Consider the following 71,011-nt stretch of genomic DNA (forward strand, 5'->3'; position numbering starts at 1 on the left):
ATAATATGCTTTAGTGCACTCGAACTCATATCCTTCTGTACTAACAATAATATCGATGTCAATTAAACTAAGACTCAGTAAATAAATCTATTTCTTTTTGTACATTAGGCCTTCCAAAAAATTAGGATTTTAACTTATAATTCCATTAAGACGTAGAGGTATGTGCAAGTGATAAAGAAATTTTCAACTATAATTGCTCCTTTGAGAGACTCGAATTTATTCTCTTTAATCACGTAGATACAAATATTGCAATCAACGTTGCCAAGGGTTGAATTTGGTTTGCCGCTGCCGTTTAGCGGATATTTTTGGGTAAACGCAAAGCCTGCAGCCTGCTTTTTGTTGTTTCCCTTGTGTCTTTTAAGGCTTTAGGTTGTTTAGCTTTAGTTCAATGTATTAAAGCAATCTTTTGTATTTTTTATTTTGTTCGAGTTTGAAGGTTAAATAAATTATTAAATGATATTAATGGCGTATTTGAATGAAAGGTTCGGAGAGATTTTATTTATATCAAAGTTTTTGAAATTTTAAAAATAAATTTATTTGTTTGGATAAAAAAATTGGAGGATTTCAAAATTCGTGAGTAATTTCAAGAAGATATTTCATTAGCCCAATTTCTTTTTTCAAATTCCAACTGTCGAAACCATTTTTTGAAAACGGGAATCAACTTTTGAAAACGAAAGTTGAGAGTCGCCACCAATCCTTTTTTTGAGGTGTAATTGGGCCACCTTATAAAACATTTTGGTCCACGAATTTTAAGAAAATGGGTTCCGGAGTCGGTTACGTACGAGGAAGGGTTAGCACCCTCGACACACCCAAAATTGGTACTTAATCGATTAATTAGTTTCTTAAATGTCGAAAATTAAAGATTCGGACAGAGTTCAAAATGCGATCCTCTTTTATTGGCTTTTAAAACATTTAGATAAGTCAAATGTGTATTAAAGACCATCTCGCCATGAGATAAAACATTACATCCAGTACGTTAGGACACAACATTTTTGACCCTCAAATGTGATCTTGCCTTTAAAACGTGCGTTTTAGCTTTAAGAGAATATTTGAATATTCAAGATAAACAAAGAAAGCAAAACCCAGTACGTTAGGGCACGATCCTTTGAATTCTTTAAATATCGAACATTGCCCTTATTTTAAAACAATTGAGAATAAATCTGTGAATAAATGAATTTGGGCCATTAAATTTTAAAAAACGAAAATAATGGTATGTCATATGCAAATAACATTACCATAATAAACTAAACGATGCATATTAACAATAAAACATAGTAGCAAAAAAGAAGGTTTAATGACAAATAATAAAATGGTAGTGGTGACATGTTAATAATGGTATAAAAAAAAAGAAATAAAACAATTATATAAATATAAAAAACGGAAGATAATAGGGAAAATGATTCCTAATAATATACATATTAATAATAAGAAAATAGTTGAAATAAACAAAGTATAATTTAAAAAACGGGATCTTTAAAAAAAAATAGCTGTATACGTACAATTAAGAAACATAATTTAAAAAATAAACAAATAATAATACACAATATACAAGTAGAATAATATGGAATCAATAATAAAATATATATATAGATAAAGAAAGGATCTATAAAAAAAATAATATGAAAACAATAATATATATACATATGGAGGGATAAAACAAATTAACAATATAAAAATCAAACTAATAATGCAAAATGACTTGTTTAAAACGAGTTTTAAAAGAAAGACTAATAGATAATAGAATAATAAAAGGGAAAAAAAAATAAATGAAACTAATAAAGAAAACATAAAATGAAATAGGTAAATGGTAATAATAATAGTAGATATATCTGTAATTATATAAAAACACAAAAGTAAAAAAAATATATATATATATATATTAGTAAGCTTAGTACTAGGTTTTAAAGAAATAAAAATATTGGATAAAAGAATGCTGAGAATATCTATTAAATAAGTTATAATAATATATTAATAATATAGTAAAACGTAACAATACTAAAAAAGTGATAAAATAATAAAGTCATAGTAGTAAATAAAAACTTAATGTGATAAAATTTGTACAACGTTGATTCATTTAACAACATGATAATTAACAATGTCAATAAAATAACTAATTTAATAATAAAGTAAGCCTATTCACTTTTCCCCTTTCTAGTACTATTTTTGAGAAAGAAAAACAAATCGAAACTTAAAAGGCGTGAGATCTGAAAGAAAATCACCTAACAATCAATTTCTCTACGATTTTCCTCTATGACTTGTGGTATTTGTTCGTATATTCTCTTTTTTAAATCCAAAAAACGTAAAAAAAAAATACACTGTTTAAACGAGTTTATATAGCCTAATTTCTAACTACTTGTTGCGTGCTTGCTGGTGCCAAACGGAGATCGCGGGGAGGTGGTGTGGCGCACGACTCGGAGTTGCGCGACGTGCAGCGCCCGGATTCAGGCTTGCGGCGCTGGCTTCCCTGATGTTGGGGTTTCTCATTTCCTTTTTTGTTTTATTGGTATTTGGGCTAGGTTTTATGTGGGCTTGTGTTTTGTTTTGTATTTGGGTTTTAACAGTTTTTGGGCCGGGCAAAAAATTAGGTCCAACACCAACTAAATCGGTGAAAGTATTTACTTGTTAGGGATTAGTTCAAATAAATCTCTATGCTATTACATGGATTAATTTAATTCTTATTTTAGTAAAAAAAACTAAATAAATTTCATAAGATTAACACTTACGGTTTAAAAAATGATAAAATATTTTTTAATTGTAATTCAATTCCAAACAATAGTATTAATTCTATTAAACATGTTAACTTTATTAAAATTTGACATTATTTAATTCTTTTTAATAGTATAGAGACTAAATTAATCTATTAATAATATAAGTATTAATTTAATATTTCATCATTTGAAATAATAGTAATAATATTATATTGAACAATTTAAAAGCATAAATATCCAATTAAAATATATATTTTTATATTACATCAATGAAATATGATATTGTTTTTCTATTAATGCGGAAAATAGTAAAAACAAAAATCTTAAATGTAATTGAAGAAGAGAACTTCAACTTTCAATGGCGAAAACAAAAAACTGCAAACTTCGTTATTATCGTAATGGAAACTCTTGAAGACAATTAAAATCAATCATTGTTTTTAATTATTTATCTAACTAGTATGGTTTTCGATTCACGCTTTGCATTACATTAATTATTTGTTAGATTAACTTATAAAGATATGTTATATGTTATACTCTGAATAGCAAACCTTGTGGACCTCAATAATGTATACATAGGAGCTTGACACGTGCCCCCAATAGAATTAGTGACACTGTAGTTTGTTTAGAATCGCTTTGGTAGTCTTACAGCTTCATGGGAAGTAACTTAACTAGAAAATCTTGAGTGTATAACCATCAACTCAACAACTCTTGCATTATGCACCACAAATGAGTTATCGTAAGATAATCTCACCGAGTAGCATGCTATAACTAGTCAAGGGCAAATCTAAAGGGGATTGGTAGGAGCCCTGGCCCCCCTAAAATAGAAAATTTCTCATTTTGGCCCTTTAAAAATTTTAAAACTTTAAATTAATAAAGGTAAAATTACACTTTAACCCCTTAAAAATAATAAAATTTTGATTTAATCATTTAAAAGTTGTATTTTTACTATCGTAAAAATTACAATTTAATTTCGGCCATTCTTAAAAAAAATTTCTAGCCTTGCCCTTATGACTAGTTGTCCTCTTTGAAGACAGAACTTGAAATATCGCATGATAGTACTTTCCACAGAGGTTGATCCAACTATCATATGATCACAAGATAGTTTTACTTACTTTTAGGAAATCTCCTTAGTGGGATCCACATGATAATCCTACCGAGGGGTAGTTAAATTGTCATACCATCATAAGAGACTATTGATGGAGACCACATGTCTTGTTTAGGAACCTTCTCCCACTCAATCTTTTAAAAACATGCAAGATTTTTTAAATAATCGGTTTCAAGCATGATGATCAATATATGTATGACAAGTACATGTGACATTCTTCCCTAAACTATATAACATGCTTATCATATATATACATGAATATACATTCACAATCATATAAATATCATCATACTTGATACGGGGTTGCGCGCGGACCAAGATCGAGTTGCCAAGTCACGAGAAACTCCTACGAAAACCCTAAATAATTAGATCTGAAACGAAACAGAAAATTAAAAGATTAGATTTTTAAATTTTTAGATCTGAAATAAAATCCCCAAATCAGCAAAGAATCAAATTGAGAATAGAAATAAGTGTTAGGGTTCTTGAAACCCTCAAGGAGATTGTGATTCTGCCCAATTGAACACCAAGATAGTTTTCCCCAAATTTCGACAATCTAATTTCACCCAAAACGAGTATGAAAAAACCCTAGAAATTGGGGATTTTTGGGCTGATTCCTTAAGATAGAAAAAGGCTGAAAACACAATAAGAACAGAAAATAGATTAGATAATGATTCAGCACAAGTAGAAATAAAGAAAGAATTGACAGTAAGAAATTAAAAGATAAGTCCTAAGAAGCCTTGAAATCTCGAAAGATCTCACAACTCCCTTCAAACGGCTCTAATCTCCCCTCCAAAGAATATCAATGGCAAGAAGAAGGTTGAAGATGGCTCCCACAATCACAAGATTGTTAAAACAACTTCTAAAGAAAACTCAAGAGAAAAATCTTGGAGAAAACTCAAAGAAAATTCTGCTCTCAACAAATCTGAAATTTTAATAATAATGATAAGTGTTTAACAAGGTGGACAGCCATGCCTTTAAATAGGCCTTATAACTAGTCCTAATCTAATTAGAAAACTAAAATAAAAAAAAACTCCTAATTATTTTAATATGGAAATTCGGTCAAAGGTCATTTTATCTAGGACTCTTGGACTGAATATTGACATAAAAATTTAAACTAAGTAAATAAATAAATAAATAAATAAAAATAAAACTTTACAACTTGGGCCACTTTGACAATTTGGCCTGATTTTCAACTAAGTATGGATGGATTTCTTGATTGGGCTGGGAATTTGCTTATTGGGCCTCGCCTTCAAGAATTTGGACTTTTGTGACTCGTATCATTCCCCCCTTCCTCAAAAAGATTCGTCCTCGAATCTAAAAAATCAAATGAACTCGACTTTCCTCTATCGAACGGGACTAATGGCAATTGAGTCCACTGAAAAGAATAGCCATGAGATAGTAAATAGCAAGCTTGTAGTCCAATCATAAGCATAACAGAACAGGTATAACGCATGTGAATGGACAGATTCAGATTACCATGCAAACAATCTAATTTACTCACCACTGCCTCGTCAAATATTTGAAACAAAGATGGACATGTTTTAAGGCATTCAGTCGTCTCACATTGTTCCCACAAACCATGAATAAATTGCGAGTAATAAATCAAATGGTAAACATAATCGTCACAAGTAGGTATTTGAAAAGATTCACATGGTTCACAGAGTTGCATAATCATACCATGCATTAATCGACGGTCTATAGATTCACTCACACATGCATTATCAAACACAAGAATCTTTTTATCAACCATCAAAACAGATAGATCATCAATAAATAAAATAGGACAGTCAAGCACGTTTCGATCTAAGTGTTCATCAACACGATCTTTATCACTATCCGAGGAGTACAAAAGTGTTTCAAAGGTTTCAAGCATCTTACCTCGATAAGCAGAAGAATAAGGGTCGATTTTACCTTTTTCATTTAAAACAAACCTTCGCTCATCGGGGGCATAGTGTAGTTGAATCTCCGTTGTTGAGTTAACCTTTGTCAAATGGAACTCAAACTTCATGTACAACCACATAAACTGTTTAAGGCACGAATATAAATTGAAAACAAATTTGGAAAATTTCGTTACCTTATTCTCCAAAACAGATTTGGACAAATTCGAGGATTTTACACAAGGTAAATCAAGAGAATAACAAATCACGCTTCTTTTCGTAATGACTTTATCAACCACAATCGAAGAGTAACAATTAATCGGATCAAAATGAGGGGATCTTTTAAGAACTAAGTCACCAAAAGTTTTATCAATAATTTTCAAATCTGCAATGGACTCGGTTTCTAAAATTTCCTTACCTCGCTTACCTTCGGGATCATGTAGTGTGATTTCATCTTTGCCTAAGTTGATCGTATGAAAGCGTCTTTCATTTGAGAGGTATTGAAGTTGAAAGTTATCTTTCGATCTTTCAAGAACCTGAAAAGTAGCAACACAAGAAAAATTCATATCTTGGTTAGTGGAAACATTCCTCACTAGCCTTTCCTCGTCTTTTTCTTTTGTTTCTTTTTCTAACTCATTTTCTCTTCTTTCTTCAACTTCTTTTTCAAATTTCTTTTCTGTTTCACATTCCTTTTCACTCTCAATCTCTTTTTGCTCTTTTTCATTCTCTTTTTCTTTTTCCTCACTTGTTTTAACAGAATTTCTCAGTTTGATTTGGTCCTCATGGACTTGTTCCGGAGTGAGCGGCACTAAGGTAAGTTTCTTTCCTTGATGCTTGAAAGAATACCTATTGGTACGACCATCGTGAGTGACTTTTCGATCCAGTTGCCATGGTTCTCCTAGCAATAAATGGCAGGCTTGAATAGGTACTACGTCGCACACGACTTCGTCTTGATATTTACCGATAGAAAACGCGATGCGCACTTGTTGAGTGACCTTAAATTGGCTTTCGTTGCTAAGCCCTTGTAGTTGATAAGGTCGTGGATGCTTGGTAGTGGTTAAGCAAAGCTTTTCCACCATCGTCGTGCTGGCTACGTTCGAGCAACTTTCACCATCAATAATAACTCTACAAAGCTTACCTTGTACATGGCAGCGAGTATGAAAGAGATGTTCTCGTTGCTGCTCGCTCTTTGGTTTTGCCAAAGAGGGTTGTCCACGATCATGAAGATCATAATCAGTTCTAGGGACACGCCGAGGAGCGCGCCTATGAGCAGGAGGCTGGTTATCCACATCGTCTTTAATTTGATCTCGATATTGAGGCTCTTGATTCAACCGCACCTCATTGATAGTAGCAGTCAACGCTCGAAGTGCAGCAGCCTGTTCGTCCAACTGTTGTTGGAATTTTTTAAATATGTCACTAGTATTATCACCTGTAGACATTTTTTTTAAAACCTGCAAAACACTCAACACTCAAAAATAAAAGTTATCAAACCTCACTGTTAATCACTCAAAAAGAAAAAATCAAATTCTCAATGAGGTCGAATTCAATCTTGTGAGTTCTTTATCAGAGTTTATATCAACCAATTAGAGAGTGTGAACCAAACTACCAAAGAATCCTAATTTGCACTAGGATGCTAAAAACTGACGAGACACCAATTGATTCGTGTTGCACCGAGGAAGAAGTTGTGCACACGTTTAAATCCTACTAACACAAGAAACAAGAAGGTGTTAGATAACGTAAAGGAAGAATAAAGGGAAACAAATGAAAACCTACAGCTAAGAATCAATAAAAATTGCTGAAAACAGAAAACCCGAAAAACTGCGGAGTAACTTGACAACTTCGTTCGAGGTGTTCCCGATCTCCAAAAATCACGAAATTAAATCTGGAGTGTCCTTATATATTGAATTTTTGATCTGGAAATTTTGGGCACCAAATTCAACCCGCTAAATCTTTTTTTAAATTTTTATTGAATTTCGTATTTTTTGATTTTTTTGACTTTTTTGACTGATTTTTTTGCGGGAATAATTTTTTTATATTCAATCACAGTGCCAAAAATATGTATGTAAAATTTCAGATCAATCGGACAATGTTTACCCACTCAAATGAATTTTTTTTAAACAATTTTTCTGGGTAAAACTGCCGTTTATGCTTTAAAAAATAGAGATCAGTTTAGAAATCAACCAAGAACACCCAAAACGCCCAAAATCTGATACCAAATGATACGGGGTTGCGCGCGGACCAAGATCGAGTTGCCAAGTCACGAGAAACTCCTACGAAAACCCTAAATAATTAGATCTGAAACGAAACAGAAAATTAAAAGATTAGATTTTTAAATTTTTAGATCTGAAATAAAATCCCCAAATCAGCAAAGAATCAAATTGAGAATAGAAATAAGTGTTAGGGTTCTTGAAACCCTCAAGGAGATTGTGATTCTGCCCAATTGAACACCAAGATAGTTTTCCCCAAATTTCGACAATCTAATTTCACCCAAAACGAGTATGAAAAAACCCTAGAAATTGGGGATTTTTGGGCTGATTCCTTAAGATAGAAAAAGGCTGAAAACACAATAAGAACAGAAAATAGATTAGATAATGATTCAGCACAAGTAGAAATAAAGAAAGAATTGACAGTAAGAAATTAAAAGATAAGTCCTAAGAAGCCTTGAAATCTCGAAAGATCTCACAACTCCCTTCAAACGGCTCTAATCTCCCCTCCAAAGAATATCAATGGCAAGAAGAAGGTTGAAGATGGCTCCCACAATCACAAGATTGTTAAAACAACTTCTAAAGAAAACTCAAGAGAAAAATCTTGGAGAAAACTCAAAGAAAATTCTGCTCTCAACAAATCTGAAATTTTAATAATAATGATAAGTGTTTAACAAGGTGGACAGCCATGCCTTTAAATAGGCCTTATAACTAGTCCTAATCTAATTAGAAAACTAAAATAAAAAAAACTCCTAATTATTTTAATATGGAAATTCGGTCAAAGGTCATTTTATCTAGGACTCTTGGACTGAATATTGACATAAAAATTTAAACTAAGTAAATAAATAAATAAATAAATAAAAATAAAACTTTACAACTTGGGCCACTTTGACAATTTGGCCTGATTTTCAACTAAGTATGGATGGATTTCTTGATTGGGCTGGGAATTTGCTTATTGGGCCTCGCCTTCAAGAATTTGGACTTTTGTGACTCGTATCATTCCCCCTTCCTCAAAAAGATTCGTCCTCGAATCTAAAAAATCAAATGAACTCGACTTTCCTCTATCGAACGGGACTAATGGCAATTGAGTCCACTGAAAAGAATAGCCATGAGATAGTAAATAGCAAGCTTGTAGTCCAATCATAAGCATAACAGAACAGGTATAACGCATGTGAATGGACAGATTCAGATTACCATGCAAACAATCTAATTTACTCACCACTGCCTCGTCAAATATTTGAAACAAAGATGGACATGTTTTAAGGCATTCAGTCGTCTCACATTGTTCCCACAAACCATGAATAAATTGCGAGTAATAAATCAAATGGTAAACATAATCGTCACAAGTAGGTATTTGAAAAGATTCACATGGTTCACAGAGTTGCATAATCATACCATGCATTAATCGACGGTCTATAGATTCACTCACACATGCATTATCAAACACAAGAATCTTTTTATCAACCATCAAAACAGATAGATCATCAATAAATAAAATAGGACAGTCAAGCACGTTTCGATCTAAGTGTTCATCAACACGATCTTTATCACTATCCGAGGAGTACAAAAGTGTTTCAAAGGTTTCAAGCATCTTACCTCGATAAGCAGAAGAATAAGGGTCGATTTTACCTTTTTCATTTAAAACAAACCTTCGCTCATCGGGGGCATAGTGTAGTTGAATCTCCGTTGTTGAGTTAACCTTTGTCAAATGGAACTCAAACTTCATGTACAACCACATAAACTGTTTAAGGCACGAATATAAATTGAAAACAAATTTGGAAAATTTCGTTACCTTATTCTCCAAAACAGATTTGGACAAATTCGAGGATTTTACACAAGGTAAATCAAGAGAATAACAAATCACGCTTCTTTTCGTAATGACTTTATCAACCACAATCGAAGAGTAACAATTAATCGGATCAAAATGAGGGGATCTTTTAAGAACTAAGTCACCAAAAGTTTTATCAATAATTTTCAAATCTGCAATGGACTCGGTTTCTAAAATTTCCTTACCTCGCTTACCTTCGGGATCATGTAGTGTGATTTCATCTTTGCCTAAGTTGATCGTATGAAAGCGTCTTTCATTTGAGAGGTATTGAAGTTGAAAGTTATCTTTCGATCTTTCAGGAACCTGAAAAGTAGCAACACAAGAAAAATTCATATCTTGGTTAGTGGAAACATTCCTCACTAGCCTTTCCTCGTCTTTTTCTTTTGTTTCTTTTTCTAACTCATTTTCTCTTCTTTCTTCAACTTCTTTTTCAAATTTCTTTTCTGTTTCACATTCCTTTTCACTCTCAATCTCTTTTTGCTCTTTTTCATTCTCTTTTTCTTTTTCCTCACTTGTTTTAACAGAATTTCTCAGTTTGATTTGGTCCTCATGGACTTGTTCCGGAGTGAGCGGCACTAAGGTAAGTTTCTTTCCTTGATGCTTGAAAGAATACCTATTGTACGACCATCGTGAGTGACTTTTCGATCCAGTTGCCATGGTTCTCCTAGCAATAAATGGCAGGCTTGAATAGGTACTACGTCGCACACGACTTCGTCTTGATATTTACCGAGAGAAAACGCGATGCGCACTTGTTGAGTGACCTTAAATTGGCTTTCGTTGCTAAGCCCTTGTAGTTGATAAGGTCGTGGATGCTTGGTAGTGGTTAAGCAAAGCTTTTCCACCATCGTCGTGCTGGCTACGTTCGAGCAACTTTCACCATCAATAATAACTCTACAAAGCTTACCTTGTACATGGCAGCGAGTATGAAAGAGATGTTCTCGTTGCTGCTCGCTCTTTGGTTTTGCCAAAGAGGGTTGTCCACGATCATGAAGATCATAATCAGTTCTAGGGACACGCCGAGGAGCGCGCCTATGAGCAGGAGGCTGGTTATCCACATCGTCTTTAATTTGATCTCGATATTGAGGCTCTTGATTCAACCGCACCTCATTGATAGTAGCAGTCAACGCTCGAAGTGCAGCAGCCTGTTCGTCCAACTGTTGTTGGAATTTTTTAAATATGTCACTAGTATTATCACCTGTAGACATTTTTTTTAAAACCTGCAAAACACTCAACACTCAAAAATAAAAGTTATCAAACCTCACTGTTAATCACTCAAAAAGAAAAAATCAAATTCTCAATGAGGTCGAATTCAATCTTGTGAGTTCTTTATCAGAGTTTATATCAACCAATTAGAGAGTGTGAACCAAACTACCAAAGAATCCTAATTTGCACTAGGATGCTAAAAACTGACGAGACACCAATTGATTCGTGTTGCACCGAGGAAGAAGTTGTGCACACGTTTAAATCCTACTAACACAAGAAACAAGAAGGTGTTAGATAACGTAAAGGAAGAATAAAGGGAAACAAATGAAAACCTACAGCTAAGAATCAATAAAAATTGCTGAAAACAGAAAACCCGAAAAACTGCGGAGTAACTTGACAACTTCGTTCGAGGTGTTCCCGATCTCCAAAAATCACGAAATTAAATCTGGAGTGTTCTTATATATTGAATTTTTGATCTGGAAATTTTGGGCACCAAATTCAACCCGCTAAATCTTTTTTTAAATTTTTATTGAATTTCGTATTTTTTGATTTTTTTGACTAATTTTTTTGCGGGAATAATTTTTTTATATTCAATCACAGTGCCAAAAATATGTATGTAAAATTTCAGATCAATCGGACAATGTTTACCCACTCAAATGAATTTTTTTTAAACAATTTTTCTGGGTAAAACTGCCGTTTATGCTTTAAAAAATAGAGATCAGTTTAGAAATCAACCAAGAACACCCAAAACGCCCAAAATCTGATACCAAATGATACGGGGTTGCGCGCGGACCAAGATCGAGTTGCCAAGTCACGAGAAACTCCTACGAAAACCCTAAATAATTAGATCTGAAACGAAACAGAAAATTAAAAGATTAGATTTTTAAATTTTTAGATCTGAAATAAAATCCCCAAATCAGCAAAGAATCAAATTGAGAATAGAAATAAGTGTTAGGGTTCTTGAAACCCTCAAGGAGATTGTGATTCTGCCCAATTGAACACCAAGATAGTTTTCCCCAAATTTCGACAATCTAATTTCACCCAAAACGAGTATGAAAAAACCCTAGAAATTGGGGATTTTTGGGCTGATTCCTTAAGATAGAAAAAGGCTGAAAACACAATAAGAACAGAAAATAGATTAGATAATGATTCAGCACAAGTAGAAATAAAGAAAGAATTGACAGTAAGAAATTAAAAGATAAGTCCTAAGAAGCCTTGAAATCTCGAAAGATCTCACAACTCCCTTCAAACGGCTCTAATCTCCCCTCCAAAGAATATCAATGGCAAGAAGAAGGTTGAAGATGGCTCCCACAATCACAAGATTGTTAAAACAACTTCTAAAGAAAACTCAAGAGAAAAATCTTGGAGAAAACTTAAAGAAAATTCTGCTCTCAACAAATCTGAAATTTTAATAATAATGATAAGTGTTTAACAAGGTGGACAGCCATGCCTTTAAATAGGCCTTATAACTAGTCCTAATCTAATTAGAAAACTAAAATAAAAAAAACTCCTAATTATTTTAATATGGAAATTCGGTCAAAGGTCATTTTTCTAGGACTCTTGGACTGAATATTGACATAAAAATTTAAACTAAGTAAATAAATAAATAAATAAATAAAAATAAAACTTTACAACTTGGGCCACTTTAACAATTTGGCCTGATTTTCAACTAAGTATGGATGGATTTCTTGATTGGGCTGGGAATTTGCTTATTGGGCCTCGCCTTCAAGAATTTGGATTTTTGTGACTCGTATCAATACTTGTCTCATAAATAAAAGTATAAAATTTAAATGATTCTGACTAGCTAAAATTTCCATGATTCCATCCTAGAAAAGTAAAATTGCAAAATTATAAAATTCACCCAAACCATACTTTGGGGCTTCAATTTTGCCACCATGAACTTCTGTTATGGTACATGTTCACATTTCTGTTGTCGTCGACCACCGCTTTCGATCACCATCGGGCACCGGCACCAGCCCTAGTCGTTGATCAGCGATTAATCTTTCTTTACAGTTAGCAGAGGAAGAAAAAGGCCACGTGCACACTGAAAAAGGAGCAAGATTTCTTGGGGGCAGGTTAGCAATTAATCTTCTGAGCAAGTCAATGGTGAATTTGGAAAGTTTAGATGTCAGGATTGAAAGAGGCTTAGGGTGAGTTTGGATGGGCGGTGCGTTTAGCTGCGGTTAGTGTAAAAACAGCAGTGGCGGTGAGATTAGATACTGTAGTGATACTGTAGCGTGAGACAAAAAGTAAGTTAAACGCACCGCACCGCAGTCGATCGCCCATCCAAACGAAGCCTTAGTAAAGCTGAATCGGTAAAAAAGACAGAAGTAGTTGAATTTTTCCCTAGAGATAGGGAGCAAGCTACAAAAATTGTCTTCATGTTATTGAAGTAAGAAAAAAGATCGTTGATGAGTCTCTTGAGGAATAATGTGAACATTTTCGCATGGTCCATAGTGAATATGCTAATAATTCATCCTACAGTGATACAACATTGTATAAACGTCAATCTACAATACAATCAATGAAGTGGAGAAAGAGGAAGTCCCTAGAAGTAAAAAATCCAAGCAACCAGGGAAGATATGTAGAGACTCATCGCTGCCAACTTCATAAGAGAAGTCTCATATCTTGAGTGGGTTTCTAAAGTAGTAATGGTTCTCAAGTCTAATAGGAAGTGGAGAATGTGCGTTGAGTTCACCCATAATAACAATGCATACCCTAAAGATAGTTTTCCACTTCCATCTATCGAAAGATTGGTCAACACTTTGGCAGGTCACAAGTATATGAGCTTCATGGATGCTTTTTTAAGATATAATTAGATACAGATGACCCCAGAAGATCAAGAGAAAATGGCTTTCCTAACTGAAGATGACTTATTTTGTTACAAAGTCATGCCTTTTAGATTGAAGAATGCTGGAGCCCTTGGAGCCTTAGAAACCTTCAAGTAGCATTGCCGTTTTCCCTTTTGTTACTTCTATAGTTCCATGTTCACTTAGGACAAAGTGCATAGGAAGACAACCAATCTTCAGGCTCTTTGCATAACCTCAAAAGAATCTCCATTGTTACATTGTCATCCCTATAGGGCCAAGCTTCAATACATGGCTTCACTCCAGTAACTTGATTTTCGTTAAGAGTATTAAAGTCCACATCATCAAATTCATTAGGGCTTTTTTCCATCAAACAAAACCTTTACACATTTCTCAAGTTGTGAACTTGCTCGTATCTTATAAACAAGTTATGTCAACAATGGCAACAACATAGAAGATGCAAATTGCAAAAATTAGAAAAATAAGAAAGAGATATAAAATTTCAAACTTTTATCCCTATTTATAAGTACAAACAAGACTCTTCAACTACTTCGAAACTTATCAAGTAAGTCATCATGTGCTCATGTGTGCTCTGTTATCAAGACACAAATAAATGCCCCAACCAAATAGTAATAGTGATGACAATTTCATTGGGTACCCAATAAATACGTCGTACCATAATGTAAATTTCATTAAGTGTCATCATTAAATATATATACAAATCTTTTTATCCCACCATAAATTCATCAGACTTGTATTATTCAAAATTCAAAACACAAAGTTTCAAGAATATCCCTTCACAAAATAAATTTTTTATCCAATATAAAATAATCCAACATATTACTACAAACATATTTAGCAGACTAGCGAAGATCACTTTATAATCTTCCCTTGCCTAGAGGGGGCAATTGTTATACTTTGAATAGTGAACCTTGAGGACCTCACAATGTACCTATAAAGGAGCTTGACACGTGTCCTCCAATAGAACCAACGACACCGCAAATCCAGAGTTAGTCTCGAACCTCCAATCTAGTTTGCCAACCTAGTGAACTTCAAAACAAGGTCTCTCCACTAAGACTATGTAGCGACCACGTGGAAGACCAGAGAAATTGATTGTCAATGGCTTTAAGACATCTCATCCTAGGACGTTAAATCACCGTTGCTACTAAGATTGATAAAGCAGACTTCCACATCAGTGACCTCAAGACACGTATCTAGACTTGTCCCACCACTATAAAAGAGCCATGCAAACAACTCACACAGAGATTCACGTTGACATCCCTTCTCCTTAATCTTAAAAATCTCTCGCAAAATTTGAAATCACTCTCTAACCTTCATCTTCCTCTCCTCCATTCTATCACAATCTGGTTCCCTTGTTCACCTTATTGGTTAACAAGATATATTTAGAAGTTAAAATATGCTTCAAATCTATGTGCTCTTCGCACATTTGAATTTGAGTTCCCATACTTTTATTTTTAAGAATTAATATCTCTAATTTTCAAATTTAAAAATTTAAAAGTGTAATTGTTAACTTGATTAAAATTATTCTATTAAATTAATTGGTGTGAAATTTTAAAATGTAAGGAAAGAAAAACCATTCAGTAGTAACAGATAATTTTAACAATGTTAACAATTTTAAAAAATTATGTCAATATTTTATAAAATATTTAGACTAAATAATGACATTTATGTACAAAATTATGCCAAAATTGAAGTATATAGATTAAATATTAAATTTGGACGTAATATAAAGACTAACTAAAATTTAACTATTGTTATATAGTTTAAAAGGAAGGCAAAAGGCAAAAGGCTAGATGTATCTAATTCAAGAATTCAATTATTGTACTTTCTAGATCATAAAATTCAAGATTAGTTGTTAAAACTATTAAAATTCTTCTTTTAAATTTGCTAGTGTGATATTTTGATAATTATGTAATAAAAAATGACATTGCAATAGACTTAAATTTAACAAAAAATTTTAATAGCATTAATAATTTAAAAAAAATCATGTTATTATTTTATTCAAAATAAAATATTTAAACTAACTAATGATATTATCAAAATTGAGATACCAAGTTATATCTTAAATATACCAAAAGTGAAAATTCATCACTGATATATAGAAAAAACTGTTGATAGGTGTCAAGATAAGGAATAGAATGGACATTACTTTTATGTAGTTAGTATAGATATGCCACTTTCCCATTGGAGGAGTATAAATTCTTTAATATTATAAATATCTTTGTTATTTTCTCTTGGATATTTAATTTGTAATTTGCTGTAAGTGAATATACAAGCAAATTACAATATAATTTAAGTTCATGCAAATAAAACTTACTATTAGATATTAAAATATATTATTAACACAGGGTATTAGAAGAAAAAGCATATCAGGGAGCAGTTTGCAATTCAAAATATCAGCTGTTTGAATCCATCTTTATAATTTAAATCCTGAATCTCCATGATTATCTACTGAAACAAGCAAAGACTTGAAACATTTTACTGACGTTTACGGGTACAGATTAAAACAAACAGATAACTTACATGAACTACTCCTTCGAAGATTTGTTGATAAGTGATTTGTGAATGTGCGGGATAACACCGCCGCCTGCTATAGTTCCTTTAATCAAGGTGTCAAGTTCTTCGTCACCCCGGATAGCTAGTTGCAAATGTCTTGGTGTGATTCGCTTAACCTTCAGATCCTTGCTTGCGTTACCCGCCAGTTCCAGCACTTCTGCAGTCAAGTACTCGAGAATTGCAGCTGTGTATACAGCAGCTGTTGCTCCGACCCTTCCGTTTGCACTAACCCTTGTTTTCAGCAGTCGATGGACACGACCCACCGGGAACTATAGGAGAACATACAAAAATAAGAAAAGTAACTGATTATGATTTAGAAGAACTAACTGGCGTTCTGCTTGTATAATAAAATGTTCAGTCTATTATATATCCTACAGAAGATGATGCTAATATGCCATGATAGCATGCAAACTGCAAAACAATTTAGGATGCAGTGAATACACTCTTAATTCAAACACGGAAAAGGAAGCTGGTTTCAAGATTCCAGAAACCTATTGACAATAACCAAGTCAAGTTCCAGATACCACAAGAAACATTGATAAGCTTGTAACTGAGGAAACCTATCCCAACTGGCTGAACAATATAACCAATTCAACCATCATATCCACCGAAACCTACCAAATGGCAAAAGTTCAGGGTAGTAGGCTATTCCTATGGTGGCGATAACGAGCCTAAGAAGATGCAGAACCAAGATTGAGGAGGTGCAGTATGTTGACAGCATGTAGGAATAGACCAACTCATACGTACCTCTTGATTCATAAGTTAGTGAAGCTTGCCCCCCTCCCTTTTTCCCTTCTCACTATCTCTAACACATGATGGCAAATGTTCTTGTGTGTAGACTTTACCGGACCAGAAAAAAATTGGTTTACAATTGACAATACTATAAGCCATCTTTTTAGATGAAACTAAAAGACCTGCTTTGTATATAAAAGTAACACGCATAGCATTTATCACAATCAACAAGACCTTAATACACATCCACATCACTTTATTCAACAACTCAGTTATCTTCCAAATTGGCAAAAACTTCAGATAACAAAATGTCAATGTCTACTAATGACATGGCAAGTAGCTGTAGCAGGAAAATTGCAAGCAACTCATATGCAGATAAATTTCAATTCAATTAGATCTACCAAAAAAGAGAAATTGAACCGATATTTAATAATCAAAACAATTGTAAGAGACAAATACTGCTTAAGTGTCAATGCTTTATCAAATGAGCATATCCTGAAATGTTGGCATTTGACAGGGAGCAAGGTTACTATCTGATCATTTCTCACAGACCAGATCATCCTCCACTTTAAATTTCAACAGCTCCTTGGCATAAGGAAATTACATTCAAATCTAAGATGCTATAAAAGTAATCCACTAGATGTAAAAGCCTAAACCAGCGTAATCAACAGGAGCATATTGTCAAAACTCTAATTGTGTTCCTCTGGCTCTTCATTTTTTTCAAAGTACCTATGTCAACATCCATATCAGACATCGATATAGGGGTATGATCCTCCAAATACAAGGAAAGCTTAAAACAATTGCTGTGATGCACAAATTCCTGCATCCAACACTTATGTCAAGTTCAAGAAACATAGAACCCTACACCCCATCATTCCCCCTTTCTTTGCCCAACTCACAGAAATAGTAATTAATAAGGCAGAACTCTAGACCATAATTGTTCATAGAATATATAAGTGTTCCCTTAGCAACCACCAATTCCAAAAACAAAAGCTTCTGAGAAATGAAAGGTAACCAACAAAGAGCGTAAAGCATAATTGTTCCAGTGTTGTCAAGAGTGCAAAGGTGCACTCTGGGCACTGGAACCCTTAAATTACTTCAGGTGCAAGGAACAAAAAAAGCGCTAGCCCAAGTGAAGTAAAGAGCAATATGCATATGTGTGAGTTTTTGCAAGTCTCTGTGTATATATAATATATAAAGCTTAAGATATATAGTAAACTCCAAAGTGTGATCTAGTTTATCCTACAGAACATGCAATATTTTTATTGGTTAATATGCATGATTCCCTTATGCTCAATGTTTGTTGTTGAATGCTCAAATGTTGAGAAGTATAGAGTTTGATATTATCTTTTGCTTACTAGTAAAGGCTTGCGCCTGATCAAATGGGCCTCACTTGGAAGGGTTTGAGGCGTTTTTGTTGAATAATGCAAGGAGTGCCTAGGCGCACGCCTTGACAACAGTGAATTTTTCATAATAACAAATCAACTATCAAGGGAACCAAAGTACTACCGTTGGTAAAATCTTTCACGACAAAGCTACAAGGTTCATTTATAAGGACCATATTACCGTTGGAGAAAACAATAAGCACATACAGTGCAAAAATGTTCACAAACACAAGTCAAATAGAACACACACAAGCTAAAATGATTGGACATGCATAAGAAGCCAATAACCAGCTTATCTACAGATAACACTTTAACATAGCAATTTTTGTTTACTTCGATTTGAAGCAAAAGAAATAGCTAAATACTAATGCAAATTCCTACTTAAATAATTCCACTGCAATTTCGGAAGCACTTTAATCTAAAAACAAATTAACTAAAACACCATTTTCTTTGATCCGAAACTGCACTTTTGCCCAGAATTAAAGAATGCTTCATAAATTAAGATTAAAACAAAATACTAAACCACGCAAATCATCAGAATATGAGTTAATTGAAGCAGAAAATTAGCGGCGGGAAAAAAACGAAAGAGAAACGAGAAAGGACCTGGAGACCAGCGCGAGAAGAGCGAGAGACGGGTTTTTTCTTGTCCTTGTCCTTGTCCTTTGTGGATTTGCCAGCTGTTGTCAACCCTTTCGCACCTTTTCCCGACATTTTCCCGCTAAATTACTTAGGGTTTTCCCGCCGGAAAAAAAATTTCGATGGATTGCTTGGGAGGGAAATCTAGATATGGATAACCTTTTGAGAAGTAAAATAGAAGAGCCCTTACGAAGGAAAATGAAACGAACGGTTTTTACTTTTTTGGACCTTCTAGTACGTGGCTTCTTTCTTTATTTGACGATATTACCCTCCAATATCTTCCCAAATTACTGTTTTGGATTCTATGTGAAAATTAAAACGTGGGAATTCCAGTACTTTTGTTTGCTATTTGGATAAACACTGAGCTTACAAAATTTTAATTATTTAACTTTAAAAGTTTATAAAATCCTCATTAAATTATTTAAAAAATTTTATTTAAGTTATTAACTTGTTAAAATTATTGTTTTTTATCTTCTTTATTCATATTTTTTTTCTTTGCCAATCGAAAACTCACTTTTCATTTTCTTTTACTGTTTATGTTTTTTTTAAAACAACTTTAAATGTCACGAATGTGTAAACTGAAATTTAAATAATTTTCTTCTTTAATCTCCGATACTAAATGTCAAATCAATTTGGATTATGTTGTTCTACTTATCGATGGGTATTTATCCACTGTACTGATCGTCGAATTGTTGTTTGAAGCTCGCTAGTCGAACTTTTTTTTGAAAAAAATTTAATAGCTCAATACTTTAATAAAAACTTTTGAATAGTTCAATAATTTAAATGTAAACCTTCGAATAGTTTAATTATAATTCTGTAACTTTTTGAAGTTAAATAGTAAAAATATAAATTTACTATAATTCAGTGATATTGGATGTAATTGAGTTATTATTTAATTGAGAAATGATTATATATTTTTAAATTTTTTTGGCTTTATTGTTAAATAGACCTTTGATTTTTAAATTTTTATTTGATTAAAAGTAGTCTATATATTATTTCGTCTCAATTTATTATAAAAATAATTATCAATCAATAAAAACATGATTCATGACACGTTTTTACTGAATGTAATATTTTTTTTAAGTAAAATGAGACAAAATTGATAATTACTTTTTTTTAAATAAAAATAAAAACCAAACATCTTATAGTTGTAAGAAATCATTATATTCAATCTTTCCTTTTTCTTTTCCCGATATCAAGAAAGAAAATTTCAGAAAATAAAATAAATTTTAAACATATACATACTATATATATATATTTTTAAATCCAGCACTCATATTCAAATATGAGAAACTCAAGTTTATATTTGATATAGGAAAGAAACAATAACCTAGATGGTCTAATGAATTGAATATTACCGATCTATGTCTTCTCAACTGCATACTTCCATAACTGAATAATACATTTCTCCATCATTCACAAATGAATAAGATCATCATTTCTTTACGTTGCTTCGACTTTTTATTTTGCTCAAGATATTTGTACTTGATGCTTATTGATATAAAATTGGGATTGTAGCTGTCTAACAGCTGTTTTGGAGGGCGAAGAGCTGTAAGTGATTGTTAGTAATAAGAGTTAAAAGGGAGAAGGAAAAGTTTTTGCAGGTGTGCGTGTGAGAGAGAAGATCCCGTTCCTTGAACGCCTTAAAGAGGGGCACTGCCAGTCCTTATTGAGGTGCCAAGTGTCACTCTTGTGCAGGCTTTGTAGTTGATCTACTGACTATTTTCCCTCGTAGGTATGAGTTGTCAAGTCAGCACAACGGATCAATGTGATGTTCGGATGGCAAGTGTTCTATCCATGTCAAGAATGAGGGAGCCCACATTATGGGTTCACGGTGGCCTTTAGCACAAGGTGTTGGTTTACAAGATCGGTTGCGCACGAGGTGAGCTCACGAGGTGTAGATATAACAATGTTCTTGTCCAACACATTTCAGACGTCGGTATTGGGAAATAATCTCCTAAGAACCCTCTAAATACATTAACGTATTTTATATAAATTAAACATACATACGTCAAATACATACTCAAATCCAATATTCACACCCAAATCCGAGTAACTTAGGTTTCTGATCCTAATACAATTCAATGCAGCTTATTCTTTAGCTAAGTAAAGAAATAGTACAGGGAAAAGGAGATCAATCTCTCCAACTGTATTAGCAGTTTAATGAATTAATTATTACCAATCTATCTTTTCTCAAATAAACAGAAGGGAATCAATTGACAACATCAAGCACCAGTTTTCGGGATTTCAAAACTGACCATTTCAAACGCCGGTAATAAGCTGCTTGGAGAAGTGCAAGTGATAGCACAAATATCCACTTAAACCCCATCTGTATCAAAATTTCACACCAAATTCAATGTCTTAAGTAGAGCTACCTCAGCTCCCATCTCAAACTGTGCAGAAATGGAAAATAAAACAAAACAATAGGGAAGTCTCACATACTTCAAGTTGAGATATTCTAAGCTATGTTACTCTTGACTTTTTAATTTTCTTTAAGTACTCATGTCTGACATATCCAAACAAGGATATAGCCGTAAAAGGATGGGACTGTTTAAATATATAAAATGACATTAGAAGTCATTGAGACACATCTACTTATCTAGCACTCACCCCTAAATCTGAGTAATATAACCACTAACTTCTTTTACTAGTATTGCAGCTGAAAACACTAAAAAGTTGGTTGGTTCTATGAGCATGCTCAAGCATACAGATTTCCTATTGCAAGAACCATAAAAGTGATTAATTATGCCAAAAATCAATCATTATTGATCCATTTCACATGATTTTTAGCCATGAGATGGATGATTTTCACTTTTCAAGTAGATATATCTATGCAAGAGGATCAAAAGTCAACAGTCAAGGACCTAGTTTAACTGTACCAGCTTATTTCCTATGGAACATAAAGCTCTATGCAGGGGGAAAAATACTAACCAGTTTTCTCTCTTCCATTTCCGGTTCAGCTGCCCATGATAAAAATGTCACCACATCTTTCCCCATCTGCACCAAGATTGCCAAAAGAACATGAGATGAGACATTTTCTTGAGCCAATGAAGCTTGCACAATGATCTAGAACTGGATGGTTAAGAAGATTACTTGGGCCTCTGTAGCTGGAGTACCATCTTCATATTCAATAGCACCATCGTTAAGCATTTTCGGCATAGCTATTGCACCGCCAGGAAAGTAAGGGTTATAATGCAGACCTTCTCGAATCTAGGATAGAGGAGTATCATAAAACAGATGTTATGAAATCATTGAAAAATGAAAGACAAGAAAATGTTATTTTATAATGTTTCTCGTCATCAGAGTAAGAGAGCCATATTTTACATAAATTTGCTTTATATGTACTATCTTAGTAACACATATTGTCATAAATCTACATCCCTAACCACCATCAAATTACAACACACACACACCAGAAGGGCTAGCCATGATGAAAGAAACCGCACTAATGAAAGTACAAGGTTTAAAACCTGAGCTGTATCTTTGAAGTTGAACATGATGAGACGATTGTGCACTTGCCATGAGACAGATCATAGATTTCCATATTCATTAAAATTTTATATGAAAGTGGAAGAAGAAATTACCGAGATACCAGCAGGAGGATCACGATAACCGGTTAGAAGACCAAACACATAGTTCTGGCCATAATGACGAGCCTGAAAGGACAAAGAGTTAGACATTGAAATTACAAGGAACTCGATTTGATGCTTATTTTCATGAAATCAAGATGCTAGAGACACCTTGGTGATAAGGCTTAAGTCTGGGGGATATGCACCTCCATTGGCAAACCTAGCTGCTTGTTCATTTGCATATGGCTGTGGGAAACGATCACTAAGCTTACCAGGTCGGGTGAACATCTCACCCTCATCATTAGGGCCATCAACCACTTCAATCTCAGCTGCCATAGCCTTTGTTTCTTCTTCGGTGTACGCCACACCAACGAGATCTCGAAATGAGATTAGAGACATTGAATGACAAGAAGCACAGACTTGTTGGTAGACCTGGTGACCCCTACGGATACTGCTCATGTACAATTGATCCATATTAATCAAACATACAAAAATAATAGACAGCATCCATCAATTATAGGTATATGTTTGACATTATACAAAGGCACTAAAACATGGCAGAAAATTAGGAAAACCAAAGCAGTGGAAAATTCTCTTACAAGAACATTCAATTTTTGCTGCAAAGAGATGGTGTAAAGAAATGAAAAAAAAAAACTTACGAAGCATGGTCATATGAGCTTAGTATGCCTTGATGAGGCCAAGGATAGTTAGGAACCGCCAAACCATGCTCAGCCTCATCAGAATAAGCTATGGTAGCACAACCCAAAAGCCCTGAGACCCCTGCCCCAAAGAGTGCAAGGGATCGTAGTCTATCTCCATCTTGCTTCATGATTTGGCAGGGCAATGCTGGAAGAGTCTGCAAAAAGTGTTTTACAACCATGTAAGGGAATAAAAAGCTTTCATCCCAAAGTAAGAAAAAAATTATAAAATTTCATATTGGCATAAACTAATTTCGTATTCCATGTTTTATAATATATTTTTTGCGTTTAGCACAAAGTGCTAGTCCTATCCTCTCTTTCCAAACTTCTTCAGAAAATTTGCCACATGAACTATACCAAGTGTTAAAACCAATTCCAAAAACATTTTGTCCGTTCAAACATATTTGAGTCTGCAACACCAAAAGCGCTAAACAGATGGCGGTGACTTGGTTAATGAAAGCCTCATGATGACTATGGATATTCTAAAACTTAACAAGGCATAACCAAGTAAAAAATAACAGTCTTGACAAAACAACTGCACTATTTCAGGCTGGCTACAAAAACCAAGACATGAATCATTTATGCAGGACATACAAATCATCTTCCTCCAATTATTCTTATTCACCACAATCCTCTCTTCAAGTTCTTATAGCGTCATATCATTAATTATCACCTCCAACCATGTCCTTTTGATTACTCCTTCAACATTTTACCCTATGCAACGTCAATTTGCTCGATCCTTCTAATAAGTACACCCTTTAAAGTTTAATCTATATCATATGTAGCCAAACCATTATAAACAATTTTCTCTCAACTTATCCTCTATAGGAGCTATCCTAATTCATAGACGAATATCCTTATTTCTTTGTCATTCCTAGTATTTACTGCATATATATCTTAACATCGCATCTTTTGTATATGTCGGATTCTTGTTAGACCAACATTTGTGTATCATATAGCAAGCAGTCTAGTAGTTGTACTATAGCACTTCACCCTCTAACTCAAAGATATATTGTAATCAGACAAAACTCTTGTTGCATTTCTCCACTCTAGCCACTCAACCGTGATCTATGCTTAACAACTTCATCAGTCTCCTTGTCTTTCATAATTATCCCTCTGGTACATGAAGCCCCTGTTATTGGCATTACTTAACCATCGAATATAATTACATCTTAATCGAATATAGCCATATACTTAGTCTTCATAATCAACGCGCTTCTAGTGTTTATCTCCAAATTTTTATACAGCACATTTTGTTTTGTCAAGCTAGCTAAATCTTTTTAGTTTTGAAGCAATCCTGCTATACTCTCCCTTCTATTACCCGAAATGTTTCATAAATTACAGACATTGATGATAAACATGACAAAACACTGATGCATGGATCATTAAACTTAAGAAATTAAGCTTCAACTTTTGTTTAGGTAAAAAGATGATGATGAAGGGAATCGTACCTTAGCATCATGAGACTGACGAGCCAGTCTCGAAAGAAAGCTGAGCTTCGCATATCCTGATTCGAAATTCAAAAAAATTCAAAATTTTAAACAAAAAAAAAAGAGATGAATTCATATTTAAATAAAGAAACAAAGATGAATGAGTTAAGCATTGATACCGGTCCTGATTTTATGGCCTAAACCTGTAAAAAAAGAAAACGTGAAAGAAGACAAGAATTCAGAAAGAAGCAGAACTAAATGTATTCATAGCAGAGAAAATTAAAAGGAAAAAAAAAGGATTAAGAAAAAAATACCCATGCTTGTTCAAATAGAGAAAAAAAGGAGAACAGTGTCAATGGACAGTTTTTGGTTGCAGTTCCAGGCAGAGAGATTAACAAAAAGCAGATAGAGAGAGATCGAATGAAGTGGCGACGCGTGTATTTGAGATTATGGTGAAAATTTGAACACCTCTCGCATTTTCTCCTTAGTCCAAACAATACGTCGTCGTATTAAAAGAATAGATGAAGATTTGATAAATTAAGATTGATTATAAAGCGAATAGTGGTTCGTCTGTTGGAAATTCGGGTCTTGGCGGGTGCACGTGTCATCATACGCAATTACGAGGGAAGTTAGATCGTTGGTTCTCATAAGTCATTCGGTTACACCACCATGGTGAGAAAGTTTGGGATTTTCGACATGGTGTTTTGCTTGCAACATATTTTAATTCTAAAATATTGAAAAAGAAAATTAAAATTTTAAGTTAATTAAATTAAATTATTCTATTTTTTTGAGTCAATTTAAATATGCAGATCAAATTGAGTTTTACAATTTTAATAATTTAAATAATTCGAATAAAAAATTAATGTAAATATCTTTTTGGTCTTTATCGATTTTAAAAATAAGTAAATTGATCTCTCTCAACAAAAATTTAAAATATTTATAAAAATTTTAAAATTCATTTTTTTAAAAAATTATAATTTTTTTAAATCTAAAGAATATATAAAAAAAGTTTAAAATTTTAAAAATTTTCTAAAATATTAATTTTAGGACCTAAATAATTAATTAACAATTAAAGTTTATTATATTAAAATATTTTTTGAGACTAAAAAAATACACAAATATTCTCATTCGAAAGAGAAGTGAGTCAAAATTTCTCATGTGTAAATTATGTTATTCAAATATTTATTTTATTTCTAAAGAAAACTATTACTTAACATATTTCCTGTTGATAATTAAATGGTAAAGTATTTCTTATTAATATTTTATCTTCATTGCTCAAAATATGAATAAATTAGTCCTTGTACATTAGATCAAAAAATAAATTGATCATTTCTATTAAAAATTTGACTCGACTCGAATTTGTAAAAAAAAAAATTGTTGTTTTGTTGTTGTTTTCCCGCTGTTTTGTTGCCATTTCACTATTATATTGTTATTATATTGTTGTTATTGTTTGAATATCGTATAAATTTTATTTTATTATTAATTTTGCTATTATTTTAGAGATATTTGCTTGTTAAGTTACACTTATCTTATAGTTATTTAAGTATAAATTTTTACAATTTATTGAAAATATTTATTTTAATATTTTTAATATATTATATATTTTAATTTTTAATACGATCCGGGATAGGCCCAAATTTAACATCTATAATTTGAGCTTTGACAAAAATTTATATCTATTTTTCAAATCGGGCCACTCTCGAGTCAAAAATTTTGTTAGGACCTAGCTCAGCCCATAGACAAATCTATACCGGATGAATTTAGTAATGTTTTGGGTTGGTAGTTAGCCCATAGTATATTTTACGGGTCGGATCAGAAAGCCCAATAAGGTTTCTCTTTGTTTCTGCATTCCCTTCTAAAGTTTAAACCCTACATAAAACCCTTTTTCTCACCGCTCCATAACTTCTCCTTCACTTTCCCACCTCCCAAACGCACGTCACCATCCAATGAATTACCGATTCCAAAACCTCTTAGGCGCCCCTTACCGTGGCGGAAACGCCGTGGTAACAAAAAACACCAACCTAATCTCCCCCGTAGGTAACCGCGTCTCCGTCACCGACCTCGTCAAATCCCAAACCATTACCCTACCTATCCAATCCTCCAGCAATATCCGCCGCATCGCTGCTTCACCTGACGGCGTTTTTCTCCTCACCGTTGACGACAACAACCGTTGCCTCTTCATCAACCTCCCTCGTCGAGTGGTGTTGCATCGCATAACGTTCAAACATCCAGTAAACGCCGTCAAGTTTAGCCCCAATGGGAAATACATAGCTGTTGCAGCCGGTAAGTTGTTGCAAATATGGAAATCTCCTGGGTTTAAGAGGGAAGTTTTTGCGTTTGAGTTGGTTAGAACATTCGCTGATTGCAATGATAAGATATTGTCAATGGATTGGGATAATGATACGAAATATTTGATTGTTGGGTCTAAAGATTTGACTGGGAGGTTGTTTTTTGTGGATAAAAAAAAGGGTAATTATAAAAAACCATTTTTGTTTCTTGGTCATAGGGATTCTGTTGTTGGTTGCTTCTTTGGTGTTGATAAGAAGAAGAATAGAGTTGATAAAGCATATACTATTGCTCGTGATGGTTTTATTTTTAGTTGGGGTTATAGTGGAAATGATGTTAATCGTGATGCCAGAGATGACGATCTGATGGATGTGGAGCCACCCTCTCCAGGAACGCTGGAGAGGGAAGGTGAAGATGGGGAAAGAATTGGTAAGAAAAGGAAGGATTCTGATGGGAAAGAAAGTGGATTTAGTGAAGGTGAGGGGTATTTGAGTGGAGGCAAATGGGAATTGTTGAGGAAAGATTGTTTTATGCAAGCTCCTGCGAAAGTGACCGCATGTGATTATCATAAGGGACTTGATCTTGTTGTGGTGGGATTCTCGAATGGGGTTTTCGGATTATATCAGATGCCGGATTTTGTTTGCATACATTTGTTATCGATATCAAGAGAGAAGCTCACAACAGCTGTGTTCAATGACCTTGGAAATTGGTTGACTTTCGGCTGTGCAAAGTTGGGGCAGTTGTTGGTTTGGGAGTGGCCGTCAGAGAGTTATATATTGAAGCAACAGGGACACTACTTTGATGTGAATACTCTGGCATATTCGCCGGATTCACAGCTCTTGGCTACTGGAGCCGATGATAATAAAGTGAAGGTAAATGAAAGTTTGAGAGATGTTGTAAGGGTTTGAACCTTACCTGGTTGATATGCATAATATAGTCCTTGTATTTCATGGTTATAGCATCGGTTTTCAGCTTTTAAGAATCTTGTGCTATATATTTGCCTCACACAGCTTTTCAGCATGTATTTCACTTGAACACCTGAAACTTTAAAATTTTCTTGCCACAGGTATGGACCGTATCGTCAGGCTTTTGCTTCGTAACATTCAGTGAGCATACTAATGCGGTTACTGCACTCCATTTTACGGCCAATAACCATTGCCTCTTAAGTGCATCTCTGGATGGGACTGTTCGTGCATGGGACCTGTTGCGTTATCGAAACTTTAGAACATTTACTGCCCCCTCTCATAAGCAGTTTGTTTCTTTGGCAGCTGATCAAAGTGGTGAAGTGATTTGTGCCGGAACTCTAGATTCTTTCGAGGTAAATTGGCTAATGCTGTTTGATTTTTACATTCCCATGCAAACCACATTTCATGATTTTGTTTCTTTGTCATCATGTTTACAGATTTTTGTTTGGTCAATGAGGAGAAACCTTCTATTGGAGGTTCTTAGTGGTCATGAAGGTCCAGTTCATGGGCTGATGTTTTCTCCTACAGATGTGAGCTGACTTTTCTTCACTTGTTTTCTGCGAATTCAATTTGTTTTAAGTTTCCATTTATATCCATCGATTCTATTCTTTATTCCGAAGGTGTCTTCTAACATTATCTATCAACTGTTCACCTATCTTTATCTGGCGTTATATAAGCTGTGCACCTCTGGTTTCTTTATTTTTAGGCAATATTAGCTTCATCATCATGGGACAAAACTGTCCGGCTATGGAATGTATTTAAAGAAAAAGGCGCTGTTGAAACATTCCGACACACACATGATGTTCTGACCCTTACTTACCGACCGGATGGGAAGCAACTAGCATGCAGCACATTAGATGGACAGATTCACTTTTGGGACCCTATTGATGGCGAGTCAATGCGCTCCATTGAAGGCCGTAGGGATATAGCTGGAGGACGACTCATGAGTGATAGACGATCTGCAGCTAACTCAAGTTCGGGAAAGTGCTTCACAAGCTTATGTTACTCTGCTGATGGGAGTTACATCTTAGCTGGAGGAAATAGCAGATATATCTGTATGTATGATGTTGCTGATCAGGTAAAGTTTAAATACATATAAGTTATCCACGTAGTAGATAGTATACTTCAATTTGAACATTGAAGCCTATTTTCATCTGGTTAAATGTTATTTTCAGACTGACCCCCCAAAAATTTCATTTTTGGATTATTTTAGGTGCCATTCAAACCCTTGCTTCTTTTGGCATTTTAGATGTATGTATATATGAGAGCCATAACATGCCCTTCTTTAGTTTACTTATGTCAAATACCTGAAAAAAAAGTGATCATGACATGCTCCTCTTTTTTTTGGAGATATTTGTTTTCAACCAGTACTTATTTGGCTCAATCATTGAGCTGAGTTTGAGCTTCAGCAACTCGAGTTATTGAGCAAGCTGAATTTCAGTATCATGCGAGCTTAATCAAACTTTTTAAATTTTATATATATTTTTTAGTATGGAGAATTCTTGGTTCGAACTTGAGCTTGAGCATAAATAATTGACTTTGCAAATGATTTTGAAAATAGCGCCTAGTTTTTACTAGGTAAATGAGCTTAATCAAGTGAGCTTGAATAGATAATCTTGAATCAAGATTCTTACAACTTGAGCTCAGCTCGGCTTGATTACCCTTACTCGGTAGTCAGCACCCATGTTCCCGTTCCTACGTTCTTTTTTCATTAGTTCAAGCTCTACAACATGCTTTCCACTCATTTTTTTTTTGTTCCATTTGAAACCAGGTTCTACTACGACGATTTCAAATAACTCATAACCTCTCTTTGGATGGAGTTCTTGACTTCTTAAACTCGAAGCATATGACAGAAGCTGGTCCGTTGAATTTAATCGATGATGATAACAGTGACACAGAAGATGGTATTGACAAACAAACCCGGGGAAATGTGGGATATAATCTACCAGGATCCATGCCTAATAATGGAAGGCCTGTCATCCGAACGAAATCCCTTAAAATTGCACCAACAGGACGAAGCTTCTCAGCAGCAACGACAGAGGGTGTTCTTGTTTATTCAATCGATGACTCATTTATCTTCGATCCCACAGATCTCGACATCGATGTTACACCGGAGGTACTTTCTTTCTTTTTTTTCCTTAATTTTTGAGTTTCACTAAATTTACCAATATGAATTAATTAGTCATAATTGTTATGTAGGCCATAGATGCAGCACTTAATGAAGAACAGCCAAGCCGAGCTTTAATTCTTAGCTTGCGTTTAAATGAAGATTCACTAATTACAAAGTGTATTTTCTCTGTCAATCCCACTGATGTTCCAGCCGTTGCTTCATCAATCCCTTATCGGTACTTGCAAAGATTAATAGAGGCTTTAACCAACCTTCTTGAAAGGTGCCCACACTTAGAGTTCGTGCTTCAATGGTGTCAGGTAGCCTTCTGGTCATTTTATCAAATACCTTGATGTTCGATTATGTTTTGCTTTTGACATGGTTCGAATTGTTTTACCGCAGGAACTCTGCAAACTTCATGGCAACTCTATTCAGCAGAATTCCAGAAATCTTCAACCCGTTTTAAAATCATTGCAGAAGGCAATCACCAGAATTCACCAGGATTTAGCAGATACATGTGCTCTGAATGAATTTATGCTTCGATATTTATGCTCTGTTAGTGTCAAGAAATGAATCTCGAGCGTATTTAATCAGTCGAAATTTTGTCAAATATCTTTAGAAAGGTATTTACGGCTCATTACGTTCTAACCCGGAGCCTGATACCATTAATTACATGAAGAACATACATGCTGCTGTTGTTATTGGCATCATCATGAGCGTAAGTCGGAGAATATTTCAGGCATTTGACGTCAATGCGGGTATGTTGTAGAGTCACGGATGACATTCCGATAGGAGATGCTGATTCATTGTTGTTTTTTATATATGCCTTAGAAATGTGGAAGTATATTCACCTGTTTTTTCAAATTTCATTTGATCGGTAGCTACTGATATATTGTTTTGTTGGCGTATATTTCAGTATCCGTTTCCTAATTTGCTCCTTCAGGAAATATCAATCCAATCCTTCAAAAAGTTAAATGAATTGATTTAAGCTTGCGGATGAAGAAAAAATGTTATAAAAATGGATATACTTGAGTGGAATACACGAAAAAGATTATACAAATTATCAACTCTCCTACTGTTTTTAATGTAATTTTACCATACATCATTGGGCCTAACCTCTTAACCTTATTTTAGTATATTTTCTTTTCCGACTAAATTCAAGGGAGGAAAAACATAGAGTCTAGATAATACAGAAATGAATTGGGTTATACCAAGTCTCCAATTACAAATCCTAATTCCTCTAAACAAATTTAGATTAAATTGTATTAAATTAAATTTAAATTATATATTTATAATAATATTACAATTTTACTAGTTGACTAGTTTATATTTTTTATTTTTAAAAAATTAAATAAAACTTACCAATTTTATTATTATTACTAATTTAAAATTATAAATTATAAATTTTATAAATCATAAAAGCTAAAAAGAAAATTTGATGGATAACTGTCACTTCTATCACCGTGTCTCGTTTGAAGTAACAACCAGATTGATGGCATCTTAGGACAAACAACTAATTATATATAATACCCAGAAGGCAGCTCCTGCTCCCGCTCTCACCTATAATCCCTTTCTCACCTGTCCTCCCTGCTCTATACTAGAGAGGCCGCATCTCCACACGGTCAAACAGATTGAGAAAAAAATAAAATAGTAAAAAGACATTTTTATTAAAATTATTTTTTAAAAAGTGAAAAAGTAAATTTTTTATTATTAAAAAAAAAGCTGAAACAACAAAGTAAGACAATGCTCATAACAACGAAGCGTTTGCAACCGTACGTTATCTAAAACCACTCACGTACAAATTGCAACTGTTATTAATATCTTAACTCTACATGCTACCCTAATCCTTCCTAGTAATAGTAGCCGGATAATTATGTTCATCCTCATCGGCATCCGCCATTCCAAAGGTATGTTTCACCGCATCAGTCGCACCTTGTGCCGCGTTCCTCACTTTCTCCCCCGCCTGCTGCAGTATCCCTCCGCTTGTCTCCGTCTCCTTAGTTTCCTCCGCCTTCCCTCTAGCAGCTCCCGCCGTCTGTTTTGTCTTGTCGTTGGTTGTCTCGGCGGCTCCTCTGGTCTTCTGCTTCGCTGCTTCTGTTGTCTCCATTGTCTTCTGCTTCGCTGCTTCTGCGGTCTCCATTGTCTTCTGCTTCGCTGCTTCTGCGGTCTCCATTGTCTTCTGCTTCGCTGCTTCTGCTTTCTCCTTCATGCTCTCCTTCATTTGCTCACCTTTTTCCTACCATAAAAGAACATAATGTTAAAGAAAATCTGGTAATGAAAAAGAAAATGGAAGGACGAAAGTGGTAATTAATAATATTCTTACATGAGCTCGGCCTTCAGCTCGACCAGCTTTGTAACTCTGTTCATGAGACGCCATTTTCTTTTCTTTTTGCTTCGAATTGTGTAACTGTTTGTTGGGGAGTTTACTATTGCATGTGTGGTTTCTATTTATAGGGAACTTTGGGACATTATGGATGAAACACGCGTCTTGTTTTATGACACGTGTGCTGGACGTGCTTGCCATGCAGTGCTATACACTTGTAGTATGGATAAATAAAATGTGTTCTTGTTTTTGCAGGATTTTGTTTGATTACTCAGCCTATGATGCTTCGACGCGTGGCAGATATAGCTATATGACAACCACGTGTTGGTTATAGAAAGCTCTCACATTTATATGGATTAGATTTTTTTTTATAGAGTAAAATGACTGGGCTCTTTATAAATAGAATAAAACCAATACCCAAATTAACATTTGAGCTCAGGTCCGACTGCCAAAACAAACAAAACAAATTAAGTTGGGCTTCCCTAATAGGTAGCCCGTTTTTGAGAAATGATGATAAAAGACAATAAAGAATAAAAAATAGAAAAAACAAAAGGAAATCAACAGAAAATCCTCCAGTCACATCTAACAGCCTGACCATTTAATGCTTTACTCGTCTTTTCACGTCCCAACAGCCATGCCTTTACAGATAGCCGTTCCCTAAGATATCAATTCCTTGCTACCCTTAACTACGCCCTACTGCTTGTCCATTCATCTTCAATCTAGCGATTCTCTCCATCTTCCCTCTGAGTCTGCAACTCTCTGAACGTCGTCTTCCCTCCCAGGTATGAGCCCTCCCTTCTCTCCAACGCTTCTTTTGCTAGATTATGGGCTTGAATGTTCTTCGTTCTATGGATAAACTTGAAAGTAAAGTCTTGAACCCTGGATTTTCTGGTCTGTATGTCATAAATAATCGCCCCAAGAACCGACTTATCCATTTCTTTCGATTGACATTTTTGAATGACTGTTCTCGAGTCCCCCTCTATTGTTACTGTTGTTAACCCCATTTCTATTACTAACTTAATGGTATCTAATCCTGCGAGGGCTTCTGCTGTAAACGGGGTGGGGGTATCCTCATGTGTAACTGACTTTGAGGCTTTTAAGCTCCCGTTTGGTCTCAAACGACTATACCTGAGGCAGATCTAGCATTTCTTTTGTCAAAAGCGGCATCAAACTGAACTGTGGTACCCTCCGTCGCCCCAGTATAACTGTTGTCCCTTTTGGAAGAAGACGTAAATGTTTTCATTCGGATCCCCTCCAGTTCTGCTATGTAACTACTAACTTTCCTTGCTAAATCCCTAACTGGTATGATTTTCTTTTCATGTACAAGCTAATTTCGAGAACTCCAAACGCACCATAGCACACAACAAAAGGATCGACATTGCTTGTGACACCCCTAATCTGACCCTAGTCGAAAAGTGATTTCGGGACCATGAAATCGAGTTTTATAAATAATTGAAAGTTATATTCTATGTTCATGAGGTGAGTAAATGCATGTGTAAAAATTTCAAGCATTAATTTTGCCATTTGTATGTGAAATTCTGAAACGGGACTTATGTGAAACATTGGTAAAATAGGATGGTAAAAATATAAAGTGATCTAATAGAGCATGTATTCAAAAATGTGGACTTGCATGTCAATTAAACCATTTTTGAATGTAAATGGCCGGCCAACACATGCATGTAACAATGTGTTCTCTTGTCTCCATTTTTAATTGGTGGGAATTATGTATAATAATAAATTTATATTAGTGGTGGTGATAAAAACAAAGTCCCATCATCTTTTTTTCATCTTGCCGAAACCATAAGGAAAGGAAAAAGAAAAATGGAAGGAAGAACACCTAAGGCATTCGGCCATCTTGTGTTGGGGAATTAAGGTATGATTTCATATGTTTTTCTTTGGATTTTGAGAAATTTAAATTGGTTTTAAAGCTCCTAAAATGACCCATGTATGTGATTTTGTGTTTGTGATGCATGAAGCATTCGATCATGAGCTCAATAGGTTACATTGTGTATGTTTTGCTAATTTGTGAGGAGAAATGTTTCTAATTGAGTATAAACAAACTAAATTACTATATGTGGCTCAAATGAGCTTGAGTAGTCGGCTAATGAAGTTAGTTGAGTTATAATACTTGCTTAATAATGAAAAGAACATGAGCTTAATGTTCAAATAGCATTCGGCTTTGTTCAAATAGCATTCGGCTTTGGACTAAGTTAAATTAGTTAGGAAATGAGTTCCAAGATAGTGAATTATGTGTTAAAAGAGGGATTTAGGTTGTATATACGTGTTTAGATTGAAAACAAGAGGCTATGTTAGCTAATTGAGGGATTCAGCCATAGTATTATAGTAAATAATAATTTGAACAAGGGTTTTAATTATATGATAGGTTTTCGGATATGGTTGATTGGATAATAAATTGGTGTGGGTGTTTTGAATGAGATATGTACAATTATAAGTTAAATTTAAGGTTTGTTAAATTTGTCCTTATCATTGCCGAATGAGTTCAATGGCTAAAGAAAATTATTAAGTGCTTAGTTAATGTGCATTCGGTCATTTAGGATGAGTATACATTTGATAATGTTTTGATACTTTGAAATGGAATTTAATTATTAATTAGTTATAAGCTTGTTGAATTTTGAGATATAATTGGGAGTAAATTTGATATGAGCATATTTTGTTAATGACATATTGATAAATGTTGAGTTACGATACCATGATATTAAGCTTAAAGGCATTCGATCATGAGGTGGATTAAGGTGAACTAAATGATATTCGGCAATGGTACTTTTTACATGAGGAATTCGGTGTTAATTGTATTAAATAAGGTTTTTGTTTCTTGTTAAATTGGATGTATCTTGTTGTATGAGTGCTTGAACAAACTATGATTAAATTATGCTTGATACTAATGCCGAATATGAGAATGTTGTACTTGAAAAATGTAGGTGAACATGACAAGTGTATTCGGCTTAGGGCATAAAGGATATGAAAATTTGGTATTTATTTTTGATTGTGTGTGTATGACCATGGATAATTGGCTGCACAAATATTATAAATACATGATGTATGTTAAATTTATTAAGCTACAAAACATTATACATGATCGGCCAAAGTAAATTATTTGAGTAAAGTATATCTTGATGGTACATTTCAGCTAGTATAAAATGTATATGGATGTCGTATGACTATGTTTAATTTGGGAAGTAAATTGTTTGATTTAGCTCAAGGGCCTAGAGGATCAAAGTTGGATAAGGGAAAGGAAAAAGTGATCGAATAGCCGTCGTAATCGTTCGGCATCTTCCGAGATAAGTTTTAAGTGATTAAACGTTGAGTAAATTCAATCATAATAGGACATAATGAGTTGATTTAATAAGATATGATGTGGCCATGATATGTCTTAAACTCAAATGGTAAGTTCATAAGTGTTTGGACTTGGAAATTTAAGAGCAAATTGTAATAATTTGCTTAAGACAGCAGCAGTAACGTGATTTTATAAAATCACTATAAATTGTTGGTGTGGAATTATAGGCTGAATAAAATATGTATTCAAAGCTTAATTAGTCTAGTTTCTTATAAAAGAGACCGTGTAAGCAAAGAAATTTTCTATAAAGAGATATTGGAAGTTGTGTGAAACAGTGTCAGAATGACTTCGAAATCCCCTGTTCTGTTTTTAGAAAATCTTTATAATTTGTACAAAAATGGTTATAAGATAAAATTTATATGCTTAGACTCCTTAATGAGTCTAGTTTCAAATGAAATCAAATAGAAGAACATATTTTGAATTCTGTACAATGAGAAATTTGATTCGTAGTGAAGAGTGGTCAGATTAGTCAAACAGTGAAACATGGAAAACTTTAAGAAAAATTTGATATTGATTGGCCAAACTTAAAATTTTGAAAATTTTATGGATGGAAGATATATGAGTCTATATTCAGGGAAAATTAATGGTAATTGATTTTCAATTTTTTAGCTCCAGTTATAAATAATTTAGTGACTATTGCTCAGGAAAACAGCTTGTAGTGAACATGTGAATTTGTTGTAAACATTGATTAAACTATTTGAGTTGCTTATAAGCTATTGTTGAAATTGATGTACAAGATAAATATATATGTATGTGGTAAAGCCGAATGGCTAATGTGAAATATGTATGAGATATGTATATGTGGTAAAGCCGAATGGCTAATGCGAAATACATATGAGATATGTATATGTGGTAAAGCCGAATGGCTATGAGATATGTATATGTGGTAAAGCCGAATGGCTAATATGAAATATGTATAAGATATGTATATGTGGTAAAGTCGAATGGCTAATGTGAAATACATATGAGATATGTATATGTGGTAAAGCCGAATGGCTATGAGATATGTATATGTGGTAAAGCCGAATGGCTAATGTGAAATATGTATGATATATGTATATGTGGTAAAGCCGAATGGCTAATGTGAAATATGTATGAGACATGTATATGTGGTAAAGCCGAATGGCTAATGTGAAATATGTATGAGATATGTATATGTGGTAAAGCCGAATGGCTAATGTGAAATACATTTGAGATATGTATATGTGGTAAAGCCGAATGGCTAATGTGAAATATGTATGAGATATGTATATGTGGTAAAGCCGAATGGCTAGTGTGAAATATGTATGAGTAGTAAAGCCGAATGGCTAGTGTGAACTATGTAGGAGATGTGTGTATATTGTGGCCGAATGACCAAATGTGAAAGGTGTGTATTATTAGATATTTGATGAGGCAAATGAATTACAAATATGACAGTCGATGTGAATGTTGTAACATGTGATTAAATGTACATGAAATTTGGAAATATATTCCGGGTAAGACTCGATGACTACGTGTGGAGATTTTGTCCGGGTAAGACCCGATAACTACGTGGGGACTATTCGAGCTAAAGGTTTCGCTGAAGATTCGAGTAAAGCATAAGATTATACGACTTCACAGTAACAATTGGTAATAAATACGTTCAATCCGTTAAATTGGTCAGGTATGTATTTTGAGATTATATTTAAGCTTGATTTGGGCTAAATCACAAGGTCGTTATGTGATGCATATGTGAGTAAAGCAATAAGACTGTTCTATGATTATTGTGCGTTTGGTCAACGTGGAAAGTTAGGTGAAAACATGTAATGTACCTATGTTTATAAGAGATCACTATCAAGTGAGAATTTATCTGCCTATTATATATGATGAGATGTGCATATTCGGTAAAGGGATGGTATGCCCGAAGGAAGAGTGAAATAAAGATACGAACAACTATGTTATAATTTGATTGTTATCTGTTAACACTGCTTAAAACTTACTAAGCATTGTAATGCTTACTCCGTTTACTTTGTTTCTTCTGTTTTATAGATCTCATTTGGAAGCTACAGGCTCGGGGATCGTCAGCAACTAGTCACACTATCACTATCCATTGATTGTTACTGTTATGTTTTGAATTATTCTATGGTATGTAAAGAATAGATCAGTGGCCGAAGAATATTTTGGTTAATGTATATAAGCCATGCGAAAATGGCATCTTTTGAATGTGTACTTATAGAAGTTAAATTGTATCCCTGACTGTCTTTAGTATTTACCTAAAGGAATGTTCTTTATAAAAAATATATATATTCGAAATTTTTACTGTTCTGATATGAGTTTCAAGTCCGGTAATGCCCCTTTACCTATTCCGGCGACGGATACGGGGTAGGGGTGTTACATTTTATTGGTATCAGAGTTACGGTTTAGTCGATTCTAGGACTAACGTAGCACGCGTGAGTCTATTTATACATGCCATAAAGTGATAAAGTGATAGTGTGATGATTTTTGACTATTAAAATGTGTTTGTTGTATTGAATTTTGATCCCGATCGAGCTGTAGCAAGCTTCTGACTATGAGAATTTGCGATATAACTTCACTTGGATATGCTTAAATTATTAAGTTGATCAGGTACGTATCATGTACTCGTATTTGAATTTTGATTTGGATTGAATTATAAGGGTATAAGTGATGCAATTTTGAAAGAGTGTTACGACTATAAATGTGATCTTTGTATGTGGCTATGGAACTGAAAGTTGAATGGTCGATAAGCATGTTGTGTTTGTATTCAAGTAATGTAAATAATATACTAATGTGTATTGTTATATATGTATATGTACATGAGAATTGAGAGTTATATAGCCGGGCTAAGTCCCGAAGAGCATTCGTGCTGATGTTATGTCCGGGCTAAGTCCCGAAGAGCATTCGTGCTGGTGTTATGTCCGGGCTAAGTCTCGGAGAGCATTCGTGTTAGAGTTATATCAGGGTTAAGTTCCGAAGAGCATTCGTACTGGTGTTATATCCGGGCTAGGTCCCGAAGAGCAATCATGCTGGTGATGTGTATTCGGGCCTTCGTGCCTAGTAGGCTTCGTGCCGGTAATTTGAGCAAAGTTTAAGTGTTCATTACTATACGAATTCAAATTTAAATGAAAGGATATGTTTAAAAGTGTACATACATGATGTTTATAGACTTGGTTAAGTCATTTCAATGTGTAACAACAAATGAATAGGGGCACTATATGTGCAAATGATCAGAGGCACTGAGAGTGCGAGTTCTTCAACCGAGCATTATGTGTGCGAGATCGGTCAGTAGACATTAAGTGAGTAAAACAAGATTCATGTAAGACCTCGTATGGAACGAAGGCATTGACTTAAGATGGTGGATATGTTGTTAAGAAATGAATTCATGTTATAAATGTGTTACAGATTTAGTTTATGGAATGCTTGGTATATGAAGTCATATGTGCTATTGCTAAATGACCCCTATTTTTGTTAATCATGTTCAAGAAATTATGTTGATTAAGTTCGACATCTGAAAGTCTGTAAGAATTTTTGATGAATGCTGATAATTTTGGATATATGGGTTATGTGCTAAAATAAATCCCATGCCGGTATACTATATGAGGCTTTATGCCAAATCGATTGTATACGGGTATCGTTAACGGTGATTGAATGTGCTAAATGAATTCAATGTTCAGGTATGTGGAAGTTGATTTTTTGTTGGAAATAGGTTAAGTTGAATAGTGAGATATGATGGAGTTATAAAGGATATTTATTGGGGTGTTTGAGTATATGTGTACTTTCGGTCAGGTTACAGCTTATACATGAATGAAAATGTGGGTTACAAATATGTGGGTTGATGATGTGAATTATACATGTTAATATGTGCTTAATATGTGTTTGAAATGCATTTGTGAATTAAATTAAGTGATTATTGCTTATGAAATCAAGAAAATGAGATATATGTGCATACTTGTAGAAATGTTTATGTATTTGTTTTAAGATAAGAAAATGATTTTATAGATTGATGCGAAATCAGTAATGAATTACAATTGCTATCGATGAGCTAATATTTATATGGATATAATTCAATAAGAGGACGTTATCCTAAACTATGCATCGGTAGAAATTTTCGGGGACGAAAATCCCTAAAGGGGGGAGAGTTGTGACACCCCTAATCTGACCCTAGTCGAAAAGTGGTTTCGGAACCACGAAACCGAGTTTTATAAATAATTGAAAGTTATATATGTTCATGAGGTAAGTAAATGCATGTGTAAAAATTTCAAGCATTAATTTTGCCATTTGTATGTGAAATTCTGAAACGGGACTTATGTGAAACATTGGTAAAATAGGATGGTAAAAATATAAAGTGATCTAATAGAGCATGTATTCAAAAATGTGGACTTGCATGTCAATTAGACCATTTTTGAATGTAAATGGCCGGCCAACACATGCATGTAACAATGTGTTCTCTTGTCTCCATTTTTAATTGGTGGGAATTATGTATAATAATAAATTTATATTAGTGGTGGTGATAAAAACAAAGTCACATCATCTTTTTTTCATCTTGCCGAAACCATAAGGAAAGGAAAAAGAAAAATGGAAGGAAGAACACCTAAGGCATTCGGCCATCATGTGTTGGGAATTAAGGTATGATTTCATATGTTTTTCTTTGGATTTTGAGAAATTTAAATTGGTTTTAAAGCTCCTAAAATGACCCATGTATGTGATTTTGTGTTTGTGATGCATGAAGCATTCGATCATGAGTTCAATAGGTTACATTGTGTATGTTTTGCTAATTTGTGAGGAGAAATGTTTCTAATTGAGTATAAACAAACTAAATTACTATATGTGGCTCAAATGAGCTTGAGTAGTCGGCTAATGAAGTTAGTTGAGTTATAATACTTGCTTAATAATGAAAAGAACATGAGCTTAATGCTCAAATAGCATTCGGCTTTGGACTAAGTTAAATTAGTTAGGAAATGAGTTCCAAGATAGTGAATTATGTGTTAAAAGAGGGATTTAGGTTGTATATACGTGTTTAGATTGAAAACAAGAGGCTATGTTAGCTAATTGAGGGATTCGGCCATAGTATTAAAGTGAATAATAATTTGAACAAGGGTTTTAATTGTATGATAGGTTTTCGGATATGGTTGATTGGATAATAAATTGGTGTGGGTGTTTTGAATGAGATATGTCCAATTATAAGTTAAATTTAAGGTTTGTTAAATTTGTCCTTATCATTGCCGAATGAGTTTAATGGCTAAAGAAAATTGTTAAGTGCTTAGTTAATGTGCATTCGGTCATTTAGGATGAGTATACATTTGATAATGTTTTGATACTTTGAAATGGAATTTAATTATTAATGAGTTATAAGCTTGTTGAATTTTGAGATGTAATTGGGAGTAAATTTGATATGAGCATATTTTGTTAATGACATATTGATAAATGTTGAGTTACGATACCATGATATTAAGCTTAAAGGCATTTGATCATGAGATGGATTAAGGTGAACTAAATGATATTCGGCAATGGTACTTTTTACATGAGGAATTCGGTGTTAATTGTATTAAATAAGGTTTTTGTTTCTTGTTAAATTGGATGTACCTTGTTGTATGAGTGCTTGAACAAACTATGATTAAATAGATGCATAGATTCAAGGTGGGAAGAATTGGCTATTATGCTTGATACTAATGCCGAATATGAGAATGTTGTACTTGAAAAATGTAGGTGAACATGACAAGTGTATTCGGCTTAGGGCATAAAGGATATGAAAATTTGGTATTTATTTTTGATTGTGTGTGTATGACCATGGATAATTGGCTGCACAAATATTATAAATACATAATGTATGTTAAATTTATTAAGCTACAAAACATTATACATGATCGGCCAAAGTAAATTATTTGAGTAAAGTATATCTTGATGGTACATTTCGGCTAGTATAAAATGTATATGGATGTCGTATGACTATGTTTAATTTGGGAAGTAAATTGTTTGATTTAGCTCAAGGGCCTAGAGGATCAAAGTTGGATAAGGGAAAGGAAAAAGTGATCGAATAGCCGTCGTAATCGTTCGGCATCTTCCGAGGTAAGTTTTAAGTGATTAAACGTTGAGTAAATTCAATCATAATAGGACATAATGAGTTGATTTAATAAGATATGATGTGGCCATGATATGTCTTAAACTCAAATGGTAAGTTCATAAGTGTTTGGACTTGGAAATTTAAGAGTAAATTGTAATAATTTACTTAGGACAGCAGCAGTAACGTGATTTTAGAAAATCACTATAAATTGTTGGTGTGGAATTATAGGCTGAATAAAATATGTATTCAAAGTTTAATTAGTCTAGTTTCTTATAAAAGAGACCATGTAAGCAAAGAAATTTCCTATAAAGAGATATTGGAAGTTGTGTGAGACAGTGTCAGAATGACTCCGAAATCCCCTATTCTGTTTTTAGAAAATCTTTATAATTTGTAAAAAAATGTTTATAAGATAAAATTTATATGCTTAGACTCCTTAATGAGTCTAGTTTCAAATGAAATCAAATAGAACATATTTTGAATTCTGTATAATGAGAAATTTGATTCGTAGTGAAGAGTGGTCAGATTAGTCAAACAGTGAAACAGGGGAAACTTTAAGAAAAATCTGGTATTGATTGGCCAAACCTAAAATTCTGAAAATTTTATGGATGGAAGATATATGAGTCTATATTCAGGGAAAATTAACGGCAATTGATTTTCAATTTTGTAGCTCAAGTTATAAATAATTTAGTGACTATTGCTCAGAAAAATAGCTTGTAGTGAACATGTGAATTTGTTGTAAACATTGATGAAACTATTTGAGTTGCTTATAAGCTATCGCTGAAATTGATGTACAAGATAAATATATATGTATATGTGGTAAAGCCGAATGGCTAATGTGAAATATGTATGAGATATGTATATGTGGTAAAGCCGAATGGCTAATGTGAAATACATATGAGATATGTATATGTGGTAATGCCGAATGGCTATGAGATATGTATATGTGGTAAAGCCGAATGGCTAATGTGAAATATGTATGAGATATGTATATGTGGTAAAGCCGAATGGCTAATGTGAAATATGTATGAGATATGTATATGTGGTAAAGCCGAATGGCTAATGTGAAATATGTATGAGATATGTATATGTGGTAAAGCCGAATGGCTAGTGTGAAATATGTATGAGATATGTATGTGTGGTAAAGCCGAATGGCTAATGTGAACTATGTAGGAGATGTGTGTATATTGTGGCCGAATGACCAAATGTGAAAGGTGTGTATTATTAGATATTTGATGAGGCAAATGAATTACAAATATGACAGTCGATGTGAATGTTGTAACATGTGATTAAATGTACATGAAACTTGGAAATATATTCCGGGTAAGACCCGATGACTACGTGTGGAGATTTTGTCCGGGTAAGACCCGATAACTACGTGTGGGGACTATTCGAGCTAAAGGTTTCGTTGAAGATTCGAGTAAAGCATAAGATTATACGATTTCACAGTAACAATTGGTAATAAATACGTTCAATGCGTTAAGTTGGTCAGGTATGTATTTTGAGATTATATTTAAGCTTGATTTGGACTAAATCACAAGGTCGTTATGTGACGCATATGTGAGTAAAGCAATAAGACTGTTCTATGATTATTGTGCGTTTGGTCAATGTGGAAAGTTAGGTGAAAACATGTAATGTACCTATGTTTATAAGAGATCACTATCAAGTGAGAATTTATCTGCCTATTATATATGATGAGATGTGCATATTCGGTAAAGGGATGGTATGCCCGAAGGAATAGTGAAATAAAGATACGAACAATTATGTTATAATTTGATTGTTATCTGTTAACACTGCTTAAAACTTACTAAGCATTGTAATGCTTACTCCGTTTACTTTGTTTCCTCTGTTTTATAGATCTCATTTGGAAGCTACAGGCTCGGGGATCGTCAGCAACTAGTCACACTATCACTATCCACTGCTTGTTACTATTATGTTTTGAATTATTCTATGGTATGTAAAGAATAGACCAGTGGCCGAAGAATATTTTGGTTAATGTATATAAGCCACGCGAAAATGACATCTTTTGAATGTGTACTTATAGAAGTTAAATTGTATCCCTGACTGTCTTTAGTATTTACCTAAAGGAATGTTCTTTATAAAAAATATATATATATTCGAAATTTTTACTGTTCTGATATGAGTTTCAAGTCCGATAATGCCCCTTTACCTATTCCGGCGATGGATACGGGGTAGGGGTGTTACATTGCTCCATTGTACTCCTTTCAAAAACCCAGATAAGCCACTCCTAGAAACTTTGATTATCATGATCAATGGTCCAAGAGAGATTAATGAGATTCCATATTTAACTGATTGCAGGACAAAATCTAAAGATATGGTTACTGTCTTTGTAATACCTTGAAAATTTTTACAGTAAGATATTATCCTTGATATAGTAAAATATGGAAATAAAGTGACATAAAGGGAAATTTTGAGTTATGTCAATATTAAGAAGTATATTATGATATATTAATTCAAGAAAGGACTAAATTGTAAAAGTGAGAAAAGTTTTGTTGCAGAAGAGTAAATACTCAAAATTTAAGGGGTTAAGTATAAATATGAAAAAGTTGAAGGACCAATAGTGTAAATATTTTAAGAGTGGAATGATCTAGAAACTAAAGAAAATGGATGAATTAGGACCAAATTGAATAGGTGAAGAACTATGAGGGACTAAATTGCAATTTTATCAAAATTAAATGATGACTCAAGGATGGAATTTTAAAAGATAATAAAGGGAAAAATGGTCAATTGGAAGAGAGAGAAATCTAGAAAGTAATGATGATGTTGATGATATTTTATGATTATTTAATTAGATATATATTATTTTAATGAGATATTTTATTATTATTTTATTATTAATAATTTAGTATAAAAGGAAGGAAAGATGAAGAATTTTCATCATCTTTCCATGCATGCAGCCAACGTTAGAAGAGAAGGAAAAGAAAGAAATTTTCTTTTCTTTACAATTTGGTCCTTCCACCAAAAATTCACCATTTCCACCTAGAAATCAAAAGAATTTCCATTGCTACTAAGAGAGAGAAATGTTAAGGAGACCATGGGGAGTTAGAATATCAAGTTGGATTCAAGAAATAGAAGCTGGAGGAGAGATAAAATCAAGTTAAAGATTAGTATCAATAGAACAAGGTAAGTATATCAAGATTTCAATATGTTTTTAAGTTTGTTATTATTGATAAAACATGGATATAATGTTATAGTAGAGTTTTCTTACATAAGGTCTTATGTTCTTGATATGTTAGTGAAGAGAAAATAAGAGAAAGTGATGAGAAATGGTGTAGAAAAAGAAAATAAGGATGTTATAACATGGTAATTAATATCTTGTACTAAAACAGTTTTGGACAGCAGCAGTAGTCTAAGTTTGAAAAATAATTAAAAATTATATAAATCTAATTATAAAATGAATAAAATATGAAATTAAAGCTTATTAAGTCTAGTTTCTTATAGAAGAAATGATGTAAGAAATGGAACTGTAAATCATGAGATATGATGAATTTTGTGAGACAAGGTCAGAATGATTTCGGGTTTCCCTGTTCTGAATTTGTAAAATCATAAAAAAATGGATAAAAATAATTAGGGGCTTAAATTTATATTTTTAGAATCCTGAATGCGTCTATTTTCAATATAAACAAACATTAACATCATTAGAATTCTGTACGAGGAGATAATTAATTTTTAGTAAAGAAGGGTCAGAACTGTCAGACAGCACAACAGGGGTAACTTTAAAGAATAAACTGTACTTATTGGCTAAACCAAAAATTCTGAAAATTTTATGGTAAGAATATATATGAGTCTAGTTTCAGAGAAAATTAGCGGATATTAATTTGGAGTTCTATAGCTCCAGATATAAATAATTTAGTGACTATGACACAGATGGACAGCTTGAATATTCATAAAAGTAAATAATAAAAATTATGGATAATGTTACTTACAAGTGTGTTATCTACATTAAGGATGTGGAATGGAGAGGAGGAGGAGGGGAAATATGTATGAATATTCATCTAGCATGGCTAATTTGCATATTTTAGGCTCAGGGACTAAATTGAATAAAAGTAAAACTTTATAGGCAATTTTGTAAAAATGTCAGAAATGACCAAATTGCATGAAATGGATTATTTTATTATTTAAATTACAAATTTGAATGAAATTATTAATTTAGTTCAAGATCGGGGGAAAACATGTTTTAGGGATTAAATTGAAAAGTGTTGAAATTATAGAAAATTCTGATATTTTATAGAATTCATGGACTGTTATCAATATATATGAGAATAATAGCTGGAAATAAGGATTAAATTGCAAGAATTTTATTTTCCTGACCCTAAGGACGAAATCATCATTAATTAAAAGTTTAGGAGCAAAATGGTAATTTTACCTAGAGCATTAATTAAATGCATTAGAATATGAAATGAATGAAAATGATGATCAAATTTATTTATAAAGATCCGGACGACTCAAATATGAGACTTGATCGTGGAAAAGAAAAGATATCGGATTAATGAAATTATAAACACAAACAAGCAATGAGGTAAGTTTGTGTAACTTGAATTGTATTTTAAATACTTGAAATATGTGATTATGTGATGAAAATATGATTTGAATGTTCAATTCATGATATTTGATAAAATATTGATAATACTCGATATAAATTGAAAATAAATCCCGGTTGAATGAAAGGAAAATTCGATGGATCTCTGAAAAGGAATTGACGGTAAAAAGGATCTAGCCCGGACGGGTGATCCTATCCTGATATAGCCCTCCCGAAGAATACGTGTAAATGGATTTAGCCCGGACGGGTAATCCAAATTAGGGTCTGAATTTAGCCTGGACTGGTAATTCAGATCCAAGCTCATTAGAGTAATTGTCGTTGCAGGGGATTTAGCCTGGACTGGTAATCCCGACAATACTCTATGAGTTTATATTATAGGGGATTTAGCCTGGACTGGTAATCCCACTGTAAGGATGAGGTTCGCGGGAGTGTGCTCTCTGATATGAAATGTGTAAGACCATGGTAGAAAGATACCATGGCAACCTGATATGAAATGTGTAAGACCATGGTTGAAAGATACCATGGCAGCCTGATATGAAACGTGTAAGACCATGGCTGAAAGATACCATGGCAGCCTGATATGAAACGTGTAAGACCATGGTTGAAAGATACCATGACAACATGACGGGAAATAAATAAGACCATGGTTGAAAGATACCATGGCAGTGTGACATGAAATGAATAAGACCATGGTTGAAAGATACCATGGCAACATGACAGAAAATGAGTAAGACCATAGTTGAAAGGCACTATGGCATCATGTCAAAGATAAATAAAACCGTGGATGGGAGACCCTATGACATCTGTTGAACAATTGATATTCAGGTAATATGTATCAAATGACGAATGGTTATATGAAATAATTATAAAGATAGATAAACGAAATAAGTATAAGTACATGGAATATAATTTATGTTAAGTTTGATATAAACTATTACCGGAATAAATATACATAAAATATATGGAAATGATAGAGCATGAAATATTGATATAATGAAATGAATGATATATGCTTATGAAGAAACGGTAAGTATTTAATTTTTTTTAGTGATCTGTAAATGGTAGTAATGCTCCGAAACCCTGTTCTGGCAGCGGATACAGGTTAGGGGTGTTACAGTCTTCCTCTTCGAGTCTGCAACGAGGGCACCGAGCATTCTCTGTTACTTTTTTGGATCTTAGATTTACTAGGGAAGGGATGTAGTTCCATGAAATTCGCCAAACTAGTATCTTTATTTTACCCAGTAGTTGTAAATCCCATAATTTTCTATAGAAGTTTCTTATTTTGGGCTGTAATGTAGTTTATAGGCGCTTCTTACTAAGAACTCCCCTGAACGTTCCTCTTTCCACACCTGAAAGTCAGCATGTTCTGTCTCTGCCAAAGGAATCTTCAAAATTTTTTGCGCTATGCCCGATTAAAAGGTATTGTTAATCAGGTCTCGCTTCCAAGTCCTACTAGTATTATTGATTAAATCTGAAACTAATAGGACATCGTTGTTTGTCTCTCTACCTTGTCTACTAATGGCTTCACATCCAAGAATCCAGCGATCAGTCTAGACATCAATCTCGATTCCTTGACTGACTCTCCAATACAGCCCATCCTGAATGAGCCCTCGTGCTGCCCAGATGCTCTTCCAGGTATATGAAGGTAACCAGCCCAACTGTGCGTTTAAAAAATTTGATTGCGGATAATATTTGGCTTTAAAAACTCTGGCTAATAATGAACTCGGATTATTAATAAGGCGCCAGCCCTGCTTGGCTAATAACGCAACATTAAATTGGAAAAAATTTCGAAAACCCATACCTCCAACTTCTTTTAAAGAACACATATTTCTCCATAAACACCAATGAATTCATTTCTTTCCACGTCCTTTTTGCCACCAAAACTTGGCTACAGTGGCTTCCATTTCATCACATAATGTCTTCGGTAATAAAAAACAGACCATTAAGTAAGTCGGTATCGCTTGTAAAACTACTTTAATAAATATTTCCTTTCCACCTAGAGATAGTAATCTCGTACTCCAATTATCAATCCGCTGTTTCATTCTGTCCTTCAATGCTTGAAAAAATTCTTTTTTCCTTCTTCCAACTAAACTTGGCAGTCCTAAATACCTTTCTAATTCATTGGAGCTGCGGATTCCCAATTGGGTGATCACCATTTGCCTAACTTCCTCAGATATGTTGTTGCTAAAAAATACTGCTGATTTTTCAAAGTTTACGCACTGACCTGAACTATTTTTATATTCACAAAATCTACTTGATTGCGCTTACTCCCCTTCTTATTGCTTCTTTAAACATTATGCAGTCATCAGCAAATAGTAAATGAGACACCCTAGGGCCACTTCTACTAGCTTTGACACCTTTTATAACTCCTTCACTAATAGCCATTCGCATTAGACCTGATAGACCCTCCCCACATATCAGAAATAAAAAAGGGCTTAATGGATTTTCTTGCCTAAGTCCTTTTGTTGGATAAAATATATCTCATTTATTACCATTAACCATTACTGAATAAGAAACACTAGAGATAAATTTCATAATAGATTCAATCCATTTTTGAGCAAAACCTATTCTACTCATAATTTCTTGAATAAAATTCCATTCTACTCTATCGTAGGCCTTACTCATATCTAACTTGACGGCCATAAATCCCTTCTTCCCCCCTCTCTTCTGTTTCATTGAATGTAAAATTTCATAGGCCACTAGTGCATTATCTGTTATGAGTCTCCCTGGCACAAATGCGCTCTATGCTTCATCAATACATTTATCAATGACTCCTCTAAATCTATTTGCAATCACCTTTGCCACAATTTTATAAATAACATTACAGAGACTAATTGGCCGAAAATGAGTCAAATTAGAAGGATTAATAATCTTTGGAATAAGCACAATCTGAGTTGCATTAATAGAACTAACCTCTATCTTTCCATTCAGAAGATTTAGGCAAAAGGAAACAAAATCACTCCCAACGATATCCCAGCATCTTTGGTAAAAAAGGGTTGGAAATCCATCTTCCCCTAGTGCCTTTGTGGACCCCATCTCAAACAAAGCTCCCCAAATTTCCTCTTCCTCGTAAGGCACTGAGAGCTTACTATTATCTTCATCAAAGATACAACGTTTAATACCCGAAAAAACATGTTCATTAAAAGCAATCCTCCAAGCTTTGAATAAATTCTCAAAATACACCCGTACAATGTCTTCCATTTCCCAAACGTCTTCCGTGAACTCTCCATTGTCATTATGTAGCTTCTTAATCTAGTTTTTTCTTCTCCTTTGTGTTGCATGACTGTGAAAAAAAGCTGTGTTTTTATCGCCAAGTTGCAACCAGTTTAACCGAGCCCTCTGTTCCCAGTAATATTCTTTCTTTTCAATTTCAAAGTTTAGCTGAATTTTTGTGTCAATCATGTCAGCTAAATTCTTATCATCCCTTTCAGCTTCTACTAATTCTGATAATTTCTTTGTTAACATCTCCTTCTTCCAATTTCTATTTGTTCGTATATGTCTCGCCCATCTTTTCAGTCTGATTATCAAAAACTCGAGCTTTTGTGAAAGATGTAACACCCCCTACCCGTATTCCAAGCCTAGAATAGGGTACGAGATATTACCGAACTTAATATGATCAATCATGTAAAAATCAGCCATAAAATTTCTTCTAAATTAAAAACTTTCATACATATGTTTAACGTCCATTATATGGGCCTATGGGGCCCAAAACATACATTCAGGGTGGTTCGGGACCAAACCGTAAACATATGAAACTTTTGCAATACTTAGAAAATTTTCAAGCTTTGGAGAGTCACACGCCCGTGTTTTCAACCCGTGTAACTCTCTGTTTATAACTTCACCATCCTTGTTAGTCGTACACTTCATATAAATAAAAAGAAACGTGTATGGGCTCAATTCTCATTAAATTTCTCGTATATATACACAATTTCACGTCATGTAATCATACAACATATATCAGCCATATCTCTGTAATCTAAATATATTTTTATAACAACTTATTTTGATTTCATAATGTTTCATATTTAAGCTTAAATAACCAAAGTATTTGAAATATCATCTTTATGAAAATAGTACACATGAGGTATATAATTCCATAATTATGAATAAACACATTTATCAAACATTTTCCATATTCATATATCAATGTCTCATGTCTCCATATATCAATAACTGTCATTTTCATGAATTCCGAGTTCAATTTCATAATTATTTGTCTCGTGTTCAATTTATTCCATGTCGGAACTTTATTCATTAATACGTTTGAATTATCAATACATATGGACAGTACATTCAAGATGAGCAATTATATAATCACAAATGAATTCATTTATCAACCAAGTTCTATACTTATATCTTATCAACTCGTACTTCCTATATTACATAATTCCATGTAACACTTACCAAACTTTGTCAAATTAGTGAACGTCTTACGGAATTGAGCACTTCGTTTACTCGATGCCATAGTTCAACTATGGTCTTACACATCTTCATATATCGATGTCATAGCCCAGCTATGGTCTTACACGTAATCACACATCACATATCGATGCCACAGCCCAGTTATGGTCTTACAAGAATCGCATATCTCACTGATGCCATATCCCAGATATGATCTTATACGGAAATCACTTGTCACTTGTAGCCGAAGCTACCACATTCACTGATCAGGTAGCCAGAGCTACCATTTTTCACTGATCAGGTAGTCGGAGCTACCACTTTTCACTGATCAGGTAGCAGAAGCTACCACTTTTCACTGATCAGGTAGCCGAAGCTACCACTTTTCACTTGTCATTTGTCCTTGATCAGATAAGTGTAGCCGAAGCTATCACTTATCACTTTCACTTGTCCTTGATCAGATAAGTGTAGCCGAAGCTATCACTTATCACTTGTTGCCGTGGTCCAACCATGGTCTTTTCCTTCAATTCATCTTGTCACTGAACTGAAATGCTCAATTTTATCATTTATTATATTTTCATGCTTTTACATTATTCACGATTTTATCATCAATACATATGAAATAACACATCATGAAATTCATAAAATTAACAAATAATCACTAAAATTTAGCCATATAAACTCACAAGTTCAAATTTTGTATTATAACGATAATCATAATTTCATAATAAATATTCCAAATAAAACATTATATCATTTCTAATCCAATACTTATCGATTATAATCGGGCATGTGTTTAATTTATACACGAGTCATTCACATATTTTTCCTCCTCCTCCTCTCCATCCACATCCTTAGTATAAATAACACACTTGTAAGTAACCTTATCCATAATTTTCACTAATTACTTATGTGAATATTCAAGCTACCCACCCGTGTCATAGTCACTAAATTATTTATATCTAAAGCTACGGAACTCAAAATTAAGATCCACTAATTTTTCCTAAAACTAGACTCACATATCTTCTTACCATAAAAATTTCATAATTTTTGGTTGGGCCAATTAATACAGTTTATTCATTGAAGTCTCCCCCATTCTGCTGTCTGATGGTTCCGACCCTTCTTCACTAAAAATTAATTATCTCCTCTTACAAGATTCTAATGATGTTCTCGTTTGTTTTTCTTGAAAATAGACTCATTAAGAATTCTAAAAATATAAATTTAAGCCCTAGTTATTTTTACCCAATTTTATATGATTTTATAAAGTCAGAAAAGGGTAACCTGAAATCATTCTGACCTTATCTCACAAAATTTATCATATCTCATGATTTACAATTCCATTGCTTACATCATTTCTTCTATAAGAAACTAAACTCAATAAGCTTTAATTTCATATTCTATTCATCCTCTAATTCCATTTCTACAATTTTTGGTGATTTTTCAAAGTTAGACTACTGCTGATGTCCAAAACAGTTTTAGTGCAAAATGTTGATTTCTATTTTGCCCCAAATTTCACAATTCATACAATTCAGTCCTTTCTCAATTAACCCCTCAATTAAGATAATTTTCTCAATTAATATTTTTCCTAGACATTATAACTTATTTCATAACTATTGAAATTCAGAATTTTCACATAAAACTCTAACTTCAAACTCTTTTACAATTAGGTCCCAAATATTCACTTTCTATTCAATTCTTTCAATAAAATCAGCATATAAACAATTTAAAGCTCTAATTCCATGCCAAATCATCATATAATTCCACCACATATTCATAGAAACTTTCAATTTCTTTCATAGAATCAAAAACTAATTAGTTCAACAAGTGGACCTAGTTGTAAAAGTCACAAAAACACAAAAAATTCAAGAAATAATCAAGAATTAAACTTACTTGAAATAAAACTATGAAAAACCAGCTTAAGGGAACTCTTCCATGGTGTTTTTTCTGATGAGAATGCAGAAAAATAAAGAGAAATCTAGATAATTCCACTTTAGTCCTAGCTTTATTAAGTAAATTTTGCAATTTTCCAATTTTTCCCTTAATTCTCCTTATTTTCTTGCTGATTTCATGCCATTGCCGTCCAGCCCAAAGAGACCTTGGGTCTATTTGCCTTTTAAACCCTCTTTCTTTTATCATTTAAGCTATTTAATCATTTCCCACAATTTTGCATTTAATACAATGTAGTTCTTTTTGTTCAATTAACTATCAGAACTTTAAAATTTCTTGACGAAACTTTAATACTGACTTATTAACACTCTATAAATATTTATAAAAATATTTATGGCTCGATTTAAAATTCTCGAGGTCTCGATACCTCGTTTTCGATTCTAATTATTTTAATATTTATTTTTAGTACACTATTCACTACTTCAAAATTTTTCCTAACTTCACATTTAACTTATACTCACTAAATTAATAATATTTCCTACTCATTTGTCGGATTTAGTGATCTCAAATTACTGTTCTGACACCACTGAAAATTAGGCTGTTACACTTTTCTCCTACTGCCCTTCCCCAAAGGTTTTTAACTTTTTCATTAAATGAGTCTTCTAAAGTCCACCATGCGTCAAATTTGAAATTAACTTCTCTTCTCTTGACCACTTCTTGACTAGTCTCAATCAATACAGGGCAATGATCTAAAAAAGAATTAACCAGATGTTGGACTACCACTTCAGGAAATAAAGCCATCCAACTTGTATTAGCAACCCCCCTATTGAGTCGTTCTCGACTATTTGTCTCAGGTAGATTCCCCCTCTCCCAAGTAAACCACCTCCCCGAAAAGCTCACATCATTTAGTTGACATTCCTCAACGTCTTTCGGAACAGTTCTATCCTTTTTTCTTCTCTAGGTAAGCCTCCCTATTTTTCAAAGCCATACATAATTTCATTAAAGTCCCCGCAAACAAACCATGGGGTATCTTCATCGTGGTTAAGAGTTTTTAGTACAGCCCAAGAGTTTTCTCTATCTCGAGCATAAGGTGTACCATAAAAGCCCGTAAGACGCCACTTTGCCCCTGATTTCTGTGTCATCCACGATCACACCAATGTGTCTCTTTGAAAAACTTTTAAGTGTTATCTCAGTATCATTTTTCCATGCCATACACAAGCCTCCTCTCGTTCCATCCGAATTGACCTCAATTCCATTTGCAAAGCCACAACTTCTTCGAACTCTCTCCATTTGGAACTACAAAGTTTAGTCTCTATAAAGAAGACTAATTGGGGATTAAAAGTCTTTAGCGAGTGCCAAAGTCTTCTAATTGTTCGAGGTCTCCCCAAACCCCGAACATTCCAACTTAAAATTTTCATTGCATTCGGTTGGCTTGCCTTTTGGCAGCCGCCAATAATATTAGATTGCATTCCTCCCATTTCCTATTTCTGGACAGCACCTTACTGTTATCTTCATTTTCGTTGGAATTATCATATTCAACTCTAGATCTTTTCTTCCCTTCCTCTCCTACTAATGTTGGGTCCTCCAAATCATGTTCCATGGATTCATGAAATTGTTTTGACAAAACCTCTGTCACCCTTTGATTAGAACCTGACGAACTCCCTTCTAAATTAAAACCAAGAACTGGATTCACAAGTTTTATGCATCTTCTTTTATTTTCCACCCTCCAGTACCCACTTCCTCCTCCTTTAATACGTCACCCACCTTCGCCCACTTTCCCCTCCCCATCATCTCTTAACCATATGCTATTCATTACTAACATTCTACGGGTCTGAGCTCGTAATGACAAATCCCATCCCATTTCAACTACTTCCACCCATAGTGCCATCTTTGTTTCACAAAAGGAATCGCTATGACCTAATCTTCCGCAGAAAAAACAAAATAACGATAATCGCTCATACTTGAAAGTAACATATGACCTTCTTCCAGAAAACAAAATCTGCTTCTTCCTTTTTAAAGGACGCCTTACATCAATTTGTACTCTGATCCTCATAAAATTCCTATTCTCTTTGCCCAGATTAGAGCCATCATATTTTAGAAAAACCCCTAAAAAATTCCCCATTTGAACAGCCAAGCTCTCAAAAAATAACCCAATGGGGACATCATGTATTTGAACCCAAAACGGCGTCATAACTAAGGGTACTTGTAATGGATCCTCTCCCCAATTCAATTTATAAAGAAGTAGCAAATAGTTGTTGAAGGTCCAAGGAGATCCCTTAATAACTCTTTCCATATCCATAATATGAAAAAATTGGAACAAATACATTTTCTCTCCCATATCTCGGATCTGAACGCCCCAAACTGGATGCCACAAATTAACCAAAGTACTCCTCATTGCTGGAAAATGGATGACACTAGCGGTTAGGAAACAACCCACAAGTTGAAAAATCTCCCCCCTTCCTTCTCTGTTATGATCTGGTTGTATTTGAAAAACTTCATCTTCTTCATCATTAATTGAGGGTTGAGCCAGTTCGTTTTCCATCTTTGCAGGTACTATCATGAACTATACCTTCTATCAACAGTATGCAGAAGGTCACAACCAATGAACGCCTCCTCCACAAAACAAAACCAAGAAACGAAAAAAATAAAACCCTAAACACCTTGTCAGAGTGACAGACAGTAGCGTGCCAAGGACGACAGACCAATTCTTTTCTATTATTATTTTTAATTTTTATATGGATTAGATATTTAATTATATTAAAAAATGCTAAGATTTGGGATAAATTTTGTTTGAAAATTTTATATATGAATTTTAATTTATGTCTAATATTATAAAAATTATATATATTTTTTGTACTTTTCATGTTTAATTTAATATTTATGTTTAAGGTTTGTGATAAGTTTTTTAATAATATTATTTTAAATTTTTTTTATTTACAATCAAATTTGATATATACATTGTACATTATCCAAATTTATAGATAATTATAGGATTTATTTTAAAAAATAAATATTATAAAGAGAATGAATTCTTTTTTAATTTTGTACATAATAATGAAGTAGGAGGTAAAGCATTACCCTGATCGGATTTGTGTAGTTCATTCTTTTATTATAAATTATAAATTAGATTTAATTGATTCACGTTAAATATCTAGCAAATTTGGAATTCTAATTTCAACCCTTCCCAATATTTTTACATTTTTTTACTCTTACCTGTTGACTTTTCTAAAAAATTAATCATAATTTATATTATAACGATAAATTTAGTCATTAATATTTCTTAATTTTATCATTTTGATTACAGCATTGATGTGATTACCTACATGCATGGTAATCCATGTATAATTTATAAAAAATTTAAAAGAATTAACAAATCAATAAATTTCATAAAAAAATTTAGAAATTTTATTCGTATCAGAAGTAAAGTGTACGTAAAATGACAAGCAAAAACCCTGGCGCCATAAAAATCAAGCGAGCACAAAGCTTGACAAGTTTAAAACAGGACAAAGTAAAAGATTGAGCCAATCTCGAGACACCTTGGACTCCAAGACTTAAGGAACTGTTACATGAAAGGCAGGAGGGAATTAAACACAAAAGGACCTATAAAACCCCTTAAACTAAATCATTGGCTTAAGCATTGAAGATTGATTGGAGTGTCAACTCCAACGTCCTCATAGCTTACTCTTCTTTTCTTATCGTAGGACCTCTCATCTCCATAACCCAAATCCACATTACTCAAATGTGCATCAACAATTTACGTATGTGACAATTACATTTGGATCTAAATATTATTTAATTAAGTTAATTAACATGGAATATTAATATTAAAATGAGGAAAAAAGCATATACATATATATATATCTTTACCACATATGGAAGATACATAGGAGGGGATTTGAGGACCTTAAATATCCTTTTTTAAGAAGGTAAGAATGATTAAATGAGATGGGAAAATGAGGAAAGTGTTTGCACTAAGCTATGAAAACCTTACCATTCCCCATTTTATTCACCCCAAACACTTTTCTTCCATCTAATAGCTTATCCATATCATTTACTTGAAAATTCTACTACGATGGAGTTGTACCCAATTAAAACAACTTATTTATTAGGCCGGGTCTAATCTAATTGCTTCATGCAATCTATTAACATGGAAAACTTAAGTCTTTCCTCTTATAATTATGAAAACCTATTAGCATGGGAAACCATCACCTTATCCACACACACAAAAGAAGGCAGCTTGGAATTGCAATGAAGAACGACTCAGATTCTAGCCAAAACCCCAAAATTCCACAACAAAATGTTGATAAATCGCAAGATAATAAAGGCATGATGAAGATGGAGGAAAAGGCAGCGAAGAATGGAGCGTGGAGGAGGTGAACAAAAGTGCCGAAGCATTCATCCAAAAATTCCGCCGCCAGCTTTTGCTGCAGAGGTTACAATCCATTGAGAATTCCCACCAAATGTTAGAGAAAGGCCTCTGACATGGCATCTTCAATTTCTTTCATCAATATGTTCTTTCTAGCTTTGTATTCTCTCTGTTAAACATATACGATATGGAAGGGTTGAACTGAAATGTAAATCAATAATATATTCTTCATATTACACTAAATAAATACAAGGCTTTTTGCTTTGTTTTATTATTAAAGGTTTTTTTTTTCTTTTTTTTTGGGGGGGATTTGGGTAATATTTAGATTTGAATATTTTAATTATTAGTCGCAACTGAACCTATTTATAAATTAGGGTGCACAAATGGTTAACGTAGATTGATTTGATCGGTTAAATTGATTAATTAATATATATCTTTTGTAGAGAAAAGTAAAAATTAATTACAAGTTTATTCCAGTACAATTACGTACGAATTGACCATCCATCCGAATTTGCTCAACTATAGCTGTTGGAATCTCTTGGAAAGCTTTAGGGCCATAAGGAAGAGCTCTTATCATCCCAACCTATATGTGTGCCGCTATATTGGCTTCTCTTGGGACCTTTTGTATGTCCACTCCCCATTCTTTTGTATGTCCACTCCCCATTCTTTCTTACAAAGCTATTGAATTTTTAGAACTAAGTCTATATTCAATTGCCCATTGGACTTATCTAAAATGACCTCAATAGCTTGAGCACAGTCCTTTCCAACAATAACATTAGCCCATTTAGCATTTCAAGCTAGAAGGAGTCCATCATAAATCGTCCAAAGCTTAGTCTACTCGACGTTGCATTTGCCAATGTTTCTCCCAACTCCCCCAAACCATCTACCAAGATTATCTCTTGCCACTGCTGTACCAGAAAAATCCGTATCGCCATCAATAAATAAACTCGAGCATCTTGAATAATAAATTAAACCAGAATTCATTTTAATTATGTAACTTTACATGTTAGATCAAAATTCAAAGATGTAGAATTTGAAATATTAATAATTCTTGTGATTAATTATCTATGTCAAAAACTCTTTTGGATTGTTAACAATGAAAAAAGATTTCTATTTAAAATAATAAAATTTTTATAATCGAATTGTTAGTTGAATTTGTCAAGTTATTGATTAGATCAGTTCAGATAATTCAATTAAGTAAGTCATTAGAAAACAAATTTAATCTATTTTTAACTCAATTAATTACGTAATCGATATAAAATTCCTAGACTCCTAGTACAAATCTCCACGTAGGTTTTTTTTCTACATTTATTCTAGATTGAAATTGTTTTTATATATTTTATATAAAATATTAAAATAACATCATTATATAATTAATTTTAAATAAGTAAATATTTTCATAATTAAATTGATGTTTGATTAATCAACTATTATCTGCTTTTTTTTATTTTCTCTTTTTAACTATTATATTTTTAAAAAATTTTACCCTCTTCCAAAATTATTTAAAAGTTCAAATTAAAATAAAAAAATAAGAGAAAGGGTATGAAAGTCCTTTAATTTTAATAAATATACTTTTATATTTTTAAAATTGAACTTTAAAATGGTAAAAGAAAATTATTTTTGTAACGGTCCAATTTTCAGTGATATTGAAAATTGTGGTTTTGGAATCTCATTTCCATATATTGAGTCGTGAATATTAAATATTAGTATTTTAAAAATAATTTACTCTTCCAAAATTATTTAAAAGTTAAAATTTACAAAAAAAAAAGAAAAAAAAAAGAAAAGAGAAAGGGTATTGAAGTCCTTTAATTTTAATAAATATACTTTTATATTTTTTAATTGAACTTTAAAAAGGTAAAAAAAATTGCTTTTATAATGGTCTGATTTTCAGTGATATAAAAAATTACCGTTTAGGAATCTCATTTCTATAAACTAGGTCCGTAAATATTAAATATTAATATTTATGAAGATAAAATATTATTATATTAAAGTTTGATCCGATAATTTTTTCGAATTAATAGTTAATTAAGGTCTAGGGACTAAATTATAAAAGTTCAATCGCTATAGAATTTTAATTGCTAAAAAGCTTGAGGACTTAGTTAACAATTTGCCAAAAGTTCAAAATGAAAGTTAAACCATTTTTCATAGAGAGTTAGTAGTGGACGATGACATTAACCATTATAAATGTTTAAGACATGATTAGATTAATTAAACCAACTTAATTAGAAACTAATTAAAGTATAAATACAGAGTTAGTGGATTATTGTCATCATTCTCAAATTTCCATCTCCCTTAGCTAAAAGTTGAAGAAGAAAAACCCCAAGCTATTCTTTTTCATTCGGCTACAAAATTGGCATATGTTTTAAGTCATTTTCTTGTATTTTTTATGAACTTGAGGTCACAAGGGCTTGATTTAGCTAGCACATGTACTAATTCGCAAAACTGTTAAAATTTAAAAATTTATCATTATTGATTTATTTAAGAATTAGGTTTGAAATTATAGATTTTAAGCTTAGAATATGAAAAGGACTAGATTGTAAAGTTAATTTAGCTTATTGTTAACTTTGTTACATTAAGAATAAAATTGAATAAATGTAAAACTTGTTATGAAATTGTGTTAGAAATAGAAAGTATAAGGTCCCTAGTGAGAATAATTGAAATTGGATTTTAATTCGAGGCTTGGAATTGAAAGTTATAACTATCTCGAGTTTAAGGACTAAATTGAATAAAATATAAAATTTTAGAAATATCAAAAAAATCGAATTATATAGGTTCATGCATATCATAGCATAGAACAGAATAGAACAAAACAAAAATATTTGGTATTGATTGATAATATAAAATAATTGTTTAAATAAAGAATTGAAACGAAGTGAAATTGATTAGGGAAAAGCTAAAATTTCATATTAGTCCTTGCAGTACCCACTTTACATACTTTGAATAGGTAAATTCATATGGAACTTACTACTTTATTTTATGTTATGTTTGAATTGTGTATTGTTTCATTTATGTGTTTAGATTGAAGTGCATTTAGTGAATTTGACATATTTGGCTTAAAATGATCGAATTGAAAATCATGAGAATAATGGCTATTATGAAAAGGTATGGAGTGCAAATTTGATTATTGAATATTTACAGGACTTGTAATGAAATATGTCAATTGGTACGGATTTGATAATTATATGTAAACCATCGCTTAGTACAAGTCAAGACTTTTTTTTATTTTTTACTTTTAGCTTTTAATGTTTCATAGTATTTACTCATAACATAAATTTCCTTCCTATTGAAACTATAATATTTGAGCTTTAAGTCTTAATTACATTAGGATAAATATTAAATATATAATACTATTATTACATAAAATAAAATATTAAATATCTATCTGTATTTGGGTTGAATTAAGCTAAGATCGAACTTTAAAACTTTTGTCCAAGGCTTGACCCGTGTTTTAAATGGCATTTTTTTTCCCAAGCACATATTTTTGGCATCATACTTTTATCCAAAACTTTTTATATTTCAAATAGGCTTTAAGGTGTGGGTGGGTAGCCTGAGTTTTAAACAATTCTAATCTAAATCTATTCATATTTATAAATGATTAACTCGAACATATTTAGGTTTTATTCATATTATTTTTTATTTTTAAAATATAATTATTTGTTTAACATTTATTAATTATATATATCTTTTACTACAATTATATATATTATATCTTCAATTAAAATTTTAAACATAAATTATTTAAGTATATTTAAATTTTATATAATATAATTTACATAATATATTATAAATTTGAATTTCTTTTTTATGAATTACAAGAGGGCAAAGCCCTAACAACAACTCGATTAGCATGACTCAAACTCAAGCCATACCTGGGACGGTGAACACCCTGACCATCAGGCCAACACGGGGTTTTAAACTTGAAATTATTTAATGTATAGTCAATGATAAGATTAATTTCAGTGGAAGGTGTCATCCAATTTGTAATAGCAGTGAGAGATCTTTGGAACACCTTTTGATATAATCTGATTTTGCAAAAGCAGTTTAGTTTCATAATAAAATCCCTTTTAAGGATTCAATTAAAAAATTTGGACCCCTTGAGAATTGGATCTTATTGTTGTTCAAGATCAATGAATAAATTGCCTTGAAGCAAGAGAAGTTCTATTCAATGTTATCTTGTATGTTTTGGGGTATTTGGAAAGCTAAAAACACGATAGACTTTGAGAAAACTATCCTTAACTCACTCAAATTTCTTCACCTTATTAACAACCAATTTTCCTATTTTATGAATGTAGATTTTTAGATTATTAATCACGAAGGACAAGGGAGATTAAAAACTCAAAGTTCACCTACAAACATGCTATAGATAGATGTTGAGGATAGATAAAAATTGATCTTCAAATTAACAAAGAGTAGTGTCATGTGGTACTATGGTTGTGCATCCATTCTCAAAGACATAACGGATAATGTAATAAGTGTTTGTAAGAGAATTCTAGCCCAATCACAAATTCAAGCAAAGATTTTGCTCATCTTTCTAACTTTTCTCATAATGGTGGAATTAGGAATAGGGAGACTAAGAGTTTTCAATAAAGAGAAATCTAGGACCAATATTACTAATAAAGGATTGAAAATGAATTTGATGACTTAAATCAATTTTAACTAATGTATTAAACTTAGTGTAAAACTTTAATATGGTAATCGCAAAAACAAGGAGATAAAAGTATGCAACAAAAAACAAACAACTGAACTAAAGTGGTTGCATCTATTGATATATCCTTATGTTATCTGTAATGCTTTTTAATTCTCAATCTATTTTGTGAAAATTGGCAAGTCACCCCTTAAAAAAAAGAAATAACAAAGTGCAAAATAGATAAGTAATAGAGTGCAAATTTGGTAGCTAAATAATTTAAGGAGCCTCGTGTTATTTTACAAAAATGTTAAGGGTATTGTAGTCAAGTTCGGGTAAAAATATTGAAGAACCTTTCGGTTGAATTGAGATTTGAGTGTCAGCCATTGGATTATCTTTAATCCAATGATTAATATAGAAACCCTAGTTAAAACAAGGTCAATATTGTGGCTACTTAAGCTAAAGCAAGCAACTATTTTTTTCCTCTTTTACTTCCTCTTTACACTCCCTTCTACTCTAATGAAGGGAGCTTTGAGGTCAATTGAATCTCAAATAGCAACTATTATTATGAGCTATGTATGTGGCAAATGAATAGCCAACTTGAAATGTAACTTATTTGAGCTGATGTATGTATAATGGCCAAATTTAATTATGATTCGTATGTGCTAAAATGTTACGAAAGACATAAAAAATTGGCATTGTTGTAAGCCATGTTTCAGACAAGTAAATGGCTAAGTATTAATATTTCGTAAGTTGTCATAACATGTTTGAATTGATAGGTTTGTTTGGCTTTGAATGTGAAATGGAAGTATAAGTTTTGGTATATGAAAATGGTATTGAATGGTTAGTATTTGATTGTATCATGGTTGATTTTAAGTGTCAATTTTGGATTGAAACTCATGCTTGAATGGTCTGTAATGATTTGAATGGTTTAATTGTGTTTGAGGTGCTAATTGCAGCATATTGGTTAGGTATTTAGGGAGGATTTATAAATTGTATTTTTGGCATCGAAAGTGTATGTTTGAATAGATATTTGTGTTGGCTAAATATGAATTTTAGGTCCTTTTAAACGGTTGAATTGAACTCTGCATTTAGTGACTTATTTTTTGCACCACACGGTCGTTTGTCACGCACAGGCTAGTGATACGACCATGTGTTCTTTAGAAATTAGGAAGTATATGTATCACACAATTTTAGTTTGTCACACAACTGTGTGACATTTTATAAAATTTGCAATTTGGACCACATGAATTTAGTGAGTTACACAGCCTGGACACATGGTCATGTGACCCTTGTTTTGCATAAGTTCCTTTTATCTTTTGAAAATGTTACGATTTGATCCCTGTGTGTTTCCGGAATAATTTTAGAGCTTTTACAAGCTCAATTAAGACTTGAATTTAATTGTATATCATAATATTTGAATGTTTATGACGTGATTGATTATTAAAAGGTTTTATTTATGATATAATTTATCTGTAATTTTAGAACTGTTGCAAATTAGTCCTAGTTAATTTTTAGGTCGATACTAGTGAATACACAAGCTCGTATAAGGCCCGAGAAAGATTTATATTGGGTGATTATGCATTGAGTTGATTACGATTGTATGATTCATGTATAATTTGAATATTAATTGTGTATTTATGAAGAAAATCCATGTTTATTTGAAATAATTGATGTGAATTGAATATGTTCTATTCCGGCTTTAAATGTAGCACTCCGAAGCTTGGGTTCGGCGATCTGATTGGGTAAAGGGTGTTACAATTTTAATCAATATTTTTCTTATAAAAATAATAATTAGACTTTTTTTAAAAGGTTGATTTTTAATTTAGCTAAAAAAATACGGGTCAAAATGATTCAAAGTGTAAATTTGTTTCTTTACCTTATTAACAACTAGTTTTCCTCTATGAGTGCAAATTTTGAGATTTTTTTTATTAATCAGGATGAACAAGGGAGATTGACAACCCAAAGTTCATCTACAAATAGGCTATAAATAAAGGATGATGTTGAGGATAGATGAAGACTGATCTTCAAATTAACAATGAGCAATGACATGTGTTATTATGGTTGTGCATCCATTCTCAAAGACATAACGGATAATGTAATAGGTGTTTGTAGGAGAATTTTAGCCACAATCACAAATTCAAGCAAAGATTCTGCTCATCCTTCTAACATTTGTCATAATGGTGGAATAAGGAATAGGGAGAATAAGAGTTTTCAATAAAGAGAAATCTAAGATCAATATCATTAGTGAAAGATCAAAAGTGAATTTGATGACTTAAATCAACTTTAATTAATGTATGAACATTAATGTATGGAACTTAGTGCCAAAACTTCGATACGGTAACGGTAGACAGGGAGATAAAAGTATGCTACAAAAAAACAAACAATTGGACTAAAGCAGCGGTGTCTATTGATATATGCTTATGTTGTCTGTAACTCTTTTTTATTTTCTACCTGTTTTGTGAAAATTGGCAAGTGCCCCTCCCCCCCCCCCCAAAAAAAAAACATAGCAAAGTACAAAATATATAAAAAAAATAGAGGGCAAAATTGGTAGCTAAATAATTCAAGGAGCCTCATGTTATTTTACAAAAATGTTAAGGGTATTGCAGTCAAGTTCGGGCAAAAATATTGAAAAACCTTTAACAGATGAATTAAGATTCGAGCATCAACCATTGGATTATCTTTAATCCAACAGTTAAGATACAAACCCTAGTTAAAACAAAGTCAAGACTGTGGCTACTTTAGCTAAAGCAAGCAACTATTCTCTTCCTCTTTTGATTCCTCTTTACGCTCTCTTCTACTATGATAAAGAAGAGAATCTCGAAGAGTGCATTTTATAACTTACAGGTACCAATCCTTTATATTAATCATTTATCTTCTTTGTATTGTTGCTTCAATTAGAAGGAAAATTTGATCTTCATGTTTGCTAGCTAAAATATTAGTTTTTTTTATATGATTTGGTTTTAGTTTATATGAATTTATTTTAATTCCTTCCATTTGAATCTTTTTTGTTTAAATAATCAAAATGGTCAACAACCATTTTTACGTAGGCTTATTTGTTTTAAATAAATAAATAAATAAGATTTATTGTAGATTTAGAGGTTGTGTTTTAGTGGAAAGAACTTCATGTTTGTGGTGGACAAAAATGGCTGATTATTGATGTTGAATCTATTGATTTTTTAAGCTTTGGATTTTTCCTTTCTCTAAATTAAGTTTAACCAATTTACCTTTCTAGAATTGCATGTTAGATTTGTTTTTTTATAACAGATAATGCTAGGATTTCGACCCGATTAAGCAGCGAACAAGTAAAATAGCGAAATAAATTGAGAAATTGAACACACAAATTTAACGTGGAAAAACCCCTCCAAAGAGGATAAAAAACCACGGGCAAAGATAATTTTACTATAATGACAAAAAAACGAAGAGTACAAAAGATGGAGATAAAAACTAAACCCCGAAAACCCGAAAACAAAGAACCCACAAAACGTAAACACAAAATTATCTAAATGTGTTATGAGTTCTAATCTCTAATGGGAGTATTTTTCTAAGGTTGTAAAAGAGCATATTTATAGGCTAAATTCATAGGTCAAATAATAATAAAATAATCGAAATTAATCAGTATTTGATTGAAACAAGTAAACAGAGTTTAATTGAAAGATTATTTTTCAAATTTGACTTAAAATAGGGGTCATATTTAACAGATAAATATACTGGGTTTTAGTATGTCAAATTCTTATACTGTTAATTAGATTTGAGTTTTGATTTGTTTTATGAATATGGAAGCTTTAGATTGTTTCTTTCCTCTAAATGAAATATAATTAATCATTTTACATTTCTACAATGCCTTGTTAGATTTATTTATTATTATAACAAATGGATTTACTAAATTTTAGTACGTCTTATAATGTTAAATATATTTGAGTTCTTATTTGTTTCTGTTAGGATTTTAACCTGATTAAGTAACGAACAAGAAAATAGCAGAATAAATTGAGAAATTGAACACATAAATTTAACGTGAAAAAACCCCTCCAAAGAAGATAAAAAACCATGGGCAAAGATAATTTTACTATAATGGCAAAAGAACGAAGAGTACAAAAGATGGAGATAAAAACTAAATTTCGAAAACCCGAAAATAAAGAACCCACAAAACGTAAACACAAAATTCTCTAAATGTGTTATGAGTTCTAATCTCTAATGGTGTATTTTCTAAGGTTGTAAAAGAGCCTATTTATAGGCTAAATTCATAGATCAAATAATAATAAAATAATCTAAACTAATTAGTGTTTGATTGAAACAAGTAAACAGAGTTTAACTAAAAGACTATTTTTCAAATTTGACTGAAAATAGGAGTCATATTTAACAAATCTCCACCTTGACTCATATTTCCACAACGCCATCTTTGCCAAAGCCCACCACGAGCCTATCTTGAACTATGCAGGGAATTAACTGAGTCGAATTTGTGCTTAGAAACTGGAAGACTTCTAGCCTTCGACTTGTACACTGCCAAATCAAAACTAACTCGGGTCTGATTTTCACGAACACAGTGCCCTAACTTTTCAAAACCTGCATCCAAATGAGAACCTCTCTTCAATGAAATAGTCATACCTTTTTCCCTCCTATGACCAAGTTGCCTCCGCTCCAAACAAGTTGACTTCAACTCCGTAACGGACGAGGGATGTCCGATTTCACCGGTCACTGTATAACCTTCCAGAATATAAAGACTGCCAGTTCTTTTACCTTTTAACAAAACGAGAGCTCCACGAGATACTTTAATATCGCTCGACTCGATGTTGATTTTGCATCCTTTCAAGTCTAAAATACTTAAGGAGATGAGATTCTTTCGTAAATCAGGTACATACTTGACATCTGAGAGTGTCCTAATCGTCTCACCGTGCATCTTAATTTTAACAGTACCAATACCAATTACCTTACTAGATTAATCGTTTCCCATGCGCACAACTCCACCTTCAATCGAACTATATGTGGAGAACCATTCTCTATTGGGACACATGTGGAAAGAACATCCTGAATCTAGGATCCACTTGGATGTGAGCTTGGTGTTATCACTTGTTGACACTAACAAGAAATCATCCCCATTTTTATCGGCCAAATTAGCACTAGCTACATCTTCCTCGTTAGCAGCTTTTTTATTTCGCAGTTTATAATAATCTACTTTGACGTGACCTAACTTTTTACAATAGCGACACCTTTTATCTCGTTTCTTTGATGCTACCAAAACGGAAGCTTGCCTATCTGTCTTGCTATCCAAATGAAGCTCATTGTCAAGTTTGTCTCTACTCAACAAATGACCATTCACATCTTCGAACGAGAGTTTGTCTCTGCCATAAATCAGGGTCTCCCTAAAAGACTTGTATGAATAGGGTAAAGAGCACAATAATAGCATAGCCTGATCTTCATCGTCAATATAAACCTCAACATTCTTTAAATCATTTAAAAGAGTAATGAATTGACTGATGTGATCTCTAAGAAGCTCACATTCATTCATGCGAAACGTAAATAGACGTTGTTTCAACACTAAACGGTTAGCTAGAGACTTAGTCGCATAAAAAGTTTCTAACCTTTTCCACAAGGCAGATGAGGTCTTCTCCATCAATACCTCCTGCAATACCGTATTCGTGAGGCACAATTGGATTGCAGATAAAGCCTTTTCATCAAGCTCTTCCCATTCTGTTTTACTTAGATTCTCAGGCTTTTTCCCGATAACAACCTTTTTCAAACCTGATTGAACTAGAATTGCCATCATCCGAACTTGCCACAGATTGAAATTTGTCTCACCATCGAACTTCTCAATTTCAAACCTTGTTGTTATCATCTCTAAACGGGCTGATCTATGAAAATTGAACTAGTTCTGATACCACTTGTTAGGATTTTAACCCGATTAAGTAACGAATAAGAAAATAGTAGAATAAATTGAGAAATTGAACACACAAATTTAACGTGGATAAACCCCTTCAAAGAGGATAAAAAACCACGGGTAAAGATAATTTTACTATAATGACAAAAGAACGAAGAGTACAAAAGATGGAGATAAAAACTAAACCCCGAAAACCCGAAAACAAAGAACCCACAAAACGTAAACACAAAATTCTCTAAATGTGTTATGAGTTCTAATCTCTAATGGTGTATTTTCTAATGTTGTAAAAGAGCCTATTTATAGGCTAAATTCATAGATCAAATAATAATAAAATAATCTAAACTAATCAGTGTTTGATTGAAATAAGTAAACAGAGTTTAACTAAAAGACTATTTTTCAAATTTGACTGAAAATAGAAGTCATATTTAACAGTTTCATGAATATATGTCTTGTTTATTTTTAGCTTTTCTCTAAAGTTTTACCATGGATAAACAGAAGATTCACACCAACATTGTGGTCATGAATGAGAAATCTATCACCACTGTTCATTTGATCTACAAATTTGTTGGCATTAACAAACGTGTGATTGAGAGATTTGAGAAAAAAAGCTGATAAAATGAACAAAAAATCCTTCAAGCATGCACGAGTACCTAATGAACTTAAGGCAGAGCGTGAGCATGGTGTTATCATCGATATTGCTCAGTGGAAGTTAGAGACCATTGAATACTAATGTACCATTATTGATGCTCCCGTATAGGAAAAATATGTAAAAAGATTTTAAAAGAATACCGTGGAGTGGAAGTTTTTAATATAAATTTAACTTTTGTTTAAAATAAGATTTATTTGAACACAAATAAAAACTTGTTATTAAATCTTCTTTAAAATAAATATATATATTAAAATATATTTTTTTTTCACTTACCTATAAAATATTTTACTTTGGCATACTCTATTTTACATAAATAAATATGCATAAAATATTTTACTTTGAAACAAACGTGACCTTATTCACCCACACTTTCAACTATCGAAAGTCAAATTTTGTAATTGAAGAGAAAAATATATATATATACCAAATTAAACAAGAGCCCAACTAAATTGACCAATTGCATATGTATTTGCCATTAAAATTTTCTATTTCTAATTATTTTATTTGAGAGGCTATTATTAAGTCTTTTATGGGACTACCATTAATCACAGATACCTTCCTACTTTTATGTTTTCCCATGATTTTAAGAATGTATTTTTTTTATTAATTTGATATATTTAAACCTCCTAAGCTTTGCTTTTACATTTTTAATGTTAAGAAAATATGTTTTTATATGTATTTTAATATCAATATTAAACAAATATCTAAATCAAACTCAATTCTCTTTTTTTTTTCTTTAATTATCTAATGCTGGAATCCATCAACTAAAATCTTCGAGTGGTCCATTATAGATTTCATTAAAATTTAATTAATCCGACGAAAAATGATTAAATAAATGATGGGTTAGTAGTTGACTGTTTCTAGTCAAATTAAGGTTCTAATATAATGGTTACGAAATTATTGTTTTTATTTAATGATATTATCACGTGATGTTACGTTAATAAAGTTAACCGACGTTAATTTTTTTTATCTATTTTAAGGTAATTTGACAAACAATGCAAGTTCAAAAGTTAAAAGAGACAAAAATTGAAGGAAAAATTTATAAAATTGGAGGGCCAAATAAATCATTATATATTTTTTAATTAATTTTATAAGAGTAATATTTTTATTTGATATTTTTCAATAGTTTCTCTTATTTGAGATTAAGCCTCTCAAGTTGAGATATACTAAAATACCTTGGTTTTTTCTTTCTCTATAATTGCAATTTATTAGATATTTACTATACTTACATCTAAAAAATTGATTTGATGATAAGCAAAGAGGTTTTAAGAATTTTGGGATTTCAAAGTTTAAATATTTGGATTTGACTTAAATTTATTTTCTTATTTGAATATGACATATATTAATTGTAATGACGGATAAAATTACAACTTGTAGATTTGAAGAAAAATAAAAAAAAGGAATTATATCTTAACTTGAATAGAGTTATGATTAAAGTTTTTCTCATACATTCTTTTAATACAGGTTTGAACCGTGTTACCTTATTCCTATTAATATTGTATAAATAAATAAAAAACTATTTATTGCCTATAACTTATCTAGAACATGTATAATTACATGAATACCCTTTGTGGCAATTTACAATTTACAATAATTACATATAACTTCCACTTTCAGAATTTATCTTACCTCATATAAAGTATATGAAGAGTTCTAGAAACATCTTTTCTTCAAAACTCTCCCAAATTTCTTTTTCACTAATCTCTAAGAGACCTCAAGATTTGAAAAATTCTAACTAAAATGAAATTTTGAATAAGAGCAAAGAAGAAGAAAGTCATTTTAAGAACAATGTCAATGCCAATCATGATTTAAGAGAAACACAAAATGATTTTGTTTGTATCTTCTATGAAGATAGTATAATGAATGAAGAAGAGAGCAATGATTCAAATAAAACATTTGAAGATTTCAGTCATGGGATGATATTAGTGATGAATCTCTTGATGATGAATATGTTTAACATTTAGTTTTGAAAAACGTAAAATGCAAGATCATCGTAATTTGAATTTAGAGTCAAACCTAAATAGTGAAATATGTATTTCAACTATTGATGTATTATTTAGTATTGACTTTTATCAAAAGCATGTCTAAGTCGAAAGATTAGTTTCTTGTGGTAAAGATAAAAAACCTCATGGCAATACGAGTAACAAGAGAAATAATTGTTTTGCAAGAGATTACTCTTTATTGGTAACTTAGTTTTAATTTTAATTTTTATATCATATTTAAATTTGAAATTTAATCTTTATATTTTATTTTTTTAATATAATTTGGTACCTCAATATTTATAATGCTATTAGTCAGTTTAGATTTTTGTTCTAATTAAAATGCTTACGTAAATTTGGAGAATTGTTAACATCGTTAAAATACTTCCATGTTAACATCGTTAAAATACTTCCATCTTAACATTGAACCAATTACTTGAATTTTTTTTCCAATTTAGTACTTAAGTTTGACTTCAATATTCAATTTGGTACCTAAACTAAATAACATCATATAATCCAATAAATATTTTATATGTGTGTTGTAGTAATAAAAAAAAACATAAGTACTTAATTGAGACGAAAGAAAAAATCAAATACCAAATTGAACATTAAAACTAAATATAAATACCAAATAGTTTATTAATCATGTGAATGGTTGCCTGTCAACAATTTATTCTAAGTTTGAAAAAAGCAAAGTTACCTTTAGGTTATTATTATTATTTGAACAAAGTCGTTGTAGGTTCTGATCATATTTTACTATTTTTGACATAATGCTTAAAGCTACCCATAGCCCTACCTAACTCATAAATAGTAGGATAATACGTTTTAACACACTCAAACTCA

At 32.6% G+C, this 71,011-nt stretch overlaps 5 protein-coding genes and 1 long non-coding RNA gene across 8 annotated transcripts; 2 read left to right on the top strand and 4 right to left on the bottom strand.

Moving 5' to 3' along the window:
- Positions 1-16,105: 16,105 nt before the first annotated feature.
- Positions 16,106-19,311, bottom strand: LOC121206104 (probable histone H2A variant 3). Its single transcript, XM_041076385.1, has 2 exons — positions 19,030-19,311; positions 16,106-16,578 (listed from the first exon to the last, which is right to left on the bottom strand). Exons 1-2 carry the CDS (start codon positions 19,135-19,137, stop codon positions 16,282-16,284), a joined length of 405 nt encoding a protein of 134 aa, XP_040932319.1. The 5' UTR covers positions 19,138-19,311; the 3' UTR covers positions 16,106-16,281.
- A 1,724-nt stretch (positions 19,312-21,035) lies between these two features.
- On the bottom strand, positions 21,036-25,282 carry LOC121206105 (cytochrome c1-2, heme protein, mitochondrial). Of its 2 annotated transcripts, none has more exons than XM_041076386.1 (9): positions 25,074-25,282; positions 24,939-24,962; positions 24,781-24,836; positions 23,291-23,487; positions 22,803-23,082; positions 22,647-22,718; positions 22,156-22,272; positions 21,994-22,059; positions 21,036-21,391 (listed from the first exon to the last, which is right to left on the bottom strand). In XM_041076386.1, exons 1-9 carry the CDS (start codon positions 25,075-25,077, stop codon positions 21,275-21,277), a joined length of 933 nt encoding a protein of 310 aa, XP_040932320.1. In that variant the 5' UTR covers positions 25,078-25,282; the 3' UTR covers positions 21,036-21,274. The 2 variants fall into 2 exon arrangements, with proteins under 2 accessions (XP_040932320.1, XP_040932321.1); XM_041076387.1 differs by lacking the exon at positions 21,036-21,391 and adding an exon at positions 21,419-21,460 and having other exon boundaries at positions 25,074-25,209.
- Positions 25,283-26,630: 1,348 nt separating this feature from the next.
- LOC121206106 (periodic tryptophan protein 2) lies at positions 26,631-31,007 on the top strand. The gene is made up of 7 exons (XM_041076388.1): positions 26,631-27,917; positions 28,112-28,363; positions 28,448-28,540; positions 28,717-29,088; positions 29,782-30,126; positions 30,210-30,437; positions 30,520-31,007. The coding sequence occupies exons 1-7, from the start codon at positions 26,706-26,708 to the stop codon at positions 30,688-30,690; spliced, it is 2,673 nt and encodes an 890-aa protein (XP_040932322.1). The 5' UTR covers positions 26,631-26,705; the 3' UTR covers positions 30,691-31,007.
- A 786-nt stretch (positions 31,008-31,793) lies between these two features.
- Positions 31,794-32,630, bottom strand: LOC121203025 (late embryogenesis abundant protein D-7-like). Of its 2 annotated transcripts, XM_041076390.1 has the most exons (3): positions 32,441-32,583; positions 32,315-32,353; positions 31,794-32,248 (listed from the first exon to the last, which is right to left on the bottom strand). In XM_041076390.1, the coding sequence occupies exons 1-3, from the start codon at positions 32,492-32,494 to the stop codon at positions 31,958-31,960; spliced, it is 384 nt and encodes a 127-aa protein (XP_040932324.1). In that variant the 5' UTR covers positions 32,495-32,583; the 3' UTR covers positions 31,794-31,957. The 2 variants fall into 2 exon arrangements, with proteins under 2 accessions (XP_040932324.1, XP_040932323.1); XM_041076389.1 differs by having other exon boundaries at positions 31,794-32,353; positions 32,441-32,630.
- A 237-nt stretch (positions 32,631-32,867) lies between these two features.
- On the top strand, positions 32,868-38,002 carry LOC121206107 (uncharacterized). Its single transcript, XR_005901086.1, has 2 exons — positions 32,868-33,222; positions 33,481-38,002. It is a non-coding gene; the product is annotated as an uncharacterized lncRNA (long non-coding RNA).
- A 16,087-nt stretch (positions 38,003-54,089) lies between these two features.
- On the bottom strand, positions 54,090-55,217 carry LOC121206022 (uncharacterized). Its single transcript, XM_041076185.1, has 2 exons — positions 54,440-55,217; positions 54,090-54,340 (listed from the first exon to the last, which is right to left on the bottom strand). The coding sequence occupies exons 1-2, from the start codon at positions 55,215-55,217 to the stop codon at positions 54,090-54,092; spliced, it is 1,029 nt and encodes a 342-aa protein (XP_040932119.1).
- Positions 55,218-71,011: the final 15,794 nt, after the last annotated feature.

The sequence above is a fragment of the Gossypium hirsutum genome, chromosome A09, assembly GCF_007990345.1.
Source record: "Gossypium hirsutum isolate 1008001.06 chromosome A09, Gossypium_hirsutum_v2.1, whole genome shotgun sequence".
Lineage (NCBI taxonomy): Eukaryota > Viridiplantae > Streptophyta > Magnoliopsida > Malvales > Malvaceae > Gossypium > Gossypium hirsutum.

Excerpts from the sequence above, each read along its gene's own strand:
- LOC121206022 (XM_041076185.1), bottom strand. The coding sequence starts at position 55,217 with ATGGAAAACGAACTGGCTCAACCCTCAATTAATGATGAAGAAGATGAA. Across the intron at positions 54,341-54,439 it reads GGAGGGGAAAGTGGGCGAAG|AAGGGAGTTCGTCAGGTTCT; the intron begins GTGGGTGACGTA and ends GTTTTAATTTAG.
- LOC121206105 (XM_041076386.1), bottom strand. Across the intron at positions 24,837-24,938 it reads AGGCCATAAAATCAGGACCG|GATATGCGAAGCTCAGCTTT; the intron begins GTATCAATGCTT and ends ATTTCGAATCAG. Across the intron at positions 21,392-21,993 it reads AAATGGAAGAGAGAAAACTG|ATGGGGTTTAAGTGGATATT; the intron begins GTTAGTATTTTT and ends ATTTTGATACAG.
- LOC121206104 (XM_041076385.1), bottom strand. The coding sequence starts at position 19,137 with ATGTCGGGAAAAGGTGCGAAAGGGTTGACAACAGCTGGCAAATCCACA. Across the intron at positions 16,579-19,029 it reads CTTCTCGCGCTGGTCTCCAG|TTCCCGGTGGGTCGTGTCCA; the intron begins GTCCTTTCTCGT and ends GTTCTCCTATAG.
- LOC121206106 (XM_041076388.1), top strand. The coding sequence starts at position 26,706 with ATGAATTACCGATTCCAAAACCTCTTAGGCGCCCCTTACCGTGGCGGA. Across the intron at positions 27,918-28,111 it reads CCGATGATAATAAAGTGAAG|GTATGGACCGTATCGTCAGG; the intron begins GTAAATGAAAGT and ends TTCTTGCCACAG. Across the intron at positions 28,541-28,716 it reads TGATGTTTTCTCCTACAGAT|GCAATATTAGCTTCATCATC; the intron begins GTGAGCTGACTT and ends CTTTATTTTTAG.
- LOC121203025 (XM_041076389.1), bottom strand. The coding sequence starts at position 32,494 with ATGGCGTCTCATGAACAGAGTTACAAAGCTGGTCGAGCTGAAGGCCGA. Across the intron at positions 32,354-32,440 it reads GAGCTGAAGGCCGAGCTCAT|GAAAAAGGTGAGCAAATGAA; the intron begins GTAAGAATATTA and ends CTTTTATGGTAG.